Source organism: Coregonus lavaretus, assembly GCF_964263955.1.
Source record: "Coregonus lavaretus genome assembly, chromosome: 13".
In the NCBI taxonomy this organism is placed as follows: domain Eukaryota; kingdom Metazoa; phylum Chordata; class Actinopteri; order Salmoniformes; family Salmonidae; genus Coregonus; species Coregonus lavaretus.
In genome coordinates, this window is record NC_140000.1 from 13,748,055 (window position 1) to 13,820,143 (window position 72,089).

The following is a 72,089-nucleotide window of genomic DNA, read 5'->3' on the forward strand; positions in this document are numbered from 1 at the left end:
TGGCTCGCTCAAGTTAGACAAACTTGTTGCTGCAATAGGTTATCTATCATCTCATCTGGTAGTGTCTGTCTTGACAGCATCAAAACGATGTAAAGAAGCTAGCTACACTAGACAGCCAAATTAGTTAGCCTGCTAGCAAGGCTAATTGAGGCTACTTTAAAGAGCTCCCTCTCGTACTTGTCTACAACAACTCCATTTATATTAAACAACAGCCTACCTGTTGGTTGATAATTGTAGCCTCCTCCTAGCCAACTTTATTCCGTAATTGTAATTCCATTTGACATTGATTAGAAATCTCCCACTAGACTTGCTACACATTGTCACGCCCTGGCTCTGGGACTCTGTTATGTTGAGCCAGGGTGTGTTGTTTCTATGTGTTTTGTGTTCTAGGTTTATCTAGCTCATGTGTTTCTGTGTTGGCCGGGGTGGTTCTCAATCAGAGGCAACGAGTATCAGCTGTTGCTTGTTGTCTCTGATTGGGCACCATACTTAGGCAGCCTGTTTTCCACAGTGTTTTGTGGGATCTTGTTCCATGTTGGTTTTGTATTGTAACCAAGGACTTCACGTTATCGTTTTGTTTTTGTTCGTGTGGTGAATCTAAATAAAAGTATGTTCACTTCTCACGCTGCGCATTGGTCCACTCTCTTCAACGAGCGTGACAGAAGATCCCACCATAACTGGACCAAGCAGCGTGTCCAGGAGCCAACGCCAGAGGTGACTCTGATGGATGTCCACCTCGACTGGGTCAAGCCGCGTGAGGAGGAGAGAGGTTGGACTTGGGAGCAGAGGATGCAGAGTCATGAGAGAGCCATGAAGGCCATAGCCACGGGGGAGAGACAAACCCAATAAATTTTTAGGGGGGGGGGCTCACACCGTGGACGACGGGGCTGCTGGAGGCAGATAAGGGGCGAGTTAGTGGACGAGGAGAGAAGGCCACCGGGTTACGGGAGCCATTGGCGAGTAGAGGGAAGGAAAATGTAGAGGCACGGCGAGAGGTACTGAGGTGTGTTGCCAGTCCGGTCCGGCCCGTTCCTGATCCCCGGGTAAGGCCAGTGGTGTGTGTTCCCAGTGCGGTCCGGCCTGTTCCTGTCCCTCGCACCAAGCCTGTGATGCGCGTCGCCAGCCCGGCCCGGCCTGTTCCTGCTCCCCGCACCAAGCCAATGGTGCGCGTCGCCAGCCCGGCACGGCCTGTTCCTGCTCCCCGCACCAAGCCTATGGTGCGCGTCGCCAGCCCGGCCCGGCCTGTTCCTGCTCCCCGCACCAAGACAATGGTGCGCGTCGCCAGCCCGGCCCGGCCTGTTCCTGCTCCCCGCACCAAGCCTATGGTGTGCGTCGCCAGCCCGGTCCGGCCCGTTCCTGCTCCCCGCACCAAGCCAGGGGTGCGCGTCGTCAGCCCGGTCCGGCCCATTCCTGCTCCCCGCACCAAGCCTGTGGTGCGCATCATCAGCCCGGTCCGGCCCGTTCCTGCTCCCCGCACCAAGCCTGTGGTGCGCTTCGTCAGCCCGGTTCGGCCCGTCCCTGCTCCCCGCACCAAGCCTGTGGTGCGCGTCGTCAGCCCGGTCCGGCCCATTCCTGCGCCCCGCACCAAGCCTGTGGTGTGCGTCGTCAGTCCGGCACAGCCCGTGCCTGGGTCACCGGTGCCTGGTCAGGTACCGGTCAGCTGCTCCACATCGGAGCCTAAGCAATCCGCTCCACCGATGTCCAGTCCAGCTCCAGCCAGCGGGGCCAGACCGGAACAGGGGCGCTACGGAGGGTGGTGGTCCCACCCGGCCCTCCCCTGTTCGGTTTATGTTTGGCGCGGTCGCAGTCCGCGCCTTTGGGGGGGGGGTACTGTCACGCCCTGGCTCTGGGACTCTGTTATGTTGAGCCAGGGTGTGTTGTTTCTATGTGTTTTGTGTTCTAGGTTTATCTAGCTCATGTGTTTCTGTGTTGGCCGGGGTGGTTCTCAATCAGAGGCAACGAGTATCAGCTGTTGCTTGTTGTCTCTGATTGGGAACCATACTTAGGTAGCTTGTTTTCCACAGTGTTTTGTGGGATCTTGTTCCGTGTTGGTTTTGTATTGTAACCAAGGACTTCACGTTATCGTTTTGTTTTTGTTCGTGTGGTGAATCTAAATAAAAGTATGTTCACTTATCACGCTGCGCATTGGTCCACTCTCTTCAACGAGCGTGACACACATGGAGCCTCTGACAAATAGTGCTACTTTGATTGACCGACAATAACAAGCTACACGCATAAAAAGTGTGTAGGCTACCTGAACATTTATGGGGCACACTCCTAAAAACGGTCATAAAACTGTTGTTTTATAAAAAATTCTAAGGTTATGGTCTATTCTTGTATATAGCAATGTCACATAGACAATTTAATAACAATTTAGACAAAGCCTTTTCATTAAAATAGGCCTATTTCTTTTCTCCTAAAAAAGGAACACTCTCCAAAGTAATCGAATACTAACATTCATTCGAATATTCAAATAACTGTTCACATACCTAAAAGGTAAGAACAAAGAAGAACAAGTTGTTTAAGTAAGTATTTTATTATTCTCAACCAAAACCAACAGGTTCAAGAACCTTGTCTTGTAAATCTGGTGACATACTGTATGCAGATATTACCGGTACCTTGATTAGTATAATATATTATATGCTATTTACCAGACGCTTTTATCCAAAGCGACTTGACTTACAATCATGTGTAAATAGCATACATACATGTATGGAATGTGCCTGAAAAATTCTGTACTACCGATTTACATTTATGTAAGCCTTTCTTCACTTCTATATGAAGTCTAGTAACTTCATATGCTCTCAGTCTACTCAGTGACAGATGTTCCAAGTTCCTTACGCATCACTCTCTCTGCGTCTTCACTCAGGTCATTGAGGGCAGATGTCAGCAGGTAGTAACAAGCAGTGAAGGTGACCCCAGCTGATGCTACAGTACCCAGCACTGGGATACGTTTCTCAAGCAAAGAAGTGAATGTCTGCTGTGCTACTGCAACCTGGCTTAGAATACCTTGCATTTTGATCTCTGAAAGATCTCTTCCAATGGTTGAGTGCACCTCCTCAAAGAGCACCTAAAGGGGGTGGGAGGGGATTTTGGGGTGACAGAAAAAGAATTAAGTGATTATGGATAGCAAAGAAAATCTACCTTTTGGAGAGATTTGTTTTTAAAGTGATAAATTATTATAGATTATTATTGATTTATCAATTATTATCAAAATGTTTAATATTGTTGCTATCTGATATTAAAGGACATCGGCTCCTTTACCTGATATGTCTTTCCTGTCAGTGCAGCTAACTGATGTACAGGTCCTAATCCAGGCACTTGTCATCTCCCGTCTGGATTACTGCAACTCGCTGTTGACTGGGCTCCCTGCCTGTGCCATTAAACCCCTACAACTCATCCAGAATGCCGCAGCCCGTCTGGTGTTCAACCTTCCCAAGTTCTCTCACGTCACCCCGCTCCTCCGCACACTCCACTGGCTTCCAGTTGAAGCTCGCATCTGCTACAAGACCATGGTGCTTGCCTACGGAGCTGTGAGGGGAACGGCACCTCCGTACCTTCAGGCTCTGATCAGTCCCTACACCCAAACGAGGGCATTGCGTTCATCCACCTCTGGCCTGCTGGCTCCCCTACCTCTGCGGAAGCATAGTTCCCGCTCAGCCCAGTCAAAACTGTTCGCTGCTCTGGCACCCCAATGGTGGAACAAGCTCCCTCACGACGCCAGGACAGCGGAGTCACTCACCACCTTCCGGAGACATTTGAAACCCCACCTCTTTAAGGAATACCTGGGATAGGATAAAGTAATCCTTCTACCCCCCCCCCCCTACCCCAACCCCATCCCCCCCAAAAAAAAGAATAATAAAAAATACAAATATGGTTATCCCACTGGCTATAAGGTGAATGCACCTATTTGTAAGTCGCTCTGGATAAGAGTGTCTGCTAAATGACGTAAATGTAAAAATGTAAGGACTCTGCATCCAGACCAAAGTTCTGCTGGTAAGTTCATCAACAGAGACACAACACCATGGCCAGGGTCTCCTGTTACAACAGTCAGACATGCCTCTATGGCTCTCTTCCACACAGTCCCAGCCAGAGCTGTCTTCTTACTCTCTATCACGGCAGATGAGAGATTAGGCAGTGACAGGAGGAAAATGTAGCGTTTGTGGCCCTCAAGCTCCTTCTCAATGGTGGTCTGCAAGAGGTGGAAGTAAAAGCTCTGTGGTTGAAAGCAGGACAGTAAGAACACTTTGGCCTGCTTTACCCCAGCCTTCCTCAGATTCACCTCACAATCAGCTCTTATCTGACTCAGAATATCAGCTTCAGTGAGACCCTTGCCGCTCCTGCGCCTGAATGAGGCCTCCAGGTCACTGTCCACTTTGTTCCGGACAAAATAGAGCCTTTTCCCAGCCTGCCTTATGGCGTTGGCCAGCTGAATGTGGTTTTCTCTGAACCTCTCAGACCCTACAATGATGAAAAAGTCATACTGCAGGAAACCAACTTGCTCTAGGTAGGTGTCAGGTTTGAAAGTCCCATAGGTCCCATAGAGTGATAGTGGGTACACTGGGGTGAGTGTAGGCCAGAGCCTCACTGGTGATTTCAGTGACACCTGTCTGTGCTGCCCCTGGACTGTCATCGGCAACACCGCGGAACACATTAACAAAAGAGGACTTTCCAGAGCCAGACTCCCCGGTGACTGCAATGTTGAGTGTGACAGAGCCCAGCTGTTTTAGCATGCCCTGTACCTGCGATACAACCTCTGTCACAACACGGGACTGGAGGACACTGCTCATCTCCTCTATATCTGCTTCACTGATGGTCAACATTCTGGACATTGTAGAAATGTTCCGAATGGGATATTGTGAAAATACTTTGAGCTGTTGATACAAGCCTGTAATGTGAACAATATCATAGTCAAAAGTCAGGGAAAATTAACAATAAATTACAGTTTATAAATTACAGAATTACTTTCTTTGAGTACATGGCAATGACTGAACATACCGGTCTAGTTGGCAAACAACAGTAGTGTTATCATTTCATTACGTAACAGTTTAGAGTTCCGAATTTCTCTTAAACAGGATTGACATAAAATACCCTACGTTTTTAAATGTACTATCAATTTTGATGATTAAAATGTATTCAAGACTCACGTCACTACCTCCAGATAGCAGATACTAGAGAAACCAATGACAACTAAAGCTCAAAAGTGAAACTATTTTTGCCACTGTGTACAATAATCCATGCCAGTTTCCCATTGCAGGTGTGTGTCGCCCCCTGAAGGACCATTGTGTTACTACAATGTGTCATGTTAGGGCCAAGAGTTTTCCTGGTCAGGCCTTGTTGCCAGGGGGAAACTATTGGACCTAGTTATAACTAGGTTTTACTGGTCAGATAACATTGAAGGATGACACGCACTTGAAAAGGGAAAAGGATTTCTCTCTGATTTCATCTGGTTGTCTTATTATCCTAAAATAACTTTCTTTATTTATAAATATTGTTGTTTATTTTTATTTTTTTTATTTCACCTTTATTTAACCAGGTAAGCCAGTTGAGAACAGGTTCTCATTTACAACTGCGACCTGGCCAAGATAAAGCAAAGTAGTGCAATAAAAACAACACAGAGTTACATATGGGGTAAAAAACATAAAGTCAGAAATACAACAGAAAATATATATACAGTGTGTGCAAATGTAGCAAGTTATGGAGGTAAGGCAATAAATAGGCTATAGTGCAGAATAATTACAATAGTATTAACACTGGAATGCTAGATGTGCAAGAGATTATGTGCAAATAGAGATACTGGGGTGCAAAAGAGCAAAATAAATAACAATATAGGGATGAGGTAGTTGGGTGGGCTAATTTCAGATGGGCTGTGTACAGGTGCAGTGATCGGTAAGGTGCTCTGACAACTGATGCTTAAAGTTATTGAGGGAGATAAGAGTCTCCAGCTTCAGAGATTTTTGCAATTCGTTCCAGTCATTGGCAGCAGAGAACTGGAAGGAATGGCGGCCAAAGGAGGTGTTGGCTTTGGGAATGACCAGTGAGATATACCTGCTGGAGCGCAGACTACGGGTGGGTGCTGCTATGGTGACCAATGAGCTAAGATAAGGCGGGGATTTGCCTAGCAGTGATTTATAGATGGCCTGGAGCCAGTGGGTTTGACGACGAACATGTAGTGAGGACCAGCCAACAAGAGCGTACAGGTCACAGTGGAGGGTAGTGTATGGGGCTTTGGAGACAAAACGGATGGCACTGTGATAGACTACATCCAATTTGCTGAGTAGAGTGTTGGAGGCTATTTTGTAAATTACATCGCCGAAGTCAAGGATCGGTAGGATAGTCAGTTTTACAAGGGCATGTTTGGCAGCATGAGTGAAGGAGGCTTTATTGCGAAATAGGAAGCCGATTCTAGATTTAACTTTGGATTGGAGATTCTTTATGTGAGTCTGGAAGTTGATTTTACAGTCTAACCAGACACCTAGGTATTTGTAGTTGTCCACATACTCTAGGTCAGACCCGTCGAGAGTGGTGATTCTAGTCGGGTGGGCGGGTGCCAGCAGCGTTCGATTGAAAAGCATGCATTTAGTTTTACTAGTGTTTAAGAGCAGTTGGAGGCTACTGAAGGATTGTTGTATGGCATTGAAGCTCGTTTGGAGGTTTGTTAACACAGTGTCCAATGAAGGGCCAGATGTATACAAAATGGTGTCGTCTGCGTAGAGGTGGATCTGAGAGTCACCAGCAGCAAGAGCGACATCATTGATATACACGGAGAAAAGTGTTGGCCCAAGAATTGAACCCTGTGGCACCCCCATAGAGACTGCCATAGGTCCAGACAACAGGCCCTCCGATTTGACACACTGAACTCTATCTGAGAAGTAGTTGGTGAACCAGGCGAGGCAGTCATTTGAGAAACCAAGGCTATTTAGTCTGCCAATAAGAATGCGGTGGTTGACAGAGTCGAAAGCCTTGGCCAGGTCGATGAAGACGGCTGCACAGTACTGTCTATTATCAATCGCGGTTATAATATCGTTTAGGACCTTGAGCGTGGCTGAAGTGCACCCGTGACCAGCTCGGAAACCGGATTGCATAGCGGAGAAGGTACGGTGGTATTCGAAATGGTCGATGATCTGTTTGTTAACTTGGCTTTCGAATACTTTCGAAAGGCAGGGCAGGATGGATATAGGTCTGTAGCAGTTTGGATCTAGAGTGTCATCCCCTTTGAAGAGGGGGATGACCGCGGCAGCTTTCCAATCTCTGGGGATCTCAGACGTTATGAAAGAGAGGTTGAACAGACTAGTAATAGGGGTAGCGACAATTTCGGCGGCTAGTTTTAGAAAGAAACGGGTCCAGATTGTCTAGCCCAGCTGATTTGTAGGGGTCCAGATTTTGCAGCGCTTTCAAAACATCAGCTGTCTGAATTTGTGTGAAGGAGAAGCGGGGGGGCATGGGCAAGTTGCAGCAGAGGGTGCAGAGTTGTGAGCTAATGTTAGCTAATGCTCAATCACCTCAGCAGCTAATCTTAACCTGGATAGCACTGTGAATTTAGCTAACTAATAACTCACTGTACAGCTGATGTGGAGGACATGGGTGGAAGGACCACAACAAACATTCTTCTTTCCATGATGTTTATTGTACACAAACAACACAAGCCGCAGGGTGGGGACCTTGCCTGGTGTCGAGGGCAGTGACCTCGGCGCCAGCAGCAGGGTGCATCCTTGGAGATCTCACCGTCGCTGGGCTCAACATTGCTGGGGCGCTGGGGTCACCATTGCTGGGGGGTTCACCGTTGCTGGTTGCATGTTGCTGGGGGGCTCACCACAGATGAGGTCACTGTTCTGGGGTCACCACCGCTGGGCTGGTCACTGGAGGGCTCACTGTCGCTGGGGACAACGTTGCCGTGGGCAGCACTAGCACTTCTCTGGCTTTGCTGCTAGGACTGGGTAGCTGCTATCAGGTCCCAGTCCTCTCAATCTTCTCCTCCAGGTATGCTGGAAGCCAAGCAGGGACGCGCTCAACTTCACATACCATTTTGGAAAGAAAATTAAAAAATTAAAAAATACCACAATCCAATTGAGAATCTGTGGTATGACTTAAAGATTGCTGTACACCAGTGGAACCCATCCAACTTGAAGGAGCTGGAGCAGTTTTTCCTTGAAGAATGGGCAAAAATCCCAGTGGCTAGATGTGCCAAGCTTATAGAGACATACCCCAAGAGACTTGCAGCTGTAATTGCTGCAAAATATGGCTCTACAAAGTATTGACTTTGGGGGGGTGAATAGTTATGCACGCTCAAGTTTTCATTTTTTTTGGTCTTATTTCTTGTTTGTTTCACAATAAAACATATTTTGCATCTTCAAAGTGGTAGGCATGTTGTGTAAATCAAATGATACAATCCCCCCCCAAAATCTATTTTAATTCCAGGTTGTAAGGCAACAAAATAGAAAAAATGCCAAGGGGGTGAATACTTTCGCAAGCCACTGTAACTAATAACTCACTGTACAGCTCATGTGGAGGACGTGGGTGGAGGTACCACAACAAACCTTCTTTCCGTGCTGTTTATTGTACACAAACGACACACGTTTAAGGACTGACTAGCTCCAGCACAGAACAATCTGTGTTCTATGCAGGGGCCATACCATACATCAAGTCAACTGCCCCAAAATGACAGTAACACAGGGTTGGTAGGTCAAGCAAAAACTTGTACAACCCAATGACCACTCAAAACCCGCCCAAAAGCCTGAAAACTACCCCATTTTCTTTTTGTCACAGCAATAGAGGAGTTGCCATATTTATACAATAAACCCTTTCTCCATAACTTTATCGTGCCAATTAAGAAGGAATATCATAGTAACTTGTAACAGCATTAGAAGCTAAATTCAGGTTTCCTCAAAATAATAATTATTGCAAGCTATGACATGACCTAATAAAGGAATTTGAATATGTGGCAAGACAAAAGATAGTGTGCCCTTATTAAACTCGCCAGATCATTTTCCATCAATGGATGTTTATTTAACTCGTTTGACTGCTATGATTAAGCAATAAGGCACAAGGGGGTATGTATGGGTATGGCCAATATACACTGCTCAAAAAAATAAAGGGAACACTTAAACAACACAATGTAACTCCAAGTCAATCACACTTCTGTGAAATCAAACTGTCCACTTAGGAAGCAACACTGATTGACAATAAATGTCACATGCTGTTGTGCAAATGGAATAGACAACAGGTGGAAATTATAGGCAATTAGCAAGACACCCCCAATAAAGGACTGGTTTTGCAGGTGGTGACTACAGACCACTTCTCAGTTTCTATGCTTCCTGGCTGATGTTTTGGTCACTTTTGAATGCTGGCGGTGCTTTCACTCTAGTGGTAGCATGAGACGGAGTCTACAACCCACACAAGTGGCTCAGGTAGTGCAGCTCATCCAGGATGGCACATCAATGCGAGCTGTGGCAAGAAGGTTTGCTGTGTCTGTCAGCGTAGTGTCCAGAGCATGGAGGCGCTACCAGGAGACAGGCCAGTACATCAGGAGACGTGGTGGAGGCCGTAGGAGGGCAACAACACAGCAGCAGGACTGCTACCTCCGCCTTTGTGCAAGGAGGAGCAGGAGGAGCACTGCCAGAGCCCTGCAAAATGACCTCCAGCAGGCCACAAATGTGCATGTGTCTGCTCAAACGGTCAGAAACAGACTCCATGAGGGTGGTATGAGGGCCCGACGTCCACAGGTGGGGGTTGTGCTTACAGCCCAACACCGTGCAGGACGTTTGGCATTTGCCAGAGAACACCAAGATTCGCCACTGGCGCCCTGTGCTCTTCACAGATGAAAGCAGGTTCACACTGAGCACGTGACAGAGTCTGGAGATGCCGTGGAGAACGTTCTGCTGCCTGCAACATCCTCCAGCATGACCGGTTTGGCGGTGGGTCAGTCATGGTGTGGGGTGGCATTTCTTTGGGGGGCCGCACAGCCCTCCATGTGCTCGCCAGAGGTAGCCTGACTGCCATTAGGTACCGAGATGAGATCCTCAGACCCCTTGTGAGACCATATCCTGGTGCGGTTGGCCCTGGGTTCCTCCTAATGCAAGACAATGCTAGACCTCATGTGGCTTGAGTGTGTCAGCAGTTCCTGCAAGAGGAAGGCATTGATGCTATGGACTGGCCCGCCCGTTCCCCAGACCTGAATCCAATTGAGCACATCTGGGACATCATGTCTCGCTCCATCCACCAACGCCACGTTGCGCAACAGACTGTCCAGGAGTTGGCGGATGCTTTAGTCCAGGTCTGGGAGGAGATCCCTCAGGAGACCATCCGCCACCTCATCAGGAGCATGCCCAGGCGTTGTAGGGAGGTCATACAGGCACGTGGAGGCCACACACACTACTGAGCCTCATTTTGACTTGTTTTAAGGACATTACATCAAAGTTGGATCAGCCTGTAGTGTGGTTTTCCACTTTAATTTTGAGGGTGACTCCAAATCCAGACCTACATGGGTTGATAATTTTGATTTCCATTGATAATTTTTGTGTGATTTTGTTGTCAGCACATTCAACTATGTAAAGAAAAAAGTATTTAATAAGATTATTTAATTCATTCAGATCTAGGATGTGTTATTTTAGTGTTCCCTTTATTTTTTTGAGCAGTGTATATTGTTTTGTCATCTTCACAAATCAACTGCATTATACTTAAAAAAACACTTCAACTTCAACCAGTAAAAAGGCTTTTTGGCTAGCTTCTGCTACAGCCGATATCAATGAGCGTTAGCCTTCTAGCTAACAACTGCTGCACCAAAATAGTTATTTAACAACGATCACAACCTAAAATAATCGTAGCAAATGTTCTAGCAAGAATCAAAGCATCATTGTAAGCGTATGAGAACCCCAAATAGTTATTTTGTTTAGAAGTAATAAAAACATAAATCCACGTTGCGCGCATCTGTGCGTGACGTCAGTGTGTTGTGTGCTGAAAAGGGTCTATTGTACTTCAAACTATGTGTAGGCAGTTTGCTTAGGATTCAAACCTTCTCAAACAGCCTAATTCATACCCCCCCCCCACCCCCTTTTTTTTTGGTTGAGATGTGTGTTGACTACCTCCAATATAGTTCATTTGCGAATTTTCAGAAATTGGTGTCATATTGGCTTAGTTATGGTGATAGGGAGATTTGAATTTAACACTGAGCTTCATCCAATCCCTATAATAGACGTGACTATCATCGCATCTATAATGGTCACAGCACAGATCATGATACAGGATGTGAAAGACTTGATCACACGTACATTGTTTGAAGGAAATCGTGAATTGCAATGCATATGACAAAAAGTTATATTTAATAATGTGGTTTTAGATCTACTGACTGAGTGTGAGTAATAGCCCTGACTAAAGTTAACGTGGCGGAATGGTACAGTAACAATCTTATAAGATTTTATACTAATTTCAAGAGATTTCACCTTCAGCTTCTGAAAACCTTTGAGTTTTGCAATGTGGAAAACATAATCAAAATAAATATTCTCAAAAACATTACATTTAATGCTTCCCTCAAGGGAAGAGTTAAATCACCCCACCGTCAGTCAGAGACAAAATATGGGAAGTCCTGATAGCAAAAATAAAGAAATCACGTTATATGTGAAATGGGAAGTGTGAGCAGGATGGTAATATTTCCTTTATATGTCAATGCCATTAGTCTCTGAAGGAGAGTGGTTAACTGACAAGAGAAAGAAAGATCCTGCTAAGCAAGTAAGTGATTGTCTTTTAGACAGTAAAAGTATCATATGCAATGCTAACATTCTAGTGATAATCAAATGTTTCTTATTCCCTCAGGTCCTGTACAAAGAGGAGGGGATGCGGAGTGAAGCATTACCGTGGCCTTTTCTTATTCATTGCATTTGGCTTGGAGGTAGGATACAAATATAGATGTATACAGTATAAAATATTGTATTTATTTATTCAGTTTTACACAAGAAAATAGATAACTATGTGAGGAGAGTTAAAAAGAGAAGCGAAAAGTACATGTGCAGGGGAGGGAACCTCCCCCTTTCAAATATTAATAGAACAAAATGAACAATAAAATGGCAAAATGAACAATTTGTTCAAATCAACCCCTGTGACTTATACTCATATTCCTTGACTGTGTCCAACACCTCTTACTAACATTTCCCCCACTGCGATTTGAGTGATGGGAGTTGATGCCTCGTCATGGACTGCTGAGGTGCCCAGCTCAGTATCCGGCCTGCAGGGCTCGTGCATCGTGATTCCCTGCTCATTCAACTACCCAGAACCAGAGGAGAAGCCCTCTGAATTCACTGGCATCTGGTTCAAAGACACCAATGATGTTATATACCACCCAGACAGTTCCAAAGTATTCAAAGACTACAAGGGTCGTACAGAGCTGGTGGGAGACCTCCGGCAGAAGAACTGCTCACTCAGAATCCACCCGCTCCATCGCAGTGACAAAGGACCCTTTTATTTCAGGATTGAAATAGAAGACCATAAAAAGTATTCCTACATACGTGACACAGTCTCCATTGCAGTGACCAGTAAGTTCCCTTGGGAAGAATTGACAAGGAGAATTTCAATTTATGTAGTAGAGTATCCCATTATTTACCCTATTGATAGCTATAGCTTCTTCTAGATTACAATTACAGTGCTGAAAGGACAGACCCAAGAACTAGTGGATGCACACCTCAAAAGAACTGCAATAACTGTTTTCTTCTCTTTGCTGATTTCAGGCTCTCCAGATCCCCCCTCTCTGTCAGTGAGGGAGGAGGTGAAAGTGGGGGAGGAGGTATCTGCCTCCTGCTCTGTGTCTCAATCCTGCCCATCTGATCCCCCTCTCCTCACCTGGAGCCATTCTGGAACACCCAGTGTCCAATCACAGCAGCTGACCAACGGCCAGTGGGAAGTGACATCATCCCTGACCTTTACCCCTAGCATCACTGATCACAACCAGTCTCTTGTCTGCACAGCAGCGTACATGGGAGGGAAGACAGTGAAAAGGTCCAAAATACTCAATGTCAAATGTAAGTGGACCACACCTGTGTGTTAATAACACTGGAAGATGTACACTTTGATTTCTGTGAAAACAGAATGCTTCTGTGCATATGACAAAAGTGAAACAATAAATTAAATTGAACTAATTTGAAAATGAATCATGAACTTTGTCCAGATCCTGGATTTGGCATACTTGTCCAGATCCTGGATCATGATACACTGAATCTGTCCTAAGATCTGTATTACATAGTAATATCATTCTTACTAATGTTGATATTTATAGATGCCCCAGTGGATGTGAAGGTTGAGGGAGTGTCCAGTGTGAAGGAGGGAGACTCTGTAGAGCTGAGATGCTCCAGTGACAGTAACCCTGCTGCCCACAGCTACCGCTGGCACAACAGCAGAGGGCCTCTGCCCACCACGGGACCTACCATCACACTGGAGAATGTGACCAGACTCACTGAAACCCTCTTCTGCACTGCCATCAACACAGAGGGACGAGGCCAATCCAGCCCACTGAAACTCAATGTAGAGTGTAAGTAGATGCCGATGTTCTGTCAATAAGGATCATGTCCTTTCTGTGTATATAATATGAAGACAATACTCTTCAGGATGTAGCACTACATGTTCAGTTGAAACCAAACTGTATATCATTCTCATCCCAGACCCCCCTGAGATCAAAGTGGGCTCTGCATGCACATTAGACATCTCCATGGTAACCTGTCTGTGCATTGTGTATTCGGAGCCCCCCGGCACTGTGGAGTGGTCTCTTCCAGCAGGACCCCTGCCCAGTACCAGGGTGGAGAGGCATGGGTCAGTTACCATGGTGACCCTACAGAGGGCACTAGGCTTCTCAGAGACCGTCCACTGCAATGCCAGCAACACACAGGGCAATGCCACCTTGTCCTTCACTGTGCCCACAAATGGTAAGGGAAACAGTGGGGAAAAGTGTATCTTAAATGAAGTATTATATACTATATTTACATCATAAAGGATATTATGGGTACATGAATAAATCATAATTATTTGTTTTTGGACAGATAAGATGTTGATGCTGTACGTTTCAATTGGTATTGCTGCATTAGTGGTGGTAGTAATACTAATTCCCATGTCAGCTTGCCTGTTGACCAAGAATGGGTAAGTTGCTCTTTTTGTTTTTGGAGGGAGTTACATGGATTTGTATTTGTTTTTAGCTGTTTTGTTCTGTTTTGATAACTTCGCATTATTTTTCTCAACTGTAGGAGTTGTCGTAGTGACCAGCCAGTAACCAGCAAGCAGGACGTGGATACAGCCAAGGGTGCTTTTTTAGATCCCTCAACATCAAGGTATTTTTCTACAGGCTGTTCTATCTGTGATCATAATGTATACATCCTGCTGAGTTGCTAAAGACCATTAGCCTACATTCACTCTTGTTGTGTCATATGAAGAGAATGCATCACATACTGGCCCTAACTCTATCCACAGGAAAGAGCAGAAAGACTCCAGCAGTGAAATCCACACAAACTACTACACCAACGATCACCTATATGGCAACATGAAGGTATGTACTGTAGGCCTACTGCAGACATTTACAGTAGATATCTGAGAAGAACTTTGCTCTAAATACAAAGGATTAAAAAAACAATAGAGGTGTTGTTGATGATGATGATGATGATACGATATCTCTGATCTGGTTTCCTGTAGGCTGAAGAGGATGGCGACCCATACGAGAGTGTTGGTGGAGACGATGCAGTCTATGCCAACTTGTGAACACAATAGGAAGCATGTGGGAGTCTGGCTCAGAGGCCATGGTACTCAGTCTGTCAAGGTTTCCAGTTTAACATTAACATTTTAACCCAATGTAGCAGAGCTGGCGACTGCTTATATTTGTTAGCTTTATGGTTCTTGTGGCTAAAGAATATGGTACATTCTTATTTGTGTTGTGGCTTTGTGTTATGGCTTTTACAGTACAAAAAAAAAAAGGGCTAATGCTTGGGTAGTTCAGGCTCTTTGGTATCACATACACTTATGTCAGTCTCATTAAGACTGCAGAACTGTGTGCAAACTTCACCTTTAATTACAGAACACAACATAACACATTAACTGGCATGACAATCCGTCTCATTAGTCAAAATGCATTTTTATTGTACTTGACACATACCAAAAGCATAACATGCATTTAAATGCACTTAAATTACTACAGAAATGATACATTATCTCTCATGTAGTGACTCCATGTCTTTCATGTGTATAACAAAGAAACAAACAAACTTGATGAGAGCGTTGCAACCAACGTCCAATGGGCAGAAATGAATTGTTTTTGCATCCCTTTGATATGTAAAGTAGAAATGATGCACCAATATTGCATTTGAAAACCCTATTATATGAAATGAAGTGCCCTTTAATATAGACCACATGGAGAATTCAATAAATCAGATTTAAATATGAATAGAGACTTGCTAAAGTGCCATAATTCTGCATTTTGCACTCCATGCACCCTCTGTGACTTCTAGAAAGATTTTAACCCACTAACCCCCAAAATACTCAAAGTTTTCACCATCATTGTAAAGCCCTAGTGATTTCGTTGCTTTGACAAAGTTATTTCAGAAGATTATTATTTATTTTATGTGAATAGTGATTCATTTGTCTGTCCCTCATTTTAAGGTCAACCCTGTTACGTGAACTCTCATTTTAATATGGTGAAACTATTCCTTTTTAAATTATAGTGTAAAAGCAGTTGAGCTGGTTTTACTCTTTTGGCCATTTTCTGGTGTTTTGTGGTAAAAAACTGAGCGGGTCTAGCATAACACGTCAACCCTGTTACCCATAGATAGACAGGCTAGAAATGTTTTAACAATTTAAAAGTATGTGTGAATATTGCATTCAATTGCCCCTCCTTGTTGCACTCAACAAGCTTCCATTCTTCTTGTCACAAGGGGATTCATGGCTGATTTAACTAGTAATTACCAGTTGGAGGGCCGTTCAAGTGGATTTGTCCTAACCATCCACTGTAGAGCTGTACAATTCCACTCAATTGAAGCACAAGACCTAAACCTACGCTTTGATATAGTGTGGAGCAATGTTCCCTCTATTTTTTTTAGGCACTGAGGAAATTTCAGGTCTACTGAGCGCATACTTGAACGTTGTGAAAATTCTGTGCAACTTCCAGTGTGCGTTTACTGTGAACACTGAGGCTGTACCAGTTTTCAGTTAGTTTTAACAGTGGCCATGTAGGCTAATGTGGCTATTTGATCATAATGTAGGCCTACCAAAGTGGCTTACCATCAAAAACAGTGGAGAGAATGCATCTCATAACATTTTAACATGGAAATAGCTGTTCTATCATTCAGCCTACAGTAGCATCCAATGTGTGGTGTTCAATGTAGGCATTAACCTGTTTATCCACTTGTCCTTCAGACAAGGAGGTGACTAAAAATGTTGTTGTTGTTTGATGCAAGAAACCACTTTACAAAATAAAATGCGTTATTATTCCCATACCATTATTACAGAATTATGCTACCCTCTGCCTATTGGCTACTTAGCTTATTCAAGCCTGTCTCAAAATATGACACTGCACCTTTAAGACAATTAAAAAGCTCTTTACCTGACTCACTTTTCAAAGATGAATACGTTTTGTGCTCTTGTAGGAAGCAATCACTCCCCTATTTCTGACTACAAATGATCTATAACTGGGCTAATAACTCACTAACTTGCAAAGGATATGAACAAAATGTGCACACATGGCTACATGCAGCTCTCACTTTGATCTCAAAACAAGCTCATCTACACACGACCGCTAATGCTGTAAACACAGTCCAGTTCAAAGTAAATGGCACAGATCCATATATGGCAATGGTCTATTTGCATATAAGCCTACTGCAGCTCTGATTGTTTATGCCGCAACAGTTTGTGTAGAGTACGGTCTGTGCAGAGTATGGTAGAGTAGTGCATGTCAAGACAATAGAATCCTACTCCGATGTGTTCTGCCTACAACAAAATCTGTTTTATAGTTTGTTTTGTTTCGGTATGTTGCAATGAAAGTGGCTAATATTGCATTGATTCGATCACAATTGCCACAGTAAATGGCAACGTTGATAGTGTTAACAGGGAAAACTCTAGAACTGCGGTCACCAACCTTTTCTGAGTCAAGATCAATTTGAGTCAAAATCCAAGCCGAGATCTACCGCTCAGATTATTTTTTAACATGACTTAAAAAATGGAAGCCTATGCAACATTAACCAATTAAAAACAGTACTACAGCAATGAGGTTTGTGCAGTGAGCTCTAGGCCCGATATATTATCACTGCATATTGTCTTTGCTTGAATTGCCCTGCCAATGCATTGTTGTTCGGCCATTTCTTTATTTACTGGGCTGATGGTGACAGCATCTGATGGCCAGTCTCAGCAGAGGGAGAGAGCAGCAGACTGAGGTCCGCCACCGCTCTCCCTTTCCTCCGCTGACACTGACCATAAAGGGACACCGTCTTCCAGTTGATGGCGAAACTCGAATCGCATCGCATTATTTCTGCCTCATGTACAAATTCATGTTGTTACTCCTATGAACAGAGAAAGTGAAATATTCCTCGATATTAAGAAAGTCCAAAGCCACTAATAATAACAACAACGCAAGCCTATAGATACACTTTCCTACTCATTCATTACTGCTGCAGTGCTTGTTGTAGTGCTGAGTGGAAATACCCTTACGAAAACAGATTGCAGTCAGAGCACAGTATAACTGCAGTTAGAGTGCAGTATAACTGCAGTATGCTGCAAATACTGTATCCAATATAACACAGTTTTTTTTGTGCAGTAATTTTGCAGTGTAACTGCAGTTAAAGTGCAGTATAACTGCAGTTCAACTGCAATACTCTGTAGTTATTCTGCAATTACTGCGTCCAAAATACCACAATTGACTTTTTTCTGCAGTTACAAAACTGCAATCTTTTTTTGTAAGGGTAGGAAGAACGTGCATTTTATGGCTTATAAAAGTGTTGAATACAAAGTGTTGACTGTGCTGAGTAAGAACTTAAACATGAACTCACTTATAAAATCAATCTCTTTGCTAGTCTCTCTAGTCATGGTTTTAAACGTTTTGAAATCTCACAGTATCTGTAGCTTTCTTATATGTCTGCTACTTTACTGCAGACACCGTTATCTGAGCCATCCGATTGGCCAGCGGTAGACCTATAGTGCACCTAATTTGCTCTCTGGGCCCACCAGGAAGGCAGAGTTTGTGCCTTCAGACACATGAAATGGTTCAAAATGGCAACAGTTCGCCTACCCGGTGTGCAGGGCAGCTGATTCGGGTGCACCTACCAACAAGTAGGAACACAAGGCTTTATCATTGGGTTTTTTACAGAAATGTTTGGCGGTCAACTAGGAATGCCTTGGAGATCGACCAGCTCTAGAGAGTTCAGTGAAGTTCAATCTCATGCTTCTCTCTCTGTGGGCTGATATTTCTGTGCAGCAGTCCCGGGGGGGCTGAGCGGCAGGCTCGTGGCTACTCACGCGCAGCATAGAGGGAACATTGGACAGAAATACTCAGTTTCATCAGCTGTCTGGGTGGCTGGTCTCAGACGATCCCACAGTTGAAGAAGCCGGATGTGGAGGTCCTGGGCTGGCTTGGTTACATGTGGTCTGCAATTGTGAGGCCGGTTGGACATACTGTCAAATTCTCTAAAACGACGTTGGAGGCAGCCTGTGGTAGAGAACTGAACATTACATTATCTGGCAACAGCTCTGTGGACATTTCTGCAGTCAGCATGACAATTGCACGCTCCCCCAAAACTTGAGACATCTGTGGCATTGTGTTGTGTGACAAAATTGCACATTTCAGAGTGGCCTTTTATTGTCCCCAGTACAATGTACACCTGTGTAATGATCATGCTGTTTAATCAGCTTCTTGATATGCCACACCTGTCAGGTGGATGGATTATCTTGGCAAAGGAGAAATGCTCACTAACAAGGATGTAAACAAATTTGTGCACAACTTTTGAGAGAAATAAGCTTTTTGTGCATATGGAACATTTCTGGGATATTTTATTTCAGCTCATGAAACATGGGACCAACACTTTACATGTTGTGTTTATAGTTTTGTTCAGTACATATTATTATTATTTAATTTGTTTATTTATTCTGATTTATCAGGAGGTGCTGCAGCACCCATCAGCACCCCTACCTCCCGTGGCTATGTCTGTGATCATAACCTAGAACCCTTGCTGAGTTGCTAAAGACCATTAGCCTACATTCACTCTTGTTGTGTCATATGAAGAGAATGCATCACATAGTGGCCCTAACTCTATCCACAGGAAAGAGCAGAAAGACTCCAGCAGTGAAATCCACACAAACTACTACACCAACAATCACCTATATGGCAACATGGAGGTATGTACTGTAGGCCTACTGCAGACATTTACAGTAGATATCTGAGAAGAACTTTGCTCTAAATACAAAGGATTTAAAAAACAATAGAGGTGTTGTTGATGATGATGATGATACGATATCTCTGATCTGGTTTCCTGTAGGCTGAAGAGGATGGCGACCCATACCAGTGTGATGGTGGAGACGATGCAGTCTATGCTAACGTGTGAACCCAACAAGAAGAATGTGGAAGTCAACTGGCTCAGTGGGCATGGTCCTCAGTCTTTTAAAGGTTCCAGTAAAATATTAACATTTTAACCCAATGTAGCAGAACAGGTGACTGCTTATACAGTGGGGAAAAAAAGTATTTAGTCAGCCACCAATTGTGCAAGTTCTCCCACTTAAAAAGATGAGAGAGGCCTGTAATTTTCATCATAGGTACACGTCAACTATGACAGACAAATTGAGAAAAAAAAATCCAGAAAATCACATTGTAGGATTTTTAATGAATTTATTTGCAAATTATGGTGGAAAATAAGTATTTGGTCACCTACAAACAAGCAAGATTTCTGGCTCTCACAGACCTGTAACTTCTTCTTTAAGAGGCTCCTCTGTCCTCCACTCGTTACCTGTATTAATGGCAACTGTTTGAACTTGTTATCAGTATAAAAGACACCTGTCCACAACCTCAAACAGTCACACTCCAAACTCCACTATGGCCAAGACCAAAGAGCTGTCAAAGGACACCAGAAACAAAATTGTAGACCTGCACCAGGCTGGGAAGACTGAATCTGCAATAGGTAAGCAGCTTGGTTTGAAGAAATCAACTGTGGGAGCAATTATTAGGAAATGGAAGACATACAAGACCACTGATAATCTCCCTCGATCTGGGGCTCACCGCAAGATCTCACCCCGTGGGGTCAAAATGATCACAAGAACGGTGAGCAAAAATCCCAGAACCACACGGGTGGACCTAGTGAATGACCTGCAGAGAGCTGGGACCAAAGTAACAAAGCCTACCATCAGTAACACACTACGCCTCCAGGGACTCAAATGCTGCAGTGCCAGACGTGTCCCCCTGCTTAAGCCAGTACATGTCCAGGCCCGTCTGAAGTTTGCTAGAGTGCATTTGGATGATCCAGAAGAGGATTGGGAGAATGTCATATGGTCAGATGAAACCAAAATATAACTTTTTGGTAAAAACTCAACTCGTCGTGTTTGGGGGACAAAGAATGCTGAGTTGCATCCAAAGAACACCATACCTACTGTGAAGCATGGGGGTGGAAACATCATGCTTTGGGGCTGTTTTTCTGCAAAGGGACCAGGACGACTGATCCGTGTAAAGGAAAGAATGAATGGGGCCATGTATCGTGAGATTTTGAGTGAAAACCTCCTTCCATCAGCAAGGGCATTGAAGATGAAACGTGGCTGGGTCTTTCAGCATGACAATGATCCCAAACACACCGCCCGGGCAATGAAGGAGTGGCTTAGTGGCCTAGCCAGTCTCCAGATCTCAACCCCATAGAAAATCTTTGGAGGGAGTTGAAAGTCCGTGTTGCCCAGCGACAGGCCCAAAACATCACTGCTCTAGAGGAGATCTGCATGGAGGAATGGGCCAAAATACCAGCAACAGTGTGTGAAAACCTTGTGAAGACTTACAGAAAACGTTTGACCTGTGTCATTGCCAACAAAGGGTATTTATCAAAGTATTGAGAAACTTTTGATATTGACCAAATACTTATTTTCCACCATAATTTGCAAATAAATTCATTAAAAATCCTACAATGTGATTTTCTAGATTTTTTTTTCTCATTTTGTCTGTCATAGTTGACGTGTACCTATGATGAAAATTACAGGCCTCTCTCATCTTTTTAAGTGGCAGAACTTGCACAGTTGGTGGCTGACTAAATAAATGTTTTCCCCACTGTATCTGTTAGCTTTATGGTTCTTGTGGCTAATGAATATGGTACATTCTTATTTGGGCTGTGGCTTTGTGAATTGGCTTTTACAAGGCTTTTGTTTAATATCTATGGCTTGGGTAATTCAGCAATGTTTTTACTAAACGTTAAATATGCACAATCAAATATCCAGTATTTAACAATAGCTTGTTTCACACTTCCCCAGCTGTCTGTTGCAATTGTGTCTTGAGGGTAATCTGAGGATCTGAATACGAGTGTGGGACTTTCAGTGTTTCTCCACTTGGGGTTGCTCTTTCATTTATTGAGATTTTCAATGTCTGTTTATTTCCATAGGGTTTGAGCTATTTCACAATACTGCTTTTGTCAATATACTGTAGCTTTAGGTTTATTGACCCGCTCTATAAGAATATACCAGTAACAGTCATCTCCTCCTGTCCCAGAGGGTCCAGCGGCCACATGTCCCACTCTCTTGGGAAGCTGTCCCAGGGCCGCCACAAGGAGGACAAGGCCAAGCTGGAGGAATTCCTGGCTAAACAGGAAGAGGATCTGTGGGCGGTCCCCAAGTACGGCTGTGCCGGGAACAAGCTGGAGCATCTCACTAGGAGCAGCTGCATCCGTTACGTCCACCTGCCCATTTCATGCCCTCAGACCAGCAGTTTCTGTTTTAACAGGGGAGAGATGTGTAAACCAGCCTTTGTAGATGACCAGAACTCCTGAGTCATCCAGGAAAGAACCATTGACTTCTGTTTTCCATGGACAGCTATACACTAATTTGAAAACTGGAAGAATACCTCTGATGCTTAGAATATTGGGAAGAACTTGTCCGAAATGAACTAAACCTGTAGTCTCATTGTGACACTCTGGCTCCGGGACTTTTGTATTTGAGCCAGGGTGTATTTGTTTTGTTGGGTTTTGTTGTGGGGTTTTGTTGTATAGGGTGTATTCGTTTGGTTGTGTTTTGGGTGAGTAATTGTAGTGTCGTGTGACTCCCAATCGGAGGTAACGAGTGTCAGCTGTCGGCTCGTTATCTCTGATTGGGAGCCATATTTAAACTGTTTGTGTTCTCATGAGGGTTGTGGGTTTTTGTTCCGTATTCAGTATTTGTAACTGTGGACTTCACTAGCCGTCTTTGTTTATTGTTTTTTGTCGTTCGTGTCTTTACTCTAATAAAGTCATGTTCACTCAACGCGCTGCGCTTTGGTCTGCTCCTTTTGAAGACGGTCGTGACAGAAAAACCCACCCTAAAAGGACCAAGCAGCGTGTCAAGCGGCAACAGGACCCAGCTCCAAAGGCTTCCTGGACATGGGAGGAGATTTTGGACGGAAAGGGGTCCTGGACTTGGGAGGAGATCCTGGATGGGATGGATCGCCGTCCATGGAGCGAAACGGTGGAGAGGCGACGGCGAGAGGAGCAACGGCGTCAGCAGGGCCATCGTCGGAAGGACGAGAGGCAACCCCAAAAAGTTTTTTGGGGGGGGCACATGGCTTGGGCGGCTGGGCAGCAGGAGGCTGCCACAGGGCTGACGGAGGCAGAGAAGGGGCGAATTCAAGAGGCAACCAGGTTACGGGGGTCACTGGTCAAAGTAGGGAAAGGAGATGTAGGGGCACGGCGAGTGGTACTGGGGTGTATTACCAGTCCGGTCCGGCCCGTTCCAGTTCCCGGGGTAGAGCCAGTGGTGTGTGCCTCCAGTACGGTCCGGCCTGTTACGACCCCTCGCACCAAGGATACGGTGCGCTGCGCCAGCCCGGCCCGGCCTGTTCCGGCCACTCGCACCAGGGATACGGTGCGCTTCGCCAGCCCAGCCCGGCCTGTTCCGGCCACTCGCACCAGGGATACGGTGCGCTTCGCCAGCCCGGCCCGGCCTGTTCCGGCCACTCGCACCAGGGATACGGTGCGCGTCGCCAGCCCTTTCCCACCAGTGCCTACACCACGCACCAAGCCTCCTGTGTGTCCCCCGAGTCCTGTGCGTCCTGTTGCTGCTCTCCGCACTAGGCCTTATGTGCGTCCCCAGGGTCCAGCATGCCCTGTTCCTGCTCTCCGCACTAGGCCTTATGTGCGTCCCCAGGGTCCAGCATGCCCTGTTGCTTCTCCCCGCACTAGCCCTGAGATGCGTGTCCTCAGCCCGGTACCTCCAGTTCCGGCACCACGCACCAGGCCTACGGTGCGCCTCAGACGGCCAGAGTCTGCCGTCTGCCCAACGGGGCCTGAACTGCCCGTCTGCCCTAAGGCGCTTGAACTGGCCATCTGTACTGAGCCTGCAAAGCCGCCCGTCTGCCATGAGCCTTCAAAGCCGTCCGCCAGACCGGAGCCGCTAGAGCCTTCCGCCAGACAGGATCAGCCAGAGCCTTCCGCCAGACAGGATCAGCCAGAGCCTTCCGCCAGCCATGAGCAGCCAGATCCGTCGGCCAGCCATGAGCAGCCAGATCCGTCAGCCAGCCATGAGCAGCCAGATCCGTCGGCCAGTCATGAGCAGCCAGATCCGTCAGCCAGCCATGAGCAGCCAGATCCGTCAGCCAGCCATGAGCAGCCAGATCCGTCAGCCAGCCATGAGCAGCCAGATCCGTCAGCCAGCCATGAGCAGCCAGATCCGTCAGCCAGCCATGAGCAGCCAGATCTTTCAGCCAGCCATGAGCCGTCCAGCCAGGATCCGCCAGAGCCGTCCAGCCAGGATCCGCCAGAGCCAGCCAGCCAGGATCCGCCATTGAGTCCGGTGCTGTCCCTTAGCCCGGTGCTGCCCCTAAATCCAGGTGGGGTAAGTTGGAGGGTGGTCATGTGGAGGAGGCTAGGGAAGCGGGTGGTGACTAAGGTGGGGTGGGGACCACGACCAGGGCCAGAACCGCCACCGTGGACAGACGCCCACCCAGACCCTCCCCTAGACTGTATGCTGGTGCGCCCGGAGGTCGCACCTTTAGGGGGGGGTACTGTGACACTCTGGCTCCGGGACTTTTGTATTTGAGCCAGGGTGTATTTGTTTTGTTGGGTTTTGTTGTGGGGTTTTGTTGTATAGGGTGTATTCGTTTGGTTGTGTTTTGGGTGAGTAATTGTAGTGTCGTGTGACTCCCAATCGGAGGTAACGAGTGTCAGCTGTCGGCTCGTTATCTCTGATTGGGAGCCATATTTAAACTGTTTGTGTTCTCATGAGGGTTGTGGGTTTTTGTTCCGTATTCAGTATTTGTAACTGTGGACTTCACTAGCCGTCTTTGTTTATTGTTTTTTGTCGTTCGTGTCTTTACTCTAATAAAGTTATGTTCACTCAACGCGCTGCGCTTTGGTCTGCTCCTTTTGAAGACGGTCGTGACACTCATTTCTGAGCCTGTTGGGACATTGAAACTCGGGACAGCAATGTCTTTAGGTCAGGACTTACTGTACACTTGTTTTTACTCTATTTAAATATGTTAATTTTGCAGTATTAAAATTACATGGTTTTTTTCTCCACTTCTTTTGTTTGAGTTGGAATTTCTTTGCACATGGAAGTCAGGATTTCCTCTTGACCATATGACTACAGTACCCAGAATATGAATATATCAGATATGTTACATAGACAGACCATGAGAGGGAGCAAGGGGTGGTGTGAAAATAGTAGATTTACACAAGGCCTTTGGTCTGATTCTCTACTGTTCTCTCCATAGAGTGTACTCACTCACTCCTCAAGAATACATAGAATAATGAAGACACATCCTGTGTAGGCTACTACATGCAACGCATAGCCACTGAAAGATGAAAATAGGACACCCATAGGGGTTTTGATAGTGATAGCATTGAAGGGTCAGGCTACACTCAGGAATACCAAAAAGTGTTACAGCATTTGTGTTTAGCACATTCTTTACTTGTAATCTGTTAATTACTCACTGTTACATTCAACACTTTATCATCTTAATGGTAATGTTTAGTTGATGCATTCAGGTGCTATAACCACTATCTACTGTATGTATGAGGTCCTACAGTTAGACCACTTCCTGATTGAGTCACTGCTCAACTTGATGCAGGAAAAGCCCTACATGACAAGCGAGGGAGGGGCGCTCTATGTTGAACCAGCACTTTCTGACCATACACATATCTACTCGAAGACCAGACATTGTTATAAGGTAAAGACCATTTTAATAATCGTGTTAGTGTAGGATATATACTGTATGCAGCATTTTTGCTTGGAACTGTTACTGTATTTAGAATTGGGCATGACTACTGATCTTTATCAATATTAAGGGATAGATTAGTGAAATATGTCTACCTAGTCACAGCCATAGAGATCCTATTAAATTACTAGAGGGGCTATGTCATAAACCCTCAAAGTTCCAGAATGTATGAAAATGCCAGCCATTGTGGTCAGGGAGAAATCCAACCCAGTCTATTTGGAATTAATGGCAGTAGAGGCATAGGTGATGCATTTCCTGCTTTTACTTATGCAGGAAAATAAAAGTAAGGCATGTGATGTATCAGAAACTGTGTAACAGAATTATTGTTAACCTTCAATATTGCCATATAATTTGAAATACTGTATATACAGGTTTTATACACATTTTCAGTATAAATAGCCTCTTAAATATGTAAACAGAGGTATGTAAGTCCTATCATCAACTGATTTCAGCCAGTGTATGGCTGTGGATTGACTGCATTGTTTGAATGGAATGTTGGCATATTGGCAGTAATTTTAAAATAATGTTGGAATCATTCCACTTAAACTGGCTGGCTAGCTAGCTTATAAACATACTGTGCAGATATTCTTGAAGTTGATTGTTTTAAACAATATCTTATCATAGCACACTGGCTGACCATTGTTGACCACACTGGCTGACCATTGTTGACCAACTCCCTCAACAAAATGGCTGACCTTTTATAAGACCTTTCATGTCCATTCTAGTATTATCTTCCCAATTCTATGGTCACAGCACAGATCATGATACAGACTGTGAATCACTTGATAACAAGTACATTGTTTGAAAGAAATTGTGAATTACAATGCATATGATAAACAGTTTGATTTAATTGTGTGGGTTTTAGTGGTACTAACTGAGTGTGAGTAATAGCCCTGACTAAAGTGAACATGGGGGAATGGTACAGGATACAATTGTATAAGATTTAATACTAATTTCAAGAGATTTTACCCGTAGCTTCTGAAAACCTTTGAGTTTGGAATGTGGAAAGCAAAGTCAAAATAAATATTGTAAAGGACATTACACTTTAAGAGGTTCAATCAAATAAAGGTTTATTGGACACGTACACAGTTTAGCAGATGTTATAGCGGGTGCTGCGAAATTGTTAGGTAACAAGCTCCAAACAAAATGTCAAACAAGTACAAAAAAATAAATATTAATAATAAATAAATCAAGAAATGTCAGAACGAATCAAATTAACAACCCAAATAGCACTGTAACAGTAATCCAAAAGCAATCTATATAAACTGAGTGAACAAAACATTACGAACAACTTCCTAATATTGCGTTGCACCCCTTTTTGCCTTCAGAACAGCCTCAATTCGTTGGGGCATGGACCCTACAAGCTGTCGAAAACGTTCCACAGGGATGCTGGCCCATGTTGACCCCAAAGCTTCCCACAATTGGGTAAAGTTGGCTGGATGTCCTTTGGGTGGTGGACCATTTTTGATACACAAGGGAAACTGTTGAGCGTGAAAAACCCAGCAGCGTTGCAGTTGTTGTCACACTCAAACCGGTGCGCCTGGCACCTACTACCATACCCTGTTCAAAGGCACTTAAATCTTTGTCTTTCCCATTGAACCTCTGAATGGCACACACACACAATCCATGTCTCAATTGTCTCAAGGCTTAAAAATCATTCTATAACCTGTCTCCTCCCCTTTATCTACACTGATTAAAGTGGATTTAACAAGTGACATTAGTAAGGGATCATAGCTTTCACCTGGATTCACCAGGTCAGTCTATGTCATCATGAAAAGAGAAGGTGTTCCTAATCTTTTGTACACTGTTTTGTACCCATATATATTAAAGTGAGCTATGTCAAGAATCCGAATAAAAGTAATTATGCTGTGTGTATAAACAGCGTCATCAAGGCAAAGGGTGTCTACTTTGAAGAATCTTAAATTTGATTTGTTTAACACTTCTTTGGTTACTACATGATTCCATATGTGTTATTTCATAGTGTCTTCACTATCATTCTACAATGTAGAAAATAGCAAAAAATAAAGAAAAACCCTGGAATGAGTAGGTTTGTCCAAACATTTGACTTGTACTGTATATAAAATATAAATGTTTCAAATTGTCACAAGCCGGGCTAGAACTCCGGTCTCAGATGTGTAGAGCTGGGGGTACTACCCCTTAGCCACAGAGGAGATGTTGTAGGACCCAAATGAAACACCCAAGGCAATACTCCAGGCAAGTAGATTTAATGTTCCAAAACAGGAGGCAAAACAAAACAACTCCACGAGGGGAGAAATACAAACTAAAGATAACTTCGAACAACTTACTAGGACTGACACGGTGGGACAAAGCAGGAGACACATAGTCAGGACGCAATAACCAAGTGAGAAACAAGGGGAAAACACACAGCTAAAATACTAAAGGGAAAACAAGGCACAGGTGACCTGGATCAAACTAATGAGGACACATGAGGAAGAACAAAGGCAGAGGGGAACACAGCTGACCTCTAGAGGCCAGGAGACAAACAGGAGGCAGGAAGCTGACACAAATGAAATATCCTTGGGATGTTCTCCAAACACTCTCTAAACTGTTGTGCACAACATCTGTAACAACCACCATAGAACATTCCCCAAAAGTTCTCATTAGGTTTCCAGGTAATGTAATAACACAATGTGCCAGCAATGTTTTTCCAGCAAACCAAAATTGGTTCTGTGAAAGTTCCCAGGACATTCGTTAGTTGGCAGCAAATGTTCTCATAGCACAAAAACTGTCTAGTCGTGCTGATGATATAAAGGTTACCAGAATGTTTAATTAGGTTGTGGGAACAGTCGGATGGGAATATTGTAGTGACATGACAAGAGATAGGTTCCCAAAACACTTAAACTGTCCAGTTGTGCTGACATTCAGATAAAAATTGTATTGGGGTGCACAAAACACTCCTATGATGTTGCAAGAATGAGTTGCCTTTCTGAGTTCTTTAAAGGTTCCCAGAACATTTAATTCAGTTATGGGAGTTGTCTGGGATGTTGCAAGAATATTCTTGTGATATTCGCGAAAGCTTGCGCATAACATTCCCACCAAGTTGCACAATGTTCCACAATTTCCAAATAAGTCCGTTTTTATGACGTTCATAGCATATTTGTTTTAGGTTTAAGCTAATATTCTGTAGATGGTCATGCAATATACTTTTTAACTTGTCTTGGAGGTCCTCAGAACATTTAAAGAACATTTAGAAAATGTTCTATTTAAGTTATACATAATATTACCAAACCATTCTCAGCATGCTAATTTAATGGCAATTCACATTTGAGGACTGTATTGAAGTTTTTATTTAATTCATAGGACATTTGAACAGCATTTAATCATACAATCACAACCACATTTTATACACTTTATACACAATCTGCACATTATTTCATTCATAGGACATTAGAAAAGTGCAGGGGCCTATTGGCCATTAGGCAATTCTGGCAAATGCCAGATGGGCTGGACAATTTTTTTGTTGGGTGGGCTGGTCGAAATTGACACACACAAAAACATATTTTTTATATAAAAATAAAACAATGGAAAAGGTGACATGGCTGGCAGTCCATGGGCCAGTTAAAACAGATATTTTGTTTTAGCTTTTTGCACAATTTCTCTGTTATACTATCTATAATGAGCTTTTGGCTGGTCAGTGGGCATGGCTGGCTCCCATACCAAGATGGGCTGAGCTGAGGTCATTTAAACTCACATTCAAATTCAAACATGGCATCAGGAAAGAAAGCTGCTCCGACTCTGTCCACTTAGATCACAGCCAAGATCATGGATGGTAAAAAATGGAAAGGGTGCCTAGAAACATAGAAAGAGCACATTCTACATTGTCACGTCACTCAAAACGTCCTATTTTTTGGCTGGCTAAAACAATGATTTGAATCAAACAGTAAAGTGCACTATCATCATGATGCCTGTAATGAAAGTGTCTGCCCTGCCCTGCTGTGCCTGTGCCCTCGCTGGGGCCTGCTGCTGTGATGAGTGAGCCACTCTCCTCTCCTCTCCCCCAATGTGTTCGAGAGAAAAATGCCTTCTGATCATTTGCGTTCTGATCATTTAACATTTCAAAATGCAATTTGGGACAAACACAGCTTTGGAAGCTTCATCCCCTTGTTCTTGTCGAAGTGAGGAGGGTGTCAGCTTTCTGTAGCTATCATTTTTATTTCTCAACTTTCAGTATTCAGCTCAATAGCAACTATTTTACTAAAAATATAATTTATATGGCTTTGAGATACTGAGCGGCTCGCGTGCTAAATGCGCACCGGCTGTTGCAAGGACATACAGTGAGGGAAAAACCTATTTGATCCCTTGCTGATTTTGTACATTTGCCCACTGACAAAGAAATGATCAGTCTATCATTTTAATGGTAGGTTTATTTGAACAGTGAGAGACAGAATAACAACAAAAAAATCCAGAAAAACGCATGTCAAAAATGTTAGAAATTGATTTACATTTTAATGAGGGAAATAAGTATTTGACCCCTCTGCAAAACATGACTTAGTACTTGGTGGCAAAACCCTTGTTGGCAATCACAGAGGTCAGACGTTTCTTGTAGTTGGCCACCAGGTTTGCACACATCTCAGGAGGGATTTTGTCCCACTCCTCTTTGCAGATCTTCTCCAAGTCATTAAGGTATCGAGGCTGATGTTTGGCAACTCGAAGCTTCAGCTCCCTCCACAGATGTTCTATGGGATTAAGGTCTGGAGACTGGCTAGGCCACTCCAGGACCTTAATGTGCTTCTTCTTGAGCCATTCCTTTGTTGCCTTGGCCGTGTGCTTTGGGTCATTGTCATGCTGGAATACCCATCCCCAACCCATTTTCAATGCCCTGGCTGAGGGAAGGAGGTTCTCACCCAAGATTTGACAGTACATGGCCCTGTCCATCGTCCCTTTGATGCGGTGAAGTTGTCCTGTCCCCTTAGCAGAAAAACACCCCCAAAGCATAATGTTTCCACCTCCATGTTTGACGGTGGGGATGGTGTTCTTGGGGTCATAGGCAGCATTCCTCCTCCTCCAAACACGGTGAGTTGAGTTGATGCCAAAGAGCTCGATTTTGGTCTCATCTGACCACAACACTTTCACCCAGTTCTCCTCTAAATCATTCAGATGTTCAATGGCAAACTTCAGACGGGCATTTATATGTGCTTTCTTGAGCAGGGGGACCTTGCGGACGCTGCAGGATTTCAGTCCTTCACGGCGTAGTGTGTTACCAATTGTTTTCTTGGTGACTATGGTCCCATCTGCCTTGATATCATTGACAAGATCCTCCCGTGTAGTTCTGGGCTGATTCCTCACTGTTCTCATGATCATTGCAACTCCACAAGGTGAGATCTTGCATGGAGCCCCAGGCCGAGGGAGATTGACAGTTATTTTGTGTTTCTTCCGTTTGCGAATAATCGCACCAACTGTTGTCACCTTCTCACCAAGCTGCTTGGCGATGGTCTTGTAGCCCATTCCAGCCTTGTGTAGGTCTACAATCTTGTCCCTGACATCCTTGGAGAGCTCTTTGGTCTTGGCCATGGTGGAGAGTTTGGAATCTGATTGATTGATTGCTTCTGTGGACAGGTGTCTTTTATACAGGTAACAAGCTGAGATTAGGAGCACTCCCTTTAAGAGTGTGCTTCTAATCTCAGCTCGTTACCTGTATAAAAGAAACCTGGGAGCCAGAAATCTTTCTGATTGAGAGGGGGTCAAATACTTATTTCCCTCAATAAAATGCAAATCAATTTATAACATTTTTGACATGCGTTTTTCTGGATTTTTTTGTTGTTATTCTGTCTCTCACTGTTCAAATAAACCTACCATTAAAATTATAGATTGATCATTTCTTTGTCAGTGGGCAAACGTACAAAATCAGCAGGGGATCAAATACTTTTTTCCCTCACTGTAGGTAGTAGCCCACAACTGCAAAGTTTTTTAGGACATTACATTTACTGTTGGATGAATACATGGCTAGCAGTGGATATTATATTTAGAGTTAATTATCTAGTAAATGTGTTTTGAGTTTCCACTTCCTCAGGTGTTGAACCCCAAATGAATTAGCCTATGAAATTAGTTAATGTTCATAAAGATGTATGTAATTAATCTCTATTGAAAAAATTTTTTATCTGGAGTCTTATTTTGACAGTAAAACATAGCAACCAGAGTAGACCCCAGGTGATAAACCGAAGATTATCGACACAGACATTGCCTTCCTTTTACCAAAGCATTTTGTTTATGTCAGTCATTTTTGGTGACATTGCTACACAACGTTCCTGTAGATTGTTCTAAAACCATTATTTGGTCAACATTAATAGCCTATGCATTATGTTGATTCCTGCTGTGAAAGTATCTGCCTGTCCATATTTCGCTGTCTGCTCCTTTGTGAGCAAGCCGCTCTCCCTCCCCCCACTGTGCGCACCGAGGAGGGAGAGATGCATTCTGAGAAGCACAATCAGATTACTTTGCTCAAAATGCAATTGTGGGAAAAATACAGTTTTCAAAGCAACTACTATTGTTCTAGTTACAGAGAGGAGAGTCACAGCTTTCTGTGAGTATGTCATTTATTTCCCACCTCTTAATATTGAGTTCATGGCACCACTTTACAACAGGAGTAGGCTGTAGTATGGTTTTGTATGTGCTTGCGGAGCGGGGCAGAGCATGCCATTTGCAGTGAATAGGCTTACATCAAGTAGTTTAGGCCTAGCGCTGGCAAGTTTTTGAAGAACATTATTAGCCTACATTTACTGCCTACATGTCTATATAGCAACAATATCATATTTAGAGTCGTCAATCTAGTTAAGTGTTTTGAGTTCCCACTTCCTCATGTGGTGAATAATATAGCCTATAGGCCAATATGCACAAAGATGTCGGCAAATTCTCTGAAGAGCCTAAAATAAATCTGATCATTCTGGATCCTATTTAGACAGCTTGCACATCAAAATATCAATCATGCATTCCCTGGATATGTTGGATGAAATAGTTTGCTTTTTGAATCATAAGCTACCATCTAAGGCATCTTACTTGGTACTGGAAAACATTTGTCAGTTTTTGTATTATCGCAGAATAGCTAAATGTATCACGATATCACGTTTTGTCCATATCACTCAGCACTTTCCAAAAATATAATTTATAGTAATTTATCTCTTAAAAATGTGTCAATTTATCCCGATATGGATTTTTGTCCATATTGTCCAGCTTTAAACTATAGTCTAATTGTCAACCCAAAGTTGATCACAATGTGTCTTTTGATTGTCTACACCAGTCTAAAAATGTGGGCACAATCAGAATGTGGACAAGATCAGGACAAAGGATGCAAATTAGAACCAGGTATAAATGGGGTTTATGAGTGCTGATCTAGAATCACTTTGCTTTTCAGATCATATACAATTTGACAGGGGGGACAATATCAAGCGTCTAAAATTAGGAATGATATTGGGTGCGTTTTTTCTTTAAAAACGTTTCAAGTACATAGCATATGAGAATGGGAACATTTTAATAACTCAGAAATTGTGTTCTGTGTCCTGATTGACCATATTAGATTGAAAATCCCCATGCACTACCACAGCGATCCACTGGTGGCGCAGAGGATTAATGATTTTGCTGCAGAGTTGAAGATTGCAGGTTCAATCACACATTCTTTAACCATGTTTGTTTGTTTTAAACTGTGAAAAGGAGGCTCAGATATAATCTAATAAGTGAGGGGAAGGTTTTATTTCGTCCGGTTTTATAAATCCAGTCAGAAATGCAGAATTGAGAATAACTGTAAAAAATAAAACATTGTGTAAAAATTGACTTTTCAACTTTTTAAAAACACACCTGATATAATTCCTAATTTTAGACGCTTGATATGGTCCCCCCGTCATATTGTTCATGATCTGGAAAGCAAAAGTGGTCCTAGATCAGCACTCATAGTCTTGGATACTTTGTAAATATGAGCCCAGAAGTACACAGCATATAAAGAGGACGGGTGAAGTGATGTTGAATAACCCAGTTACCAGTATTTCCCTGTTAGTTATGTCTAAGAAGGCTAAAAAGGAAGCATGGAATTCCTGATTGACCGTACTGCCATGGCTATATATTGAAAAAATAAAATGTAATAGAGTGTCCTTGTTGGTTCAGAGGATAAAAGACATGAATCATGAAGTTGGTAAACTTATCCTAAATACATCCTAAATACAGGTACCATTTTATTTAGTTTTATCTCTGCAGGTTTGTAATCTGATTTATTATAGCCTGGTGGAGATAGATGCAACCACTCTAAGGCAGGACACATCCAGGTTGAGACTTGCTACCAACAGGAACATGGAGCTTATTATTGTTTCCTTTACATTGCATAATACCATTTCAAGAGTGTAGTGTCTAAACAGTTTATGACTTTGCTGACGTTTGCAAATGGTGTGTTAGAGGAAGTTGACTCAGCTTGCGGAAGCATCTGGAAAGCATTATAGGGGCCCCCTAAAATAGAGGAAGTCTGTTATGTGAAGGCCTGGGATTGGTTTATGGGAGAACCACCCATATCATGTTACATATTATAAATACCATGGTTGGAACAAAGGACGGAGAGGAACAACATATTAGAGATTGGGTCAGTTGTTCTCCAGATGTCTGCAGGAGTCTGTAAATTGACGCTGAAATCTTTGATGTAATAAACTATTATAATCAAGGACAGTGTCAGCGGATTTCTTGTCATCACAGCATAATTAGCATCGTTATCTCGACACTACAAGAGCTAATAGTCCATTCATATAAGGAGTGGAGAGGCTCTAGGCACCATACACCTGTCTACTCCTGGAGTAACTCCCTGTCAGAATAAAGTGTGATTAGAGGGTTAGGCAGAAGGCCCTGGGCCAGTGGGAGGTCAAGGATGAGGACTCTCTCTCTTTCAAGGACATGCTACCTCTATTTGTCTCTCTCCAGATGCTACAAAGACAGCATATTCCAAGGACCTCCAGTGCCTTTCACCAAATACCTGCAATCTCTCACGAGCACAGAGAAGTAAGCTCCACTCATAATAGTATACTTGATGCACTATGTAAACCTCCTTCGCTATGGCAGTCTGCCTTTGTGATGATGACATAGCATATTATCCAGGGCCATTGGTTGGATTTACTGTACTCACTCCAAAACTCATTTACATTTACGTCATTTAGCAGACGCTCTTATCCAGAGCGACTTACAAATTGGTGCATTCACCTTATAGCCAGTGGGATAACCACTTTACAATATGTTTTTTTTTCTTTCATTCTTTGGGGTGGGGTAAGGGGGGGTTAGAATGATTACTTTATCCTATCCCAGGTATTCCTTAAAGAGGTGGGGTTTCAAGTGTCTCGTGAGGGAGCTTGTGGTGCCAGAGCAGCGAACAGTTTTGACTGGGCTGAGTGGGAACTGTGCTTCCGCAGAGGTAGGGGGGCCAGCAGGCCAGAGGTGGATGAACGCAATGCCCTCGTTTGGGTGTAGGGACTGATCAGAGCCTGAAGGTACTCATGCTCTCTCCTCCCTGAAAATGTCTCCCAGACTTTAAGAAAAATTTACAGTGGGGAAAAAAGTATTTAGTCAGCCACCAATTGTGCAAGTTCTCCCACTTAAAAAGATGAGAGAGGCCTGTAATTTTCATCATAGGTACACGTCAACTATGACAGACAAATTGAGACATTTTTTTCCAGAAAATCACATTGTAAGATTTTTAATGAATTTATTTGCAAATTATGGTGGAAAATAAGTATTTGGTCACCTACAAACAAGCAAGATTTCTGGCTCTCACAGACCTGTAACTTCTTCTTTAAGAGGCTCCTCTGTCCTCCACTCGTTACCTGTATTAATGGCACCTGTTTGAACTTGTTATCAGTATAAAAGACACCTGTCCACAACCTCAAACAGTCACACTCCAAACTCCACTATGGCCAAGACCAAAGAGCTGCCAAAGGACACCAGAAACAAAATTGTAGACCTGCACCAGGTTGGGAAGACTGAATCTGCAATAGGTAAGCAGCTTGGTTTGAAGAAATCAACTGTGGGAGCAATTATTAGGAAATGGAAGACATACAAGATCACTGATAATCTCCCTCGATCTGGGGCTCCACGCAAGATCTCACCCCGTGGGGTGAAAATGATCACAAGAACGGTGAGCAAAAATCCCAGAACCACACGGGGGGGACCTAGTGAATGACCTGCAGAGAGCTGGGACCAAAGTAACAAAGCCTACAATCAGTAACACACTACGCCGCCAGGGACTCAAATCCTGCAGTGCCAGACGTGTCCCCCTGCTTAAGCCAGTACATGTCCAGGCCCGTCTGAAGTTTGCTAGAGTGCATTTGGATGATCCAGAAGAGGATTGGGAGAATGTCATATGGTCAGATGAAACCAAAATAGAACTTTTTGGTAAAAACTCAACTTGTCGTATTTGGAGGACAAAGAATGCTGAGTTGCATCCAAAGAACACCATACCTACTGTGAAGCATGGGGGTGGAAACATCATGCTTTGGGGCTGTTTTTCTGCAAAGGGACCGGGACGACTGATCCGTGTAAAGGAAAGAATGAATGGGGCCATGTATCGTGAGATTTTGAGTGAAAACCTCTTTCCATCAGCAAGGGCATTGAAGATGAAACGTGGCTGGGTCTTTCAGCATGACAATGATCTCAAACACAACGCCCGGGCAACAAAGGAGTGGCTTCGTAAGAAGCATTTCAAGGTCCTGGAGTGGCCTAGCCAGTCTCCAGATCTCAACCCCATAGAAAATAAAATAAAATAAATAAAATAAAATCTTTGGAGGGAGTTGAAAGTCCGTGTTGCCCAGCGACAGCCCCAAAACATCACTGCTCTAGAGGAGATCTGCATGGAGGAATGGGCCAAAATACCAGCAACAGTGTGTGAAAACCTTGTGAAGACTTACAGAAAACGTTTGACCTGTGTCATTGCCAACAAAGGGTATATAACAAAGTATTGAGAAACTTTTGTTATTGACCAAATTCTTATTTTCCACCATAATTTGCAAATAAATTCATAAAAAATCCTACAATGTGATTTTCTGCATTTTTTTCCCTCATTTTGTCTGTCGTAGTTGACGTGTACCTATGATGAAAATTACAGGCCTCTGTCATCTTTTCAAGTGGCAGAACTTGCACAATTGGTGGCTGACTAAATACTTGTTTTCCCCACTGTACATGTGTCCACCCCCCTATCCCCAGGTGAGTCTACTGGGCTATGAAACTCTAGCGCAGCGCATCAACAAACCTGCCACCCTGTTGTCAGCTTCCCGCAGACCATTCACTGAGGAAGGATGGTGTTATCAAGGCTTTCAAAGGCCACATTTTGGGGATGACCAAATGCAGTAAAGTTTTGTTTAAAGAACTAATTTTAATTTTAATTTTAATAAAACAATAACTTTTTCATAGCATGTTTGTCACATTGGTCTTCACGTTTACTAACTTCTGTGGTAACTTAAACATCAAGACAAATACACTTAGAGCTTATGATTCAACAGGTCTAAAATACAACAAATGCAAGTCTCATGTCCAGTGTGAAAACATTTTTATCCATGTACAGTACAAGTCAAAAGTTTGGACACACCTACTCATTCAAGGGTTTTTATTTATTTTGACTATTTTCTACATTGTAGAATAATAGTGAAGACATCAAAACTATGAAATAACACATATGGAATCATCTGGTAAGCAAAAAAGTGTTAAACAAATCAAAATATATTTTGTATTTGAGATTCTTCAAATAGCCACCCTTTGCCTTGATGAACTCTGCACACTCTTGGGATTCTCTCAACCAGCTTCACTTGGAATGCTTTTCCCAACAGTCTTGAAGGAGTTCCCACATATGCTGAGCACTTGTTGGCTGCTTTTCCTTCACTCTGCGGTCCGACTCATCCCAAACCATCTCAACTGGGTGGAGGTCGGGTGATTGTGGAGGCCAGGTCATCTGATGCAGCACTCCATCACGCTCCTTCTTGGTAAAATAGCCCTTACACAGCCTGGAGGTGTGTTGGGACATTGTTCTGTTGAAAAACAAATGAGAGTCCCACTAAGCCCAAACCAGATGGGATGGCGTATCGCTGCAGAATGCTGTGGTAGCCATGCTGGTTAAGTGTGCCTTGAATTCTAAATAAATCACAGACAGTGTCACCAGCAAAGCACCCCCACACCACAACACCTCCTCCTCCATGCTTTACGGTGGGAACTACACATGCAGAGATGATCCGTTCACCCGCACCGCGTCTCACAAAGACACGGCGGTTGGAACCAAAAATCTCCAATTTGGACTCCAGACCAAAGGACAAATTTCCACCGGTCTAATGTCCATTGCTCGTGTTTCTTGGCCCAAGCAGATCTCTTCTTCTTATTGATGACCTTTAGTAGTGGTTTCTTTGCAGCAATTCGACCATGAAGGCCTGATTCACACAATCCCTTCTGAACAGCTGATGTTGAGATGTGTCTGTGACTTGAACCCTGTGAAGCATTTATTTGGGCTGCAATTTCTGAGGCTGGTAACTCTAATGACTTATTCTCTGCAGCAGAGGTAACTCTGGGTCTTCCTTTCCTGTGGCGGTCCTTATGAGATCCAGTTTCATCATAGCGCTTCATGGTTTTTGTGACTGCACTTGAAGAAACTTTCAAAGTTATACGTTTTACACTTTTTTGGTTACTACATGATTCCATGTGTGTTATTTCATAGTTTTGATGTCTTCACTATTATTCCACAATGTAAAAAATGGTAAGAAAAATAAATAATAACCCTTGAATGAGTAGGTGTGTCCAAACCTTTGACTGGTAGTGTATATTAGACACATCACACGTGTGTCAACCAAAATATATATATATCCAATACAAGAATAAAGAATGGGACAAGTAGACAAATTGTATATAAGTCAGTGCTTGTGTTTGTATTAGATTGTATGAATTTGAGAGGTTACATACAATACATTGGCAGAATGGCTTTACTCGTTACTGTTATTCATTATTCACTGTGTTTTTATTCCTCATGTCACTTTCTATTATTATTCATTTTGTACCTTTATCTTTATCTCTGCATTGTTGGAAAATGACCCGTAAGCATTTCACTGTTAGTCTACACCTGTAGTTTATGAAGCACGTGGCAAATAAAATGTCATTCAATTTGATTTGAGAGAGAGAGGGACTGTTGCTGTACTCCCAGGTAAGGCCCTTGCTTTCGATACCACTATAGGCCCCAGTATTCAGTCAGGCAGCTTGAAGAGGATGTGCGTTACCATCCAGGCCCATGTAACAGCATGCAGTGGCATGATAGTGAGATGACCATAAATGCATTATGTGCTTTTCATCACCAAAGCAATGTTAGCATGAACAATTGAACCCTTTTGTTAGTGTGATTGATATATGAAAATTAACATAGAATATTCAGTTCATAAGCATTAACTGTAATACCCCCAGGGTCCTGTGGTGAAACGACTGCTGTGCAAGGTATTGGGCAACAACTTTCTTCCCGGGCCCATATTCACAAAGAGTCTTCAGATTAGGAACAGTGATCTAGGACCAGCTCCCCCTTGTCAATTTAATCATATTCATTGTGGTCTAAAAGGCAAAACTGATTCTAAATCAGTACTACGCTGAGATGCTTCATGAAAACGGGCCCATCACCTGAAATGCAACACCAAAAACATTAATAAGAATTAGCTTAGTCAGTCAGTAACTTAACTAACTAATGAAACACTCATGTAAATGTGCACAAGCCTATTCAGCCAAATTGCAGTGCCTTCTGAAAGTATTCACACCCCTTGACTTTTTACACATTGTGTTGTGTTACAGCCTGAATTTAAAATGGATTAAAGTAAGATTTTTTTTGTCACTGGCCAATTCAAAATAATGTAATAGTGGAATTATGTTTTTCAAAATGTTTACAAATTAACAAAAAATTAAAAGCTTAAATGTCTTGAGTCAATAAGTATACTGAACACAACATAACAATTTCAAAGATTTAGCTGAGTTACAGTACATATAAGGAATTCAGTCAATTGAAATAAATAAATTAGGTTCTAATCTATGGATGTTACATGACTGGGCCAGGGCTCAGCCATGAGTAGGCCTGGGAGGGCATAGGCTCACCCACATGGGAACCAGGCCCAGCCAATGGGGAGCCAGGCCCAGCCAATGAGTATGAGTTTTTCCCCACAAAATAGTTTTATTACAGACAGAAATACTCCTCAGCACCCCTCCCCCCCTCTCCCCTCAGACGATCCCGCAGGTATAGAAGCCGGATGTGAAGGTCCTGGGCTGGCGTGGTTACATGTGATCTGTAGTTGTGAGATCGGTTGGACGTACGTACTGTCAAATGTTCTAAAATTACATTGGATATGGCTTATGGTAGAGAAATGAACATTGAATTCTCTGGCAACAGCTCTGGTGGACATTCCTTCAGTCATCATGACAATTGCACGCTGCCCCAAAATATCTGTGACATCTATGGCAAGCCTAAATAAGTTCAGGAGTAAAACATTGCTTAAGTCACATAATACGTTGAATGGACTCACTCTGTGTGCAATAATAGTGTTTAACATGATTTTGAATTTACCTCTGTACCCCACACATACAATTATCTGTAAGGTCCCTCCGTCAAGCAGTGAATTTCAAACAGATTCAACCACAAAGACCAGGGAGGTTTTCCAATGCCTCGCAAAGAAGGGCACCTATTGGTAGATGGGTAAAAAACAAACAGATATTGAATATCCCTTTGAGCATAATAATAGTAAGCCATTTAGCAGACACTTTTATCCAAAGCGACTTACAGTCATGTGTGCATACATTTTTACGTATGGGTGGTCCCGGGGATCGAAGCCACTATCCTGGCGTTACAAGCGCCATGCTCTACCAATTGAGCTACAGAGGACCATGGTGACGTTATTAACTACACTTGGATGGTATATCAATACACCCAGTCACTACAAAGATAAAGGTGTCCTTCCTAACTCAGTTGCTGGAGAGGAAGGAAACCGCACAGGGATTTCAATATGAGTCCAATGGTCACTTTAAAAGAGTTACAGAGTTTAATGGCTATGTTAGGAGAAAACTGAGGATGGATCAACAACATTGTAGCTACTCCACAACACTAACCATTTTGACAGAGTGAAAAGAAGGAAGCCTGTACATAATAAAAATATTCCTAAACATGCATCCTGTTTGAAACAAGGCACTAAAGTAATACTGAAAAAATTTGGCAAAGCAATTAACTTTTGTCCTGAATACAAAGGCTTTTTTGCACCCTAAAATAAACATTGTAGAATCACCCGCACAAGTGGACAGTTTTGGGATCATATATTTTTTGATGTCCCCACTATGTTCTCACCAGACTGTTCCCACAACCTAATGAAACATTCTAGGAACCTTTAAAGAACAGATTAAATATGTTCTAGGAACGTTCTTGCAACATCAGGCGAATGTTTTATACAAACATTCAAAAATCATCAGCACGACTGGACAGTTTTTGTGTTGTGAGAATATTTGGGAACTTTCACAGAACAAGTTTTGAAATGCTGGGCCGTATATACATATAAAGTGGGTAAAACAGTATGTTAACATTATTAATGTGACCAGTGTTCAATGACTCTATGTACATAGGGCAGCAGTACTGGGTGGTAGCTGGCTAGTGACGGTGTCTAAGGTTCAGGGCAGGGTACTGAGCGGAGGCCGGTTAACCATCAAGGGAATTGTTAACTCACCTACCATCAGTCAGAGACAAAATATGGGAAGTCGTGATGGCAAAAATAAAGAAATCATTTTAGATGTCTCTGAAGGAGACCTTAGTCTCTGAAGGAGGGTGGTTATCTGACATGAACGAGCAAGAATTGTCAAACTACGCAAGTAAGTGATTTGGAGTTTAGATATTAAAAGTATCAAATGCAATGCTAACTTTCTAGTGATAATAAAATGTTCCTTATTCCTTCAGGTCCAGCACTGAGGGGAGGAGATGGGGAGTGAGAAATTACCACACCGTTTTCTTATTCATTGCATTTGGCTTGGAGGTAGGCTACAAATATAGATTCTGTATACAGTAAAAAATATTGTAGTCAAATGCAGTGGCAGTCTGTGCCGTTTATGAACATGGCCTTATTTCTATTACAGCATATTGGATGACTGTCATTCACATTCCATTCACCCAGCTCAATGTAACATCGATTGGTTTAGGCTACTACATGATGCTCAAGTTTTCCCTGTACCCATCATGAGGTTGATACAATCTAGCCTAGGAATTCATGTTTACAACGTAGGTGCACAGGTTGAGAGAATTTTGAGTAATCAAGGTGACAGACAGTGACACAGTCAATACCGCTTTGCACACTCTTGCCTGCATTTAGCTGATCTAGAGTATAATCATTAGTCCAACAGTTGCAAATGAGAGTTTCTATTGGACCAATTCAGGTATGTTTATCCCTGTTTCGTTCCGTTTGTGTCCATTTAAGAAACGTTTTTCAACAGAATCGCCACAATGAATACACACCTGATCACACGCAAACACAGTTAACTTTCATACCAGCCATATACAAACAGTTCATTGTATATACAATTCCTTCTCTATCTACACACTCTCCTCCTTTCACCTTTTCCCTTTGTTTGTGGACTTCAGTGCACAACACATCAGCTGTCTGTGACCAGGTGAAAAAAACTTTCCAAGCCTAACCTTCATATCATGACTACTAACCTCACACAGCCTACATCGTTGTCACGTCATAGTCAACATAGCTGCTAGAACCAACGCGTTAGTAAACCCGCTACAATCATGGACTACAGTGTACAGTCAGCAGCAAGCAGTTAGCATTTACACCGGCGGGCCCTGGTGGCTTTAAATTAATAAAACCAAAAGCTTACCTTGACTTGGAAGAGTTCCAGCCTTGGATAGCCAGCTAGCTAACATAGCATCCCTTTCTGTTTGAGCCGGGTGTTTGAGTAGGCTGAACTAACTAGCTGCATTCCATTCATTTACTCATATTCCTTGACTGTGTCCAACACCTCTGACTAATATTTCCCCCACTGCTATTTGAGTGATGGGAGTTGATGCCTCGTCATGGACTGCTGAGGTGCCCAGCTCAGTCTCCGGCCTATATGGCTCATGCATCGTGATTCCCTGCTCATTCAACTACCCAGAACCAAAGATAAAGCCCTTTGAACTCACTGGCATCTGGTTCAAAGGCGCTTATGAGGTTATATACCACCCAGACAGCTCCAGCGTCATCAAAGACTACAAGGGTCGTACAGAGCTGGTGGGAGACCTCCGGCAGAATAACTGCTCACTCAGAATCGACCCCCTCCATCACAGTGACAAAGGACCATTTACTTTCAGGCTTGAAATCAAAGATCATAGCAAAGCTTCATACAAAGATGACACAGTCTCCATTGCAGTGAGCAGTAAGTTTCCCGTGGAAAATTGACAAGGAAGATTTTCAAATGTATTAATTATAGTATCCTATTTAACCTAATGTTATCTTATTAGCTATAGCTTCTTGTTGATTATAATTGTAATGGTACAGAAAGGACAGACCCAAGAATAAGTGGAAGCACACTGCTATAACTGTTGTCATCTCTTAATTTCAGGCTCTCCAGACCCCCCCTCTCTGTCAGTGAGGGAGGAGGTGAAGGTGGGGGAGGAGGTATCTGCCTCCTGCTCTGTGTCTCACTCCTGCCCATCTGATCCCCCTCTCCTCACCTGGAGCCACTCTGGAACACCCAGCATCCAATCACAGCAGCAGACCAACGGCCAGTGGGAAGTGACATCATCCCTGACTATTAGATCCACCATCGCTGATAACAACCAGCCTCTGGTCTGCACAGCAGCGTACAGGGGAGGGAAGACAGTGAGAAGCTCCAAGACGCTAAATGTAAAATGTAAGTGGTCCACACCTGTGTGTTAACAACACTGTTCGGAAGATTTTCACTTTCACTTCTGTGAAAACAGAATATTTCTGTGAATATGAGGAAAGTGAAACTAGAATTAAACTTACATGATAAGGAAACTAAAACTTTGTCCACTCTTAACCTTTGGAAATTAAAATAGATTGAGGGCATGTGGTTGATCCACTGAATCTGTCCTAAGATGTTTATTACATAGTAATGGAATTCTTGCTAATTATGTTATTCATAGATGCCCCAGTGGACGTGAAGGTGGAGGGAGTGTCCAGTGTGAAGGAAGGAGACTCTGTAGAGCTGAGATGCTCCAGTGACAGTAACCCTGCTGTCCACAGCTACCGATGGCACAACAGCAGAGGGCCTCTGCCCACCACGGGACCTACCATCACACTGGAGAATGTGACCAGACTCACTGAAGCCCTCTACTGCACTGCCATCAACACAGAGGGACAAGGCCAATCCAGCTCACTGAAGCTCAGTGTAGAGTGTAAGTAGATCCAGAGTTAGTTGATTCATCCACATGTTGTCACTAAGGGGCATGTCATGTCTGTGTATATAATATTAAGACAATGCTCTTGAGGATGTAGTTAGCACTACATGTTCAGTTGAAACAACTGTTCATCATTCTCATCCCAGACCCCCCTGTGATCAAAGTGGGCTCTGCCTGCACTTCAGACAGCTCCATGATAACTTGTCTGTGCATTGTGGATTCGGAGCCCCCCGGCACTGTGGAGTGGTCTCTTCCAGCAGGACCCCTGCCCAGTACCAGGGTAGAGATGCATGGGTCAGTTACCATGGTGACCCTACAGAGGGCACTAGGCTTCTCAGAGACCGTCCACTGCAATGCCAGCAACACACAGGGCAATGCCACCTTGTCCTTCACTGTGCCCACAAATGGTAAGGGAAACAGTGGAGGGAAGTGTATCAATAATTAATTATTATTATGCTATATTTATATCATAAGGAATAGTATGGGTACATTGAATAAATCATATTTATCTGTTTTTGGACAGATAAGATGTTCATGCTGTACGTTTCAATTGGTATTGCTGCATTAGTGGTGGTAGTAATACTAATTATCATGTCAGCTTGCCTGTCGACCAAGAAGGGGTAAGTTACACTTTTATTTATTTTTGGAGGGAGTTATGTAGATTTGTGTTTCTTGATAGCTGTTTTGTTCTGTTTTGATATCTTGGCATTTTTCTCATCAGTGGAAGGAGTCATAGTAACCAGCCAATAACCAGTATGCAGGACATGGATGCAGCAAAGGGTGCTTCCTCAGATCCCTCACCATCAAGGTATTTTTCTACAGGCTGTTCTATCTGTGATCATAATGTATACATCCTGCTGAGTTGCTAAAGACTATTAGCCTACATTCACTCTTGTTGTGTCATATAAAGAGAATGCATCACATAGTGGCCCTAACTCTATCCACAGGAAAGAGCAGAAAGACTCCAGCAGTGAAATCCACACAAACTACTACACCAACGATCAGCTATACGGCAACATAGAGGTACTGTATGTACTGTAGACAGAGTGTGAATTACACCATAACATTCAGGGGGGCCTCTATTGAGTGCATTCGCTTGCCCGTGCAGAGTTTTTTTCAATAAATAATAAAGACGTAAATTAAACAGTCAAAATGTATTACCTTGCAATGTGGCATGAACACAACCAGTAATGATATTTTCCTCTGATTGTCAAACAAATCACTTCAAAAAGTAAGCTACCTGTGCATGTTGGTCCACTCAAAAATAATTACAGCATCCAAACTGTATGTAGTCTATAATTGCCCCATTTGATGAATGGAAATATACATCTCTTACAAAACACCAAAAAGTTTGCCAATGACATTCAGCGATTGCCAATGATTAGGACTACATTATTAGAAAAAACGGGATGGTCACCCTAACATCAGTTGCGGTCAGTGCCGTTTAAGATGAGGGAGGACGATTGTTTAATTTTTGTACGAGCATGGTCTTATTTCTATTACAGCATATTGGATGACTGTCATTCATAGTCCATTTTAGGCTACTACATGATACTAAAATGTTCCCTATACCCATCATGAGGTTGCTACAATCTAAAATATGAATGAAAGTTTACAACCTAGCTGCACAGGTCGAGAGAATAATGTGAGTAATCAAGGTGACAGACATTGACACAGTCAACACCGCCTTGCACACTTGCCTGCATCTAGCTGATCTAAGGTATAATCATTAGTCCAGCAGTTGCAAACAAGAGTTTCTATTGGACAAATTCAGGTATGTTTATCCCTGTTTCGTTCCGTTTGCTTCCATTTAAGAAATGTTTTTCAATATTATGGACTGAATGAATACACCCATGATCACCGCAAACACAGTTTACTTTCATAGCAGCCACATACAAACAGCTTGATAATTTTCTCATTATATATTTCCTTCTCGCATCTACACGCTCTCCTCCTCTCACCTTTTCCCTTCGCTTGTGAACTTCATTACGCAATACAACAGCTTCATACCATAACCGCAACACACAGCCTACATCGTTGTCAACATATTAGTTAACATCATAGTTAACATAGCTAACATTAGCTACTAGAACTAATGTGTTAATAAACCCGCTACAATCATGCAGTACAATGTAAATCAAGCAGTTTAGCAGTTACACCGGCGGGCCCCGGTGGCAATAAATTAATAAAACCAAAAGCCTTGACTTGGAAGAGTTCCAGTGTTGGATAGCCATAGCCAGCTAGCTAACATAGCATCCCTCTCTGTTTGAGCCAGGTGTTTGAGTAGGCTAAACTAGCTAGCTGCATTCACTGGCTAGGTAAGTGAAAGTGAAACAAGAAATATAATGAAATATAGCTATCTCTCTCTTCTCCTTCATTTTTGAAGAAATGTATTTGTTCAAAACTGTTCAACTATTGTCTTTCTATCTCTTTGAGTCAACTACTCACAACATTTTATGCGCTGCAGTGCAAGCTAGCTGAAGCTTATGCTTTCAGTACTAGATTAATTCTCTGATCCTTTGATTGTGTGGACAACATGTCAGTTCACACTGCAAGAGCTCTGATAGATTGGAGGACGTCCTCCAGAAGTTGTCATGATTACTGTGTAAGTCTATGGAAGGGGGTGAGAGCCATGAGCCTCTTAGGTTTTGTTTTAGAAGTCAATGTACCCAGGGGAGGAAGGAAACTAGCTGTCCTCCGGCTACACCATGGTACTACCCTGGAGAGTGCTGTTGAGGCTACTGTAGACCTTCACAGTAAACAGTGTGTTTTAATCAATTATTTGGTGACATGGATATATTTAGAATAGTTTTATCTAAAAAGGACACCTTTTTTATTGTTTCACTATTTTTATTTTTATGAAATTCACTGAGGAGGATGGTCCTTCCCTTCCTCCTCTGAGGAGCCTCCACTGCCTAACATACAAAGTCAACTTACTAGACTAGGTTACAATGTGTATTACCATAAACTTGAAATAGGCCTACCAGTAGCCAGTTATGTAGTGATAAAAAAATATGTGGGTAAACTCTGATTGCCGGTAAGGGGTAAAGAAATTGGTAACGCTCCCTATATTTTCAATGAATTGTTCGGAAAAAGGTGGGTAAACGGCGTTTACTTGCGTTTACCCTCCACTAGGCCTACACCACCTAGCCTACCCTCTCAGTCGAGGCAATTTTACACACATGTTCGAACACACGCAGAACAGGTAGCCTACATTCAATATAATTGAATCAAAACATGTTTTACACCCTAGTTCATGAGTTGTCCATAATTCATTAGTTAATTCTTTGATTCTTCATAGATCATGTGACATATAACACTACCTTTCTTTTCCTTACATTAATGACATTTATGACAATGTTATTTGTCATTATTAAGCATTTAACAATTGAATTAGAACATTGAACTTAAACCCTGTATGAATCATGAATCTTGGAGGTCTCGGAAAATGCACTGTAAGTGTAACTATGCCTACGTAACATTTCATTATGTTTCGCCGTGAAAACAGTTCTCATGGACACACAAATCCAAAATAATGTTTGTCCTATGGCATTGCAAAATCGAATGCTTCTAACCGAACGTTAAACTCTTCTAACCGAAAGAGTCACCTTATTTAATGCGCATTTGTGTCTAGCTGTAGGCTAGTTGTCTAGTGATATTGTCGACCATCATCAGCTGATCCAGGAAAGAAAACAATATGAATAGAAAATGATAAAGCTAAATAAATGTTGTACTACTTCTGGCCACAGATGGCACAGAGAACACCAGTACCCATGCGCACCTGAAAAACAAAGCAATTAGTGCTCTAAACAACTGACAAAATCAAACAATGATAAATCAACGGATAGATCTAATGCATTGGAATAAAAGCTATTTTTATCAAGGACGCATGGCAAAGAAATTGTGAAAATCAGGAAATACAAAGGAAAATCTATGCGCAAGGAGCTCAGCCGAGGCCAAAATTCAACACTACTGGGTGGACAGCACTGCCACATAGTAATAAATAGTTTAAACCATGACAGCCATGAATGTTCATTTCATTTGGAAGCTTTTATTTTCATATTTACCACTGTAAAACATATTTACCACTACAGTTTAAACAAATAGGAGAATGGTTAAATTAGCATTTATTAGAGACCCCCTCAAAGTTGGACTTTTGTTGCATTTAGGGGAGCTAATATCTCATTCAGGGGAGCTGAGCCCCCCTGGCTCCCCTTTAATTCACACCTTGACTGTAGGCCTACTGCATATGTTTACAGCTACTGTAGAGATGTGAGAAGAACTTTGCTCTAAATACAAAGGATTAAAATAACAATAGAGGTGTTGTTGTTGTTGTTGATGATATCTCTGATCTGGTTTCCTATAGTCTGAAGAGGATGGTGACCCATTCGAGTGTGATGGTGGAGATGATGGAGTCTATGCTAACATGTGAACACAACAGGAAGCATGTGGGAGTCTGGCTCAGAGGTTCCAGTAAAATATTTTAACCTAATGTAGCTGAGCTGGCGACTGCTTATATTTGTTAGCTATATGGTTCTCATGGCTAAAGAATATGGTACATTCTTATTTGGGTTGCGGCTTTGTGTTATGGATGTTACAAGGCTTTTGTTTTTATCTATGGGTTGGGTGATTCAGAATGAACCTGATATGGATGGCTATACAGTTATAATATTCGAGAAGTAAATATATATGATTGTCTTTGAAAAAACAGTCACCTGTAATTCACTTATGTGTAACTGACACTCAGGTCAGCACAGTGCTTCTGTGGCCCCCTTAAATGTACAGACAGATACAGTATAGTGTCATTTGTCAAAACAGGCCAGATTGAGATATACTGTATGTACTTGAGATGTAGAATTATAAACTACAGTACCTTGAAAATCTGCTTCAGATGAAATATGAACATGTGTAATTTTTCAACAACAGCATAGATCAAATTAAAAAACAATGTGTTTCATTGCATTTTAATATAGTCTGTAATGTTTGTTCCTGAATCTCCCAATCTACTACTGAGTTATTTTTCATCCTTATTTTCTACCACAGTTTATGTTCTTACTGTGACACTCTGCTCCACATTGATCTGCTGTGTGGGGAAAAACAAACATCTATTATCATCATAAATCAACTTCATAAATCAAGTACAACATTTTTTAAAGGTCAAGCAGAAGTCTCCCCTTGTCTACCTCTTCTCAGGGGTCTTCACTAGTTAACACACCCACAAAGTCATAAACCAACATATATCTACAAATTATCTTCTTAAAATCTGATTTCAAACCTAACTCTAACCTTCAATTAAGACCAAAAAGCACATTTTTGTTTTTATAGATTTTTTACGATATAGCCCATTGCATTTGTGGCTGTGTTATCTGGTTGAAACTCTTCTCAGGTCATGGTGGCCTCTGTAAATCACCACATCTCCTCCTGTTGGTTTGTAGAAGGTATTACATCATGTGTTTATATGAAATAGGAATGATGAGCAATAGGAGTAGAGGGCTGAAAGGTGAACAAACCCAATGCACCACCAGTTATATCTGGTCTGCTATAGATTTACATCAAAGATTGTCATGACAATTGTGTTGTAGATCTGGATCACAATACATGGTTTTGCAGTAAAAGCCCATCTAGACAATGTATCCCAAAGTGATCCCCTATGAAGTTATATACTCTGAGTACAAACAGCATAAAACAACTACGATGTAAAAGATACACAAGGGAAATGCTGCACTCAAATCATTATTTTGGTATTTTACAATATTTTCAATTTTTTTTATACATTCTGGAACTTTGAGGGTTCATGACATAGCCCCGATAGTAATTTAATAGGATCTCTATGGCGATTCTGATCCAACCATTAATACGTACGTTGTTGTGCCCCTGGCCTAAGAGGATGGAAGTTCAATGTGTAGCTAGATGTAGAAGGCTAATGTTAACTTGGTAACGTGTCCCATGAATGGAAGTTAGGCTAGTGAGCAAGCATTTTAGCCAGGTAGCCTAGGACAAAAAAGCTTGTATTGTATGACAGAGTGATAGACCGTTTCATCAACATGAAAGAGAGGAGGATTGCATTGGTTTCTCTACAAGTAGGGTGAGTCAACATGTTTGTCTACTTGCACGAATGCACACACACACATACACACGCAGAAATCAGAACCATGGACAGCCACATCATATTCTTCCCCAGTGATTTTACCAACACCTGACAGCAATGCCTTTATGTCAGGACTTACTATACACTTGTGTTTACTCTATTTAAATATGTACATTTTGCAGTATTACAATGAGATTTTACACACTGGCAATTTTATTTTCCCCCATTTGTTTGAGTTGGAATTTCCCACCCAACTCCACTTTGCACATGGAAGTCAGGCTTTCCTCTTGACTATATGACTACAGTACCCAGAATATGAATATATCAGATATGTTACATAGACAGACCATGAGAGGGAGCAAGGGGTGGTGTGAAAAGAGTAGACTTACACAAGGCCTTTGGTCTGATTCTCTACTGTTCTCTCCATAGAGTGTACTCACTCACTCCCCAACAATATGCATTCAGGTGCTATAACCACTCTCTATGAATGAGGTCCTACAGCTAGACCACTTGTTGCTTCCTGAATGAGTCACTGCTCAACTTGATCAGAAAAGCCCTACATGACAAGCGAGGGAGGGGCGCTCTATGTTGAACCAACACTTTCTCACCATACACATGTCCACTTGAAGAACAGACATTGTTTTAGTATTATGTTAGCGTAGGATATATGCAGCATTTTTGCTTGGAACTGTTACTGTATTTAGAATTGGGAGTGACTAATGATCTTTATCAATATTAAGGGATAGATTAGTGAAATATGTCTACCTAGTCACAGGTATAGAGATCCTATTAAATTACTAGATGGGCTATGTCATAAACTCTCAAAGTTCCAGAATGTATGAAAATGGCAGCCATTGTGGTCAGGGAGAAATCCAACCCAGTCTATTTGGAATGAATGGCAGTAGAGGCATAGGTGATGCATTTCCTGCTTTTACTTATGCAGGAAAATAAAAGTAAGGTGTGTGTTGTATCAGAAACTGTTAACAGAATTATTGTTAACCTTCAATATTGCCATATAATTAGAAATACAGTATATATGTGAAATGTCAAAAGAAATCAAAATTACCAACCCAAATAGCACTGTAACAGCAATCCAAAAGTGTTGTACACATTAGGAACACCTTCCTAATATTGAGTTGCACCCCCTTTTGCCTTCAGTACAGCTTCGTGGCATGGACCCTACAAGCTGTCGAAAACGTTCCACAGGGATGCTGTCCCATGTTGACCCCAATGCTTCCCACAATTGCGTGAAGTTGGCTGGATGTCCTTTGGGTGGTGGACCATTCTTTGATACACACGGGCAACTGTTGAGCATGAAAGACCCAGCAGCGTTGCAGTTCTTGTCACATTCAAACCGTTGCGCCTAGCACCTACTACCATACCCCGTTCAAAGGCACTTAAATCTTTGTCTTGCCCATTGGACCTTTGAATGGTACACATACACAATCCATGTCTCAGTTGTCTCAAGGCTTAAACATCCTTCTTTAAATTCTTGTTAATCTAACTGCACTGTCCAATTTACAGTAGCTATTACAGTGAAAAAATACTATGCTATTGTTTGAGGAGAGTGCACAAAAACAAAACACTTATCACGGCAACTGGTTTGATACATTCACCTCTGAAGGTAAATAATGTACTTACTTTCAGTAATCTTGCTCTGATTTGTCATCCTGAGGGTCCCAGAAATTAAATGTAGCATAGTTTTGTTTGATAAAATCAATTTTCATATTCAAATGTAGGAACTGGGTTCTACAGTTTGAACCCTTGCTGTCTCTGGCTACATACCCACCCTGCCCGGCCATCTAGTTGTGTGAAAGTTAGTGTATAAGCTAATGATCCATCATGTATGACATTTCTGGGAGTGTGTAAACTTACATTTTGTATTACCATATAATTGTTTTATGTTCTCTATAGTTATGTACTTGAAAATGTATGAATTTACCAATTTGGCACATTTGGGCAGACTTGATGCAAAATAGTTCAGTATTGCAACGCTTCACTAGATCAATCTGAAACTTTGCACACACACTGCTGCCATCTAGTGGCCAAAATCTAAATTGCGCCTAAACTCCTATATGATACTGTGGCCTTTCTCTTGTATTTAAAAGATGATGGAACAAAAAAAGAAGAAAATAAAACAATTTTTTTTGTTTGTATTATGTTTTACCACATCTAATGTGTTATATGCTCCTACATTAATTTCACATTTCCACAAACTTCAAGGTCTTTCCTTTTAAATGGTATCAAGAATATGCATATCCTTGCTTCAGGTCCTGAGCTACAGGCAGTTAGATTTGGGTATGTCATTTTAGGCGAAAATTGAAAAAAAGGGTCCAATCCTTAAGAGCTTAACCTGTCTCATCCCCTTCATCTATGCTGATTAAAGTGGATTAAAGTGACATCAATAAGGGATCATAGCTTTCACCTGGATTCACCTGGTCATTCTCTGTCATCATGGAAAGAGCAGGTGGTCCTAATGTTTTCTACACATATATATTAAAGTGAGCTATGTCAAGAATCCGGTATTAAAGTAAATATGCTGTGTGTATAAATAGCGTAACTAAAATGCAATTTATAGTAGAATAAATATTAAAATGAGCTATGTTGAGAAAACAGTAATTAAATACACAGTATAAAACCCATGGCAAATGGATAGAACTACAGATAATTAGCATCCGGACCTGAGCCCGGAAAATAAAAAATATATGTATGTGAATGGTGTGTATAGACAGTATGGGCAGTATGTGAATAGAAAAGTTGTGTACAGCAGTAGTTATATAGTATGAGCCATGACTAGCATACACCCAGCAAACGGGAAAATTCCCAGAACATTAGCTTAGATTCCCATTAAGTTCTAGTTAGGGTTTTATCTAACATTAGGATGATAACATACCAAAAACATTAAAATAATACTTTTGATGACAAAAACCAAAAAAGGTAAATATATAAATGTATATAAAATATATGTTTTACATGAAATGTCCTTGGAATGTTCTCCAAACATTCTCTAAAATGTTGTGCACAACACCTGTAACAACCACCACAGAACATTCCCCAAAAGTTCTCATTAGGTTGTAAGATAATAACACAATGTGCCAGTAATGTTTTCCCAGCAAACCAAAATTGGTTCTGTGAAAGTTCCCAGAACATTCGTTAGGTTGCGGCAAATGTTCTCATAACACAAAAACTGTCAAGTCGTGCTGATGATTATAATACGTTTGTATAAAACATTCGACTGATGCTGCAAGAATGTTCACAGAGCACATTTTGTCTCTTCTATAAAAGGTTACAAGAATGTTTCATTAGGTTGTGGGAACAGTCTGGTGCGAACATTGTAGCGACCTTACAAAATATATGTTTCCAAAACACAAAAACTGTCCAGTTGTGCGGATGATTATACAATGTTTATTTTAGGGTGCAAAAAACATTAACCTGATGTTAAAATAATGTTCCCAGAAAACATTTATGTTCTTTAAAAGTTCTTAATAAATGTTTTTAGGTTCTGCGAACATTGTAATTGACATGACAAGAGATAGCTTTCCAAAACACTTAAACTGTCCAGTTGTGCTGACATTCAGATAATATTTGTAGTAGGGTGCACAAAGCATTCCTATGATGTTGCAAGAATGAGTTGCCTTTGAGTTCTTTAAAGGTTCCCAGAACATGTAATTACTTTGTGGGAATAGTGTGGGTATATTCATACAATGTTTAATTGAAGTTGCACAGAACATTCCTATAATATTTTAAGAATTGACAGAACACCTGGCCTAAGTTCTTTAAAGGTTCCCAGAACGTTTAATTCAGTAATGGGAGTTGTCTGGGATGTTGCAAGAATATTCTTGTGATATTAGAAAAAGTTTGCACAGAACATTCCCACCAAGTTGCACAATGTTCCACAATTTCCAAATAAGTCAGTTTTTATGACTTTCATATAATATTTGTTTTAGGTTTAACATAATATTCTGTTGATGGTCACGCAATATACATTTTAACTTGTCTTGGAGGTCATCAGAACATTTAAAGAACATTTAGAAAATATTTTTACATAAAATTACCAAACCATTCTCAGCATGCAAATGTGTAGCTACTTAAAGCATATTGGAATACATCCCCAGTATGTTTCTCTGCAAATTTAATGGCAATTCACATTTGAGGACTGTATTGTAGGGACACTAAAAGGTGATATAGACACACATGGCAATTTTTGTTGGGTGGGCTGGTCTAAATTGACACACACTAAAATGTATTTTTGATATACAAATAAAACAATGGAAAAAGGTGACATGGCTGGCAGCCCATGGGCCTGTTAAAACAGATATTCTGTTTTAGCTTTTTGCACAATTTCTCTGTTATACTAACTATGATGAGCTTTTGGCTGGTCAGTGGGCATGGCCGGCTCCCATACCAAGATGGGCTGAGCTGAGGTCATTCAAACTCACATTCAAATTCAAACATGGCATCAGCAAAGAAATTTGCTCCGACTCTGTCCACTTAGACAGCCAAGATCATGGATGGTAAAAAATGGAAAGGGTGCCTAGAAACGTAGAAAGAGCACATTCTACATTGTCACGTCATTCAAAACGTCCTATTTTTTGGGTGGCTAAAACAATGATTTGGTCAAACAGTAAAGTGCACTATCATCATGATGCCTGTAATGAAAGTTTCTGTTACGGTTCGGCACTGTTGGTCCTGTTTCCGTTTGTTTCCCTTTTCCTTTTTTCCCTGTGTGTGTGTGTTGTCTGTGTCTGTCTCCCCCTGCTGTGCAGACCAGTCAGAGGATCTAGGTCAGGGGGCGTGGCCATTCTCTATCATGCTCCGTTACCTCCAGCTGCGGCTCATTGTCATCAATCAAACAGCAGTTATCTACCCGGGCTGGACACCTCTCCAGCGCCAGTTCGTTCCTACACCACCTGTGGTAACTTGGCCCTGTACAGCAAATCTCAGTTTAGTTGTACTCTCTCAGTATTATAGTTGTTTCTGCCACGTTTGTAACCTGTCTCTCCTTCGACCAGATCCCGTCTGTTCCTGCTGCCTGCCTGCCTGCCATTCCCACGCCGCAACCTGCTCCTCTGTTGTCTGATATCCTCGTCATCCAGCTCTCAGGACTACTGGCTCTCCACCCCACTCAGATCCTACCCCGGCCTGAAGCTACTCCACCTTGAACTGCTTCTCTCTGCCAAAACACGCTGAATAAACTACATCCTAATTCACCCTCTTTGTCCGTGTGTCCGTCTCTGCACCTGAGTCCCCCACCCAACCTAACAGAACGAACTGGCCAAACATGGACTCAGCAGAGATGCCACATGAAACAACGGGTGATGGCGTACAACGCGCCCTCCATTCACAGGGAATGTTATTGGGACAACACGACCAACTCATCCGGACTCTATTGGATAACAACCAGCAGTTGTTGGATCAAGTATCTCATCTCACCTCTCAGGTAGTTAACCTGGTAACACTCACTACCCTTCCTCCCTCTGTTTCTCCTCCACCTGTTCCTCCTACAGTGGCTCCAGGCTCGGCTTCCGCTCCTGCCCTTCGGGAACCCCCTACAACCTCACCCGAACCTTTCACCGGGGACCTGAACAAGTGCCGTGGTTTCCTGCTTCAGTGCCGCTTGGTGTTCCAACAGAAGCCCCTGTCCTTCTCCACGGAATCCTCAAAGGTACATTACGCTCTGGGGTTACTGAGGGGCAAAGCTTTGATTTGGGCAGAAGCGGCTTGTTCTACTCAGCAGATTGCCAGCCTGTCATTTGACGATTTTTCCTCTCAATTGGAAATTGTGTTTGATCACCCGGACTATGCCGGGACCGCCACAAAGAGACTGTTGAAGCTACGACAGGGCACGGGTAGCGTGGCTGAATACGCCATTGATTTTTGGACCTTGGCAGCCGATTCCAAGTGGAATGACGAAGCTCTTCAGGGAGCGTTTGTTAACGGTTTGAGTGACACGATCAAGGATGAACTAGCTGTTCGTGATGAGCCTGCTAACCTTCATTCTCTCGTTTCCCTTGCTACACGAATAGACAACAGGCTACGGGAGAGGAGACAGGAGAGGGGCGGTCGGGTCCGCACCACAGGCGGGGCCCCCTCGCTTTCTGCAACCCGAGCAACACCACCACTCGGACACCGCCCACACACCTCAGCGGATCCCTCCACGGAACTAGACGAGCCCATGCAGCTGGGCCGTGCTCGTCTGTCCCCTGCCGAAAAGGAACGGCGCGTGCGGGCTGGTGAGTGCATTTACTGTGGGGACCGCACTCATTTCCTGGTTAACTGTCCGGTTCGCCCAAAAGACCAAGCTCGCAAGTAAAGGTGGGCGTACTTGCGAGTGCTACACCTGACTCAATGCCCACAGCACCCCGTCTAGTTATCCCAGCTACAGTCCAGTTCAGGAATCTGTCTCTCCCATTAGCTGCCCTCATTGACTCTGGTGCTGAGGATAGTTTCCTTGACGTTAACCTGGTCACTCAGGCTGAGATCCCTGTTAAGCCCCTGCCTAAGCCTATTACAGTAACCGCTATAGACGGCCATCAGTTTGCCAACATCACCCACCAAACTGTCCCCGTTTCTCTCATGCTGTCCGGCAATCACAAAGAAACCATCCAGTTTAAAGTGGTCTCCTCCTCGGCCTCCCCCCTTATCCTCGGTTTCCCTTGGCTTAGCCTTCACAATCCCCATATTGACTGGCAAAACCACAAGATACACAGTTGGAGCACTCACTGCCATTCTGCTTGCCTTGGGTCGGCTATTCCGCCCTCGGTAGGTTCCCCTGCTTCCCCTGTCAAAACCCCAGACCTCTCTTCAGTCCCTGAGGAGTACTTGGACCTGGCCGAGGTATTCAGTAAGTCCAAGGCACTTTCACTACCACCTCATAGGCCATACGATTGCGCTATTGAGTTACTGCCTGGAGCCCCTTTGCCGTCCAGTCGGCTTTTCAATCTGTCCCGTCCTGAGAGAGAAGCTATGGAAACCTACATAGGCGACTCCCTAGCCTCTGGCATCATTCGTCCCTCATCTTCCGCTGTTGGTGCGGGGTTTTTTTTTGTAGAGAAGAAGGACAAAACATTACGCCCCTGCATTGACTACAGAGGACTAAATAACATCACAGTCAGAAATACATACCCCCTGCCTCTCATCAACTCAGCATTTGAACCCCTTCATGGTGCCACCGTGTTTACCAAACTCGACCTGCGTAACGCTTACCACCTCGTTAGGATCAGGCAGGGAGACGAATGGAAAACTGGGTTCAATACCCCTCTCGGACACTTTGAATACCTAGTCATGCCATTCGGTCTCACTAACGCCCCAGCAGTGTTTCAGGCCATGGTTAACGATGTGTTGAGGGATTTTCTACACCGTTTTGTGTTTGTCTATTTGGATGACATTCTAATATTCTCTAAGTCACAGGATGAACACGTCTCCCACGTCCGTCTGGTTCTCCAACGCCTCATGGAAAATAAACTGTATGTGAAAGCAGAAAAATGTGAGTTCCACCGGCAGTCCGTCCCCTTTTTGGGCTTTGTTATTGAGCGGGGACAAGTGTCACCAGACCCTGACAAGATCAGAGCGGTTGTGGAGTGGCCCACACCCACGTCTCGGAAGCAGCTACAACGCTTCCTGGGCTTCGCCAACTTCTACCGCCGCTTCATCAGGGGTTTCAGCCGAGTGGTTGCCCCCCTGACCAAGCTCACCTCCCCAAAGGTGCCATTCCTGTGGACGCCTGAGGCCGAGTCAGCCGTGAGTACATTGAAGGAATTGTTCACCACCTCACCTGTTCTTATTCATCCAGACACTAGCTTGCAGTTTATTGTGGAAGTGGACGCCTCTGATTCGGGGGTGGGGGCTGTCCTGTCACAACGTTCCCCCACGGACCAGAAGCTCCATCCTGTGGCCTTTTTCTCCAGGAGATTGACCCCTGCTGAGAAGAACTACGACGTGGGTAACCGGGAGTTGCTTGCTGTCAAGTTGGCGTTGGAGGAGTGGAGGCACTGGCTAGACGGAGCAGAGCAACCCTTCATAGTCTGGACAGACCACAAGAACCTGGCTTACATCCAGTCCTCCAAGAGGCTAAACTCCCGTCAGGCCAGATGGGCTCTGTTCTTCAGCAGGTTCAAGTTTATTTTAACATATCGTCCTGGCACACGTAATGTCAAGCCTGATGCTCTCTCTCGCCAGTTTACAGACAATGAAGACTCCAGCAATCCTGAACCTGTTCTGCCCGCTTCCTGTTTGGTGGCGGCTGTTCGCTGGGAAATCGAGTCCCTCGTCCGATCGGCACAAGAGTCGGAACCTGGACCGGCCGATGGCCCCCCCGACCTTCTCTATGTTCCCGCAGCCGTGTGGCCACAAGTGTTCAACTGGATCCACCCCTCGTGCTTCTCCTGCCACCCTGGTATGAACCGTACACTGTCGCTACTGAAGAGGCACTTTTGGTGGCCATCCGTCGAGACTGACGTCCGGGAGTACGTGGCGGCCTGTTCCATCTGTGCCCAAAATAAGGCTTCCCACCGGGCTCCTTCGGGCCTGCTGCGGCCTCTCCCAGTCCCGAGTCGTCCTTGGTCTCACGTGGCTTTGGACTTCGTCACTGGACTTCCTATGTCTGAGGGTAATGACACCATACTCACCATCGTGGACAGATTCTCTAAATCTGCCCATTTTGTTGCATTACCAAAATTACCGTCTGCCAGTGAGACAGCCGACCTCTTTGTCCTACATGTATTCCGTCCCCATGGAATACCTGTGGACATAGTGTCCGATAGAGGTCCACAGTTCATTTCTCGGGTATGGAAGGAGTTTTGTTCTGCTCTGGGTGCCTCTGTCAGTCTCTCATCAGGTTTCCATCCCCAGTCCAATGGCCAGACTGAGAGGACCAATCAGGACCTGGAGGCTGCTCTACGCTGTGTGACATCCCAAAACCCGTCCACCTGGGCCAAACACCTCCCGTGGGTCGAATATGCCCACAATTCCCTCACCTCATCTGCCACCGGCCTTTCACCATTTGAGGCGGCTTTGGGGTACCAACCGCCATTGTTCCCGTCTCAGGAAAAGGAGTTAACCGTCCCGTCAGTTCAGGATAACCTTCGTCGCTGCCGCAAGGTGTGGGTGGACACCCGTGAGGCCCTTCTACGGACAGCAGAGCGTAACAAGAGGGTGGCGGACAGGCACAGGGTAGTCGCTCCCCAGTTCCAGCCTGGTCAGCGAGTCTGGCTCTCCTCCAGCAACATCCCCCTGCGCACTGACTCCCGTAAGCTGTCGCCCCGGTATTTGGGTCCTTTCGAGATCGACTCCATCATCAACCCTTCGGCTGTTCGGTTGAAGCTTCCCCAGGCCATGAGAGTCCATCCTACATTTCACGTGTCCCAGCTGAAGCTGGTCTCCTCCAGCCCTTTGTGTCCGCCTGTGGATCCCCCTCCGCCACCGCGTATTATTGACGACCATCCAGCCTACACGGTGCGGAGACTGCTGGACGTCCGGAGGCGTGGTAGAGGGCTTCAGTACCTGGTGGACTGGGAGGGATACGGTCCCGAGGAGAGGTCCTGGATTCCCCGACGATTTATACTGGATCCACAGCTAGTGGCTGACTTCCATAGGGACCACCCTGACAAGCCGGGTGGGTCGCCGGGTGGCGCCCATTGAGGGGGGGGTACTGTTATGGTTCGGCACTGTTGGTCCTGTTTCCGTTTGTTTCCCTTTTCCTTTTTTCCCTGTGTGTGTGTGTTGTCTGTGTCTGTCTCCCCCTGCTGTGCAGACCAGTCAGAGGATCTAGGTCAGGGGGCGTGGCCATTCTCTATCATGCTCCGTTACCTCCAGCTGCGGCTCATTGTCATCAATCAAACAGCAGTTATCTACCCGGGCTGGACACCTCTCCAGCGGCAGTTCGTTCCTACACCACCTGTGGTAACTTGGCCCTGTACAGCAAATCTCAGTTTAGTTGTACTCTCTCAGTATTATAGTTGTTTCTGCCACGTTTGTAACCTGTCTCTCCTTCGACCAGATCCCGTCTGTTCCTGCTGCCTGCCTGCCTGCCATTCCCACGCCGCAACCTGCTCCTCTGTTGTCTGATATCCTCGTCATCCAGCTCTCAGGACTACTGGCTCTCCACCCCACTCAGCTCCTACCCCGGCCTGAAGCTACTCCACCTTGAACTGCTTCTCTCTGCCAAAACACGCTGAATAAACTACATCCTAATTCACCCTCTTTGTCCGTGTGTCCGTCTCTGCACCTGAGTCCCCCACCCAACCTAACAGTTTCTGCCCTGCTGCTGTGCCTGTGCCCTCGCTGGGGCCTGCTGCTGTGATGAGTGAGCCACTCTCCTCTCCCCCGATGTGTTCAAGAGAAAAATGCATTTTGAATTTCTAACAGTTCAAAATGCAATTGTGGGAAAAACACAGCTTTGGAAACTTCATCCCTTTGTTCTTGTCAAGGAGAGGAGGGTCTCAACTTTCTGTAGGTATAATTTTTATTTCTCAATTTTCAATATTCAGCTCAAGAGCAACTATTTTACAAAAAATATAATTGATAAGGCTTTGAGATATGGAGTGGCTCGTGTGCAAAATGCGCACTGGCAGTTACAAGGACATATGCCTATAGGCCTCATGGATAGTAGCCCACAACTGCAAAGTTTTTTAGGACATTACATTTACTGTTGGATAAATACATGGCTAGTAGTGGGTATTATATTCAGATATGCACAAAGATGTCGGCAAATTCTTTGAAGAGCCAAAAATATATCTGATCATTCTGGATCCTATTTTGACAGGTTGCACATCAAAATATCACTCATGCATTCCCTGGATATGTTGGATGAAATAGCTTTCTTTTTTAATCATGAACTACTGTCTCAGGTATCTTACTTGGCACTGGAAAATGTTTGTCTTGAGCACTGCCGCTAATGTAAAGTAACTGTCAATTTTTTATTACAGAATAGCTAAATGTATCACGATATCACGTTTTGTCCATATCACCCAGCTCTAGCACTTCCCCAAAATATAGTTTAGCATAATTTATCTCTGATTTATCGTTATCACAAAACTTTGGTCAATTTATCCCGATATGGATTTTTGTCCTTATTGCCCAGCTTTAAGTTATAGTCTAATTGTCAACCCAAAGTTGATCACAATGTGTCTTTTGATTGTCTACACCCGTCTAAAAATGTGGGCACAATCAGAATGTGGACAAGATCAGGACAAAGGATGCAAGTTAGAACCAGGTGTAAATGGGGTTTATGAGTGCTGATCTAGAATCACTTTTGCTTTTCAGATCATAAAAAAATGGACAGGGGGGACCATATCAAGCATCTAAAATTAGGAATTATATGTTGTGCGTTTTTTCATTAAAAAGTTACTAGTACACAGCATATGAGAATGGGAACATTTTAATAACTCAGAAATTGTGTTCTGTGTCCTGATTTACCACATTAGATTGAAAATATTTTGCTGCAGAGTTGAAGATTGTAGGTTCAATCACACATTCTTTAACCATGTTTGTTTGTTTTAAACTGTGAAATTGAGGCTCAGATATAATCTAATTAGTGAGGGGAAGGCTTTATTTCGTCCGGATTTATAAATCCAGTCAGAAATGCAGAATTTAGAATAACTGTAAAAAATAAAACATTGTGTAAAAATTGACTGTTCAACTTTGTAAAAAACACACCTGATATAGTTCCTCATTTTAGACGCTTGATATGGTCCCCCCTGTCATATTGTTCATGATCTGAAAAGCAAAAGTGGTCCTAGATCAGCACTCATAGTCTTGGATACTTTGTAAATATGGGGCCAGAAGTACACAGCATATAAAGAGGACGGGTGAAGTGATGTTGAATAACCCAGTTACCAGTATTTCCCTGTTAGTTATGTCTAAGAAGGCTAAAAAGGAAGCATGGAATTCCTGATTGACCGTACTGCCATGGCTATATACTGAGAAAATAAAATGTAATAGAGTGTCCGTGTTGGTTCAGAGGATAAAAGACCTGGCTTGGTTCAAACATTGCAGGTTCAAACCCCACATGTGCAGATTGTCAACATATGAAGTGTAAGAAATATGGGTGTGTTTGTATGATTAAATGACCTAGGAATTAAATTAAAATTCCATGTGTCTCTATATCACCTACAATACAGTCCTCAAATGAAAATGTCCATTAAATCTGGAGAGAAACATCATGGGGATGTATTTCAATCTACTTTAAAGTCCATCCTTCATTTTAAAACCACAAACAATAATACTGCTTGGCTGCACACGCACCATACAAACATGATATCGATTCAGGTGAAGACTGTTGGAACACTGAGCAATTTGACTGCCTGGCTGAACCAGATGGCTGTGTGTGAGTGTGTTTCTTTTGACAATGAAGCACCGTACTACAGCCATATAGTTTTGAACCTAGAAGAAGACAGAGAGACGGAAGTAGGCAAGAAGGAGTCATCTGAGATTGGTGTGAAGTTGGTCAGAAAAGCATGATAAACTACTGAGTGAGTGTCTTCATAACTGCCTAGTTGGTTAGCTACCCAGCTAACAAGGAACGTAACTGAGCCATTTGTAACATTCCCCTTAAGTCTTCCAGAGGTACTGAATGTCATAGCCCGTTTGGGACATTATAGGCACATTCATAATGTTTCTAATAAGTATTATAGAGGTTATAAATATCAGGTCGCCATACAGACATCATGGGAACATTAATAACGTTCCTTGGTAGTCCATGAAAGGTTCTGAATATCATATTATTTTGGAGAAATCCTAGGAACATTTCATAATGTTACATTTAGAGCTATGGTTTGTCTTCATGTAACGTTACAATCAGAATGATAGAAATACATTTTGGAACATCGTCTGTAAGTTTCACAACAACGTTATCATGACTTATGTGGGGACTAAAATAACTTTGCGGTCACGTCCTGGAACTTAATTTTGTTCGCTGGGTAGATCGCTAGCTAGCTGCGTTTTACACAGCTAGCTTGCTAGCTAGCTAGATAATGAATTATACTGCAATTATCATAAACCATTATTATTTAACTAGCTACGTTAGCTAAATATCTGTCAGATGTAAAACAAGCAGGATCATGGCATGTGTCAAAAACAATGCATGTTGGCTAAATAGCTCACGTTAGCTAGATCACATTAGCTACCTAGCATGCTAGGTAGCTAATGCTTACAAATGTAACTCAGAGGTGAAGCCTACTTTCTGAATTGAGTAATAGTCAATATTAATAGAATTAATAGGGTTTTCATTTAGCGGGAAGCTACCTAGGCTAATTACCATTTTTGAAGCAGTTTGGCTGCAATCAGCCCTCAACAGTCACAGGAATCAAGCTAAGCTAGCAGCTAACTACAGTCAAATAAGGAGTAACATTATGTTGTCATGATGGAATAAGTCGAGGTAGCAATTGTTATTGAGATGAGACCTGGTGCCATAATATAAATAGATGAGTTATAAATTCATTTCTCATAGCCATTATCACAAACTGGTATGCATATTCTGTCTCAGCTCTATTGTTGTCATTTGGAGACATGAATCATGAAGCAGGTACACTGACATATAAATCCTAAATACAGGTACCATTTTATTTAGTTAACAGGTTTGTAATCTGATTTATTAGAGCCTGGTGGAGATAGATGCAACCACTCTAAGGCAGGACACATCCAGGTTGAGACTTGCTACCAACAGGAACATGGAGCACTCAGTCTCAGTAAGACATTATATACTTTTTTCCTTTACATTGCATGATACCATTTCAAGAGCTAATACTCCACTCAAATAAGGAGTACACCTGTCTACTCCTGGAGTAACTCCCTGTCAGATAAAGTGTGATTAAAGGGTTAGGCAGGAGGCCCTGGGCCAGTGGGAGGTCAAGGATGAGGACTCTCTCTCTTTCAAGGACACACTACCTCTATTTGTCTCTCCCCAGATGCTACAAAGACAGCATATTCCAAGGACCTCCAGTGCCTTTCACCAAATACCTGCAATCTCTCAAGAGCACAGAGAAGTAAGCTCCACTCATAATAGTATACTTGATGCACTGTGTAAACCTCCTTCGCTATGGCAGTCTGCCTTTGTGATGGTGACATGGCATATTATCCAGGGCCAATGGTTGTATTTACTGTACTCACTCCAAAACTCATGCTCTCTCCTCCCTGAAAATGTCTCCCAGACTTTAAGAAAAATGAACATGTGTCCACCCCCCTATCCCCAGGTGAGTCTACTGGGCTATGAAACTCTAGAGCAGCACATCAAAAAACCTGCCACCCTGTTGTCAGCTTCACGCAGACCGTTCACTGAGGAAGGATGGTTTTATCAAGGCTTTCAATGGCCACTTTTTGGGGATGACCAAATGCAATAAAGTTTTGTTTAAAGAACTCATTTTCATTTTTTTATTTTAAGATTACAAAACAATAACTTTTTCATAGCATGTTTGTCATATTGGTCTTCAAGTTTACTAACTTCTGTGGTAACTTAAACATCAAGACAAATACACTCAGAGCTTATGATTCAACAGGTCTAAAATACAATAAATGTAAGTCTCATGTCCAGTGTGAATTTTTTTTATCCATGTACAGTACAAGTCAAAAGTTTGGACACCTACTCATTCAAGGGTTTTTCTTCAATTTTACTATTTTCCACATTGTAGAATAATAGTGAAGACATCAAAACTATGAAGACATCAAAACTATGAAATAACACATATGGAGTAAGCAAAAAAGTGATAAACAAATCAAAATATATTTTATAATTGAGATTCTACAAAAAGCCACCCTTTGCCTTGATGACAGCTTTGCACACTCTTGGGATTCTCTCAACCAGCTTCACTTGGAATGCTTTTCCAACAGTCTTGAAGGAGTTCCCACATATGCTGAGCACTTGTTGGCTCCTTTTCCTTCACTCTTCAGTCCGACTCATCCCAAACCATCTCAACTGGGTGGAGGTCGGGGGACTGTGGAGGCCAGGTCATCTGATACAGCACTCCATCACTCTCCTTCTTGGTAGAATAGCCATTACACAGCCTGGAGGTGTGTTGGGTCATTGTCCTGTTGGAAAACAAATTATAGTCCCACTAAGCCCAAACCAGATGGGATGGCGTATCGCTGCAGAATGATGTGGTAGCCATGCTGGTTAAGTGTGCCTTGAATTCTAAATAAATCACAGAGTGTCACCAGCAAATCACCCCCACACCATAACACCTCCTCCTCCATGCTTTACGATGAAACTACACATGCAGAGATCATTCGTTCACCCACACCGCATCTCACAAAGACACGGCAGATGGAACCAAACATTTTGACAAATTTCCACCGGTCAAATGTCCATTGCTCGTGTTTCTTGGCCAAGCAGGTCTCTTCTTCTTATTGGTGTGCTTTAGTAGTGTTTTCTTTGCAGCAATTTGACCATGAAGGCCTGATTCACACAATCCCTCTGAACAGTTGATGTTGAGATGTGTCTGTGACTTGAACTCTGTGAAGCATTTATTTGTGCTGTAATTTCTGAGGCTGATAACTCTAATGAACTTATCCTCTGCAGCAGAGGTAACTCTGGGTCTTCCATTCCTGTGGCGGTCCTCATGAGAGCCAGTTTCATCATAGCGCCTGATGGTTTTTGATACTGCACCTGAAGAAACTTTCAAAGTCTTTGAATTTTTCCGCATTGACTGACCTTCATGTCTTAAAGTAACGATGGACTGTCATTTCTCTTTGCTTATTTGAGCTGTTTTGCCATAATATGGACTTGGTCTTTTACCCCCCTACCTTGTCACAACACAACTGATTAGCTCAAACGCATTAATAATAATAATAATAATAATATGCCATTTAGCAGACGCTTTTATCCAAAGCGACTTACAGTCATGCGTGCATACATTTTTGTGTATGGGTGGTCCCGGGGATCGAACCCACTACCTTGGCGTTACAAGCGCCGTGCTCTACCAGCTGAGCTACAGAGGACCACGAGAAGGAAAGAAATTCCACAAATTAACTTTTAAGAAGGAACAACTGTTAATTGAAATGCATTCTAGGTGACTATCTCATGAACCTGGTTGAGAGAATGCCAAGAGTGTGCAAAGCTGTCATTAAGGCAAAGGGTGGCTATGTGAGGAATCTCAAATATAAAATATATTTGGATATGTTTTAAACTTTTTTGGTTACTACATGATTCCATACGTGTTATTTCATAGTGTTGATGTCTTCACTATTATTCTACAATGTAAAAAAAAGTTTAAAAAATAAATAGTAACCCTTGAATGAGTAGGTGTGTCCAAACCTTTGACTGGTAGTGTATATTAGACACATCACACGTGTGTCAACCAAAATATATATATCCAATACAAGAATAAAGAATGGGACAAGTAGACAAATTGTATATAAGTCAGTGCTTGTGTTTGTATTAGATTGTATGAATTTGAGAGGTTACATACAATACATTGGCAGAATGGCTTTACTCGTTACTGTTATTCATTATTCACTGTGTTTTTATTCCTCATGTCACTTTCTATTATTATTCATTTTTGTACCTTTATCTTTAACTCTGCATTGTTGGAAAATGACCCGTAAGCATTTCACTGTTAGTCTACACCTGTAGTTTATGAAGCACGTGGCAAATAACATGTCATTCAATTTGATTTGAGAGAGAGAGGGACTGTTGCTGTACTCCCAGGTAAGGCCCTTTCTTTCGATACCACTATAGGCCCCAGTATTCAGTCAGGCAGCTTGAAGAGGATGTGCGTTACCATCCAGGCCCATGTCACAGCATGCAGTGGCATGATAGTGAGATGACCATAAATGCATTATGTGCTTTTCATCACCAAAGCAATGTTAGCATGAACAATTGAACCCTTTTGTTAGTGTGATTGATATATGAAAATTAACATAGAATATTCAGTTCATAAGCATTAACTGTAATACCCCCAGGGTCCTGTGGTGAAACGACTGCTGTGCAAGGTATTGGGCAACAACTTTCTTCCCGGGCCCATATTCACAATGTCTGGTGAGGACCTGCCTTACAACAGGCCTACAAGCCCTCTGTCCAGCCTCTCTCAGCCTATTGCGGACAGTCTGAGCACTGATTGAGGGATTGTGCATACCTGGTGTAACTCGGGCAGTTGTTGTTGCCATCCTGTACCTGTCCTGCGGGTGTGATGTTCGGATGGCGTAGCAGTGCGGTCGCTTTTATTTTTCGTCCTGTGTAAATATCCCGTTTCTTGTTTTTTTGTCTATATTTCTCAATTTTTTTACTTTCATTCTTTAACTAAATATACTTTCCTGCAACCCGCCTCACCCAACGTGGAAAGGATTCTATTATTTCTTTTTAACTTTCATCAAGAACCGTAAGCTGAAAATAGTGGCTACCTGTTATTAGTCACCGTTAGCGTCTTCACCATTGTCCGTGGCCTACACTATCCACCAGCCAGCTCTAGCTAGCCTGGACAATTCGTCGGCCAGTCTGCACAGCGTGCTATCGACCCAGCGTGCTATCGACCCAGAGCTTATTGGACTTTCTGCCGGAATCACTGGACCCTAGCGCCGGATCATCACAACCAGCTAGCTAGCTGCAACCTGTTGTTGGCTGATTACCATTACCATTGCCCTATAGCAAGCACCAGTTAGCATTGAGCTAGCCTCAGGCCCATCTCCCGGCTATCTATCTCTCTGTCAACCGGACGGGACCTCCTAGTGTTGACACTGAGCCCCGCCGATCCAACACGACTGGTTTGCCGACGAAATAGTCTGATGTGATTTCAACAGGCTTCCCGTTGCGACGACCACGAAGATCCATCTGCCAGCCCCGGCCCGCTAGCACACGCAAACCACAACTGTGCTCCCTGCTAGCTGTGCTGAAGCACCAATTTGAACTGCTCTCGGACTCACATATTGCTGTTCACTGGACCTTATGATCACTCAGCTGCACAGCTGATGCCTGCTGGACTGTTCCTTTACACGGTACTCTGTCCTGTTTATTCTGTTTAGTCTTAGCCCAAACGTTATCGCTATTTCCAGTTGTGTCTTAGCTCTCTCTAATAACACATGTGACTGCTTTATGCCTCTCTCCCATGTCAATTATGCCTTGCCTATTGCTGTTTGGGTTAGTTCTTATTATACAATTTCAATGTAGAACCCCTAGTCCCTCTCAAACTGCCTCATATAGTTCCTTTGTTCCTCCCCCCATACACGCCGAGACCGGCTCAATCGATGCCTCCAATGACGCTATCTCTTTCATTGTTACCCAACGCTTAGGGTTACCTGAACTGTACTCATATCCTTCCATATCCTTTTCTGTACATAATGCCCTGAATCTTTTCTACAACGCCCGGAGAACTGCCCCTTTATTCTATGTACCCAACGCACTAGAAGACCAGTTCTTAAAGCCTTTAGTCGTATCCTTATTCTAGTCCTCCTCTGTTCCTCTGGTGATGTAGAGGCTAACCCAGGCCCTGCAGCCCCCAGTATCACTCCTACTCCCCAGGAGCTATCATTTGTTGACTTCTGTAACCGTAAAAGTCTTGGTTTTCTGCACATAAATATCAGAAGCCTCCTTCCTAAGTTTGAGTTATTTACTGCGTTAGCACACTCCGCCAACCCTGATATTCTAGCAGTGTCTGAATCCTGGCTTAGGAAGGCCACCAAAAATTCTGAAATTTCCATCCCCAACTATAACATTTTCCGTCTAGATAGAACTGCCAAAGGGGGTGGAGTTGCAATCTACTGTAGAGATAGCATGCAGAGCTCCATCATACTATCCAGGTCTGTGCCCAAACAGTTTGAGCTTCTACTTCTAAAAATCCACCTTTCCAGAAATAAATCTCTCACTGTTGCCGCTTGCTACAGACCCCCCTCAGCCCCCAGCTGTGCCCTGGACACCATATGTGAATTGATTGCCCCCCATCTATCCTCAGAGTTCGTACTGCTTGGTGACCTAAATTGGGATATGCTTAACACCCCGGCCATCCTACAATCTAAACTAGATGCCCTCAATCTCACACAAATTATCAACGAACCTACCAGTTACAACCCTAAATCCGTAAACATGGGTACCCTCATAGATATCATCCTGACTAACTTACCCTCTAAATACTCCTCCGCTGTCTTCAACCAGGATCTCAGCGATCACTGCCTTATTGCCTGCGTCCGTAACGGGTCCGCGGTCAAACGACCACCCCTCATCACTGTCAAACGCTCCCAAAAACACTTCAGCGAGCAGGCCTTCCTAATTGACCTGGCCCAGGTATCCTGGATGGATATAGATCTCATTCCGTCAGTAGAGGATGCCTGGTTGTTCTTTAAAAGTAATTTCCTCTCAATCTTAAATAGACATGCCCCATTCAAAAAATACAGAACTAAGAACAGATATAGCCCCTGGTTCTCCTCAGACTTGACTGCCCTTGACCAGCACAAAAACATCCTGTGGCGTACTGCATTAGCATCAAATAGCCCCCGTGATATGCAACTTTTCAGGGAAGTTAGGAACCAATATACACAAGCAGTTAGGAAAGCAAAGGCTAACTTTTTCAAACAGAAATTTGCATCCTGTAGCACTAACTCCAAAAAGTTTTGGGACACTGTAAAGTCCATGGAAAATAAGAGCACTTCCTCCCAGCTGCCCACTGCACTGAGGCTAGGAAACACTATCACCACCGATAAATCTACAATAATCGAGAATTTCAACAAGCATTTTGCTACGGCTGGCCATGCTTTCCACCTGGCTACCACTACCCCGGCCACCAGCTCTGCACCCTCCGCTGCAACTTGCCCATGCCCCCCCCGCTTCTCCTTCACACAAATCCAGACAGCTGATGTTCTAAAAGAGCTGCAAAATCTGGACCCCTACAAATCATCTGGGCTAGACAATCTGGACCCTTTCTTTCTAAAACTAGCCGCCGAAATTGTCGCAACCCCTATTACTAGCCTGTTCAACCTCTCTTTCGTAACGTCTGAGATCCCCAGAGATTGGAAAGCTGCCGCGGTCATCCCCCTCTTCAAAGGGGGTGACACTCTAGATCCAAACTGTTACAGACCCATATCCATCCTGCCCTGCCTTTCAAAAGTTTTTGAAAGCCAAGTCAACAAACAGATCACCGACCATTTCGAATCCCACCGTACCTTCTCCGCTATGCAATCCGGTTTCCGAGCTGGTCATGGGTGCACTTCAGCCACGCTCAAGGTCCTAAATGATATTATAACCGTGATCGATAATAGACAGTACTGTGCAGCCGTTTTCATTGACCTGGCCAAGGCTTTCGACTCTGTCAACCACCGCATTCTTATTGGCAGACTAAATAGCCTTGGTTTCTCAAATGACTGCCTCGCCTGGTTCACCAACTACTTCTCAGATAGAGTTCAATGTGTCAAATCGGAGGGCCTGTTGTCTGGACCTATGGCAGTCTCTATGGGGGTGCCACAGGGTTCAATTCTTGGGCCAACTCTTTTCTCTGTGTATATCAATGACGTCGCTCTTGCTGCTGGTGACTCTCAGATCCACCTCTACGCAGACGACACCATTTTGTATACATCTGGCCCTTCATTGGACACTGTGTTAACAAACCTCCAAACGAGCTTCAATTCCATACAACACTCCTTCAGTAGCCTCCAACTGCTCTTAAACACTAGTAAAACTAAATGCATGCTCTTCAACCGAACGCTGCTTGCACCCGCCCACCCGACTAGAATCACTACTCTAGATGGGTCTGACCTAGAGTATGTGGACAACTACAAATATCTAGGTGTCTGGTTAGACTGTAAACTCTCCTTCCAGACTCACATTAAGAATCTCCAATCCAAAGTTAAATCTAGAATCGCTTTCCTATTTCGCAACAAAGCCTCCTTCACTCATGCTGCCAAACATGCCCTCGTAAAACTGACTATCCTACCGATACTTGACTTCGGCAATGTCATTTACAAAATAGCCTCCAACACTCTACTCAGCAAATTGGATGTTGTCTATCACAGTGCCATCCGTTTTGTCTCCAAAGCCCCATATAATACCCACCACTGTGACCTGTACGCTCTTGTTGGCTGGTCCTCACTACATATTTGTCGCCAAACCCACTGGCTCCAGGCCATCTATAAATCACTGCTAGGCAAATCCCCGCCTTATCTTAGCTCATTGGTCACCATAGCAACACCCACCCGTAGTCTGCGCTCCAGCGGGTATATCTCACTGGTCATCCCCAAAGCCAACACCTCCTTTGGCCGCAATTCCTTCCAGTTCTCTGCTGCCAATGACTGGAACAAATTGCAAAAACCTCTGAAGCTGGAGACACTTATCTCCCTCACTAACTTTAAGCATCAGTTGTCAGAGCACCTTACCGATCACTGCACCTGTACACAGCCCATCTGAAATTAGCCCGCCCAACTACCTCATCCCTATATTGTTATTTATTTTGCTCATTTGTACCCCAGTATCTCTATTTGCACATCATCTCTTGCACATCATTCCAGTGTTAATACTAAATTGTAATTATTTTGCACTATAGCCTATTTTATTGCCTTACCTCCATAACTTGCTAAATTTGCACACTGTATATTAATTGTATTTCTGTTGTATTTTTGACTTTGTTTTGTTTTACCCCATATGTAACTCTGTGTTGTTGTTTTTATCGCACTGCTTTGCTTTATCTTGGCCAGGTCGCAGTTGTAAATGAGAACTTGTTCTCAACTGGTTTACCTGGTTAAATAAAGGTGAAATAAAAAAATTAAATAAAAAATGTACCGATCCTGTGCAGGTGTTGTTACACGTGGTCTGCCACTGCGAGGACGATCAGCTGTCCGTCCTGTCTCCCTGTAGTGCTGTCTTAGGTGTCTCACAGTACAGACATTGCAATTGTTTGCCCTGGCCACATCTGCAGTCCTCATGCCTCCTTGTAGCATGCCTAAGGCACGTTCACGCAGATGAGCAGGGACCCTGGGCATCTTTCTTTTGGTGTTTTTCAGATCAGTTGAATGGTCTCTTTAGTGTCCTAAGTTTTCATAACTGTGACCTTAATTGCCTACCGTCTGTAAGCTGTTAGTGTCTTAACAACCGTTCCACAGGTGCATGTTCATTAATTGTTTATGGTTCATTGAACAAGCATGGGAAACAGTGTGTAAACCCTTTACAATGAAGATCTGTGAAGTTATTTGGATTTTTTATAATTATCTTTGAAAGACAGGGTCCTGAAAAAGGGACGTTTCTTTTTTTGTTGAGTTTATATTACCATCTTTAGACTTCCTTGTCCTCTCTTCTCTGGATGATGGTTGTTGCATGCTCTCTCTCTCATCTGATGGAGGGGATGGTATGGCAGACTCCTCCTCTG

At 43.2% G+C, this 72,089-nt stretch overlaps 3 protein-coding genes and 1 long non-coding RNA gene across 6 annotated transcripts; 3 read left to right on the plus strand and 1 right to left on the minus strand.

The window, feature by feature from the left end:
* Positions 1 to 3,988: 3,988 nt before the first annotated feature.
* On the minus strand, positions 3,989 to 5,214 carry LOC311139367 (interferon-gamma-inducible GTPase 10-like; the record flags this gene model as incomplete). Its single annotated transcript, XM_084174236.1, is given in 3 exon segments — positions 3,989 to 4,532; positions 4,534 to 4,888; positions 5,148 to 5,214. Coding segments are annotated over 2 exon segments (843 nt in total), but the record flags the coding sequence as incomplete, so codon positions are not given.
* A 6,949-nt stretch (positions 5,215 to 12,163) lies between these two features.
* LOC311139368 (B-cell receptor CD22-like) lies at positions 12,164 to 13,969 on the plus strand (the record flags this gene model as incomplete). Its single annotated transcript, XM_084174237.1, has 4 exons — positions 12,164 to 12,524; positions 12,717 to 13,007; positions 13,262 to 13,513; positions 13,644 to 13,969. 4 exons carry the CDS (start codon positions 12,164 to 12,166, stop codon positions 13,967 to 13,969), a joined length of 1,230 nt encoding a protein of 409 aa, XP_084030363.1.
* A 68-nt stretch (positions 13,970 to 14,037) lies between these two features.
* On the plus strand, positions 14,038 to 14,514 carry LOC311140163. The gene is made up of 3 exons (XR_014614122.1): positions 14,038 to 14,115; positions 14,220 to 14,303; positions 14,443 to 14,514. It is a non-coding gene; the product is annotated as an uncharacterized lncRNA (long non-coding RNA).
* A 10,740-nt stretch (positions 14,515 to 25,254) lies between these two features.
* On the plus strand, positions 25,255 to 48,695 carry LOC311139470 (B-cell receptor CD22-like). Of its 3 annotated transcripts, none has more exons than XM_084174350.1 (10): positions 25,255 to 25,321; positions 41,286 to 41,361; positions 42,380 to 42,742; positions 42,929 to 43,219; positions 43,476 to 43,727; positions 43,877 to 44,137; positions 44,254 to 44,350; positions 44,452 to 44,538; positions 44,678 to 44,753; positions 48,097 to 48,695. In XM_084174350.1, exons 2-10 carry the CDS (start codon positions 41,307 to 41,309, stop codon positions 48,160 to 48,162), a joined length of 1,548 nt encoding a protein of 515 aa, XP_084030476.1. In that variant the 5' UTR covers positions 25,255 to 25,321; positions 41,286 to 41,306; the 3' UTR covers positions 48,163 to 48,695. The 3 variants fall into 3 exon arrangements, with proteins under 3 accessions (XP_084030476.1, XP_084030478.1, XP_084030477.1); XM_084174351.1 differs by lacking the exon at positions 25,255 to 25,321 and adding an exon at positions 34,287 to 34,357; XM_084174352.1 differs by lacking the exon at positions 42,380 to 42,742 and having other exon boundaries at positions 48,097 to 48,692.
* Positions 48,696 to 72,089: the final 23,394 nt, after the last annotated feature.

Excerpts from the sequence above, each read along its gene's own strand:
- LOC311139470 (XM_084174350.1), top strand. The coding sequence starts at position 41,307 with ATGGGGAGTGAGAAATTACCACACCGTTTTCTTATTCATTGCATTTGG. Across the intron at positions 42,743-42,928 it reads AGTCTCCATTGCAGTGAGCA|GCTCTCCAGACCCCCCCTCT; the intron begins GTAAGTTTCCCG and ends TCTTAATTTCAG. Across the intron at positions 43,728-43,876 it reads ACTGAAGCTCAGTGTAGAGT|ACCCCCCTGTGATCAAAGTG; the intron begins GTAAGTAGATCC and ends TTCTCATCCCAG.